This window comes from Canis lupus, chromosome 16 (assembly GCF_003254725.2).
Source record: "Canis lupus dingo isolate Sandy chromosome 16, ASM325472v2, whole genome shotgun sequence".
Taxonomy (NCBI): domain Eukaryota; kingdom Metazoa; phylum Chordata; class Mammalia; order Carnivora; family Canidae; genus Canis; species Canis lupus.
Window position 1 is genome coordinate 31,492,609 of NC_064258.1, and position 72,089 is coordinate 31,564,697.

The 72,089-nt window shown below is 36.4% G+C and overlaps 1 long non-coding RNA gene across 1 annotated transcript; it reads right to left on the reverse strand.

Moving 5' to 3' along the window:
* Positions 1-18,358: 18,358 nt before the first annotated feature.
* Positions 18,359-57,472, reverse strand: LOC112664522 (uncharacterized). Its single transcript, XR_003139794.3, has 6 exons — positions 57,405-57,472; positions 53,749-53,887; positions 51,249-51,361; positions 29,722-29,867; positions 27,847-27,935; positions 18,359-18,503 (listed from the first exon to the last, which is right to left on the reverse strand). It is a non-coding gene; the product is annotated as an uncharacterized LOC112664522 (long non-coding RNA).
* Positions 57,473-72,089: the final 14,617 nt, after the last annotated feature.

A 72,089-nucleotide genomic window follows, 5' to 3' on the forward strand; every position in this document is an offset into this window, starting at 1 on the left:
AATTTGTTAAAATTATGTTTAGGACTTTTGCATCTATATTCACGAAAGATACTCGTTCATAGTTTTCCTTTCTTAAATGTATTTGTCAAGATTTGGTATTTGGGTAGTTCTGGCCTCATAGATTGAGTTATGAAGTAGTTCCTCTTCTTCTAGTTTCTAGAAGAGATTATAAAGATTGGAATCTATTTACTCTTTAGATGTTTTGTTGAATTAGCTATCCAGGTATAGTCCTTTGTATTTTGGAAGGTTATTCATTATTAATTCAATTTATTTAATATATACACATCTGGGATCCCTGGGTGGCGCAGCGGTTTGGCGCCTGCCTTTGGCCCAGGGCGTGATCCTGGAGACCCGGGATCGAATCCCACGTCGGGCTCCCGGTGCATGGAGCCTGCTTCTCCCTCTGCCTGTGTCTCTGCCTCTCTCTCTCTCTCTCTCTCTCTCTGTGACTATCATAAATAAAATAAATAAATAAAAATAAAAGCTTTAATATATACACATCTATTCAGATTATCTATTTTGTTTGGGTGAGTTTTGGTAGATTGTATCTGTCAAATAAATTGGTCCATTTCATCAAGTTTATCAAATATGTGAGCATAAAGTTGTTCATAATATTTATTATAATTTCAATGGCCATGGGATCAGTAGTAATAGCTTCTTTTTCTTCTTTTTTTTCATTTTTGATATTAGTAATTTGTGTCTTCTTTGTTTCTTAGTTAATTTGGTGAGAGTTTTATCCATTTTACTGTGTTTTTTTTTTCAAAGAAACAGATTGGTTATATTGATTTTCTCTTGATTTTTCTATTTCCACTTTCATTGATTACTGCTCAAATTTTATTGCATCTTTTTTTTTCTGCTTACTTTGGATTTAAATTCTCTTCTTTTTCTAGTTTCCTGAGGTGGATACTTATATTATTAGTTTTAAATACATTTTCTTTTCTAATACATGTATTCAACACTGAAAATTTCTCTCAAAGAGGCAGGGCAAGATAGCAGAAGAGTAAGGTCCCCAAGTCACCTGTCCCCACCAAATTACTAAAAATTTCCCTCAAAGAACTGTTCTTTTCTGCAGTCCATAAACTTTGGTAGGTAGTGCCTTAATTTTAATTTACTTCAAAATACTTTTAAATTTCTTAGGAGTTTGTCATTGACCCATATGTTATTTAAAAGTGTATTATTTAATCCACAAGTATTTTGAGCTTCTCCAGCTCTTTTTGCTACTGATGTTTAGTTTAATATCCTGTGACCAATGAGTGAATCTTGCTTAATTTCTATTATTTGAAATTTGTTAGGATGTATCTTATGGCCTAGAATTGGTTGTATATCTTGATAAAAGTTCCATGTGAATTTAAGAAGAATGTATATTCTGCTGTTGTTAGGTGAAGTAGTATATAAATTTTAATTAGCTCCACCTGATTTGTGGTGCTGTTCAGTTCAACTCTATCCTAATTTATATCTGCCTGCTGGATCAGTCAATAGATACAACAAAAGTTTGTGGAAATCTCCAAGTATGTAACAATGAACTAACTCATCTATTTCTTCTTGCTGTTCTATCAGTTTCTACCTAACATATAATGATGCTCTGTGATTCAATGCATACACATTAAGGATTGTTGTCCTCTTGAAGACTTTACCCCTTTTATCATTACTAATGGCCTTCTTCATTTCTTGTTATTTTCCTTTCTTTGAAGTTAACCTACTCTGAAATTAATATAGTATTCTGGCTTCCTTTGATTAATATTTGCATGGTTTATCTCTCTTCATCTTCTTACTTTTAATCTCCTTGTCTTTGTATGTAAAGTGGATTTCTTGAAGACAACATATTTGGGGTTCTTTTTAAGCAGCACTGACAATCTCTTTAATTGATGTATTTACATTTAAAATAACTAATGATATAGTTAGATTAATAGCTATAATATTTATTATTGTTTCCTATATATTGTCACTGTTCTTTGTAATTTTTTTTGTCTTTACCCTTTCTCCCTTCTCTGGTTTAAATTGAGCATTTTATAGGATTTCATTCCCTCTCTTTTCATCATATCAAATTTTACTTCATTTTTACTACCTTTAGTTGCCCTATGGTTGCAATATGCACTTACAACTAATCCAAGTTCACTTCAAATAGCACTGTACCTCTTCAGCAGTAGCAAAATATCCCTATAACAGACTATTTGTGATTCCTCCCTTGCACCTCTTATAATATATGACATTAATACATTCATTCCACTTTTTATAAGGTATAGTCACTGACTATATTGTTGCTACTGTTAATTTCAAGAAATTTATCTCTTAGACCAACTAAGAATAAGAAAAATAAACTTTATTTTACTTTCACTTATTCCTCTTGAATGTTCTTTCTTTATGTAGATCTAAGTACCTGACCTATATAAACTTTCCTTGTTTCTGCAGAACTACTTTTACCATTTCTTACAAGGTAGATTTCCTTCTGAAAAATTTCCTCATTTTTTACTTAGTTGAGAAAGTTTTGTTTCTCTTTCACTTTTTTTGTGCTTTTCTTTCAAGTATAATTAATGTACAGTGTTATATTAGTTTCAGATGTTCAATATAGTGATTCAACATTTCCATACATTTCTCAGTGCTCATCAAGGTCAGTGCATGTTCATTTGTTTTGTTTCTTAAATTCTACAAATGGGCAAAATCATATGTATTTATCTTTCTCTGACTGATTTATTTCACTTAGCATTATATGCTCTAGGTCATTTCATATTGTTGCAAATGGTGAGATTTTATTCTCTTTTATGGCTGAGTAATATTCCATTGTATTCATATACCATATCTTCTTAATCCATTAATTAATAAACACTCGATCTTTTCATTTGTTGTGTCAATTTCACTTTCTTTGCTTTATCATTTGAAATGCTTTATCATTTTCAGAGTATAGGCATTTCACCTCCTTAGCCAAGTTTATTTCTAGGTGTTTTATTATTTTCTTGTGCAATGTAAATGGGATTGTTTTCTTAATTTCTCTTTCTTCTATTTCATTACCAGTGTATACAAATGCAACAGATTTTTGTATATTAATTTTGATCCTGCAACTTTCATAAATTCATTTATCAGCTCCAATGATTTTTTTGGTGGAGTCTTCAGATTTTTCTATATATAGTAATACCATATCATATGCAAATAGTGAACATTTTACTTCTTCCTTGCCTATTTGGAGACTTTATTACTCTTTTTGTCTGATCTCTGTGGCTAGAACTTCCAATATTACAGAAATGGTGAGAGTGGACATCTGTATTATTCCTGACCTTAAAGGAAAATCTCTCAGTTTTTCATCATTGAGTATGATGTAAACTGTGGGTTTTTCATACATGTCCTATATTATATTGAGGAATCTTTCCTCTAAGCCTACCTTTTGGAAAGTTTTTACTATAAATGAATTTGTCTTTGTTAAATGTTTTTACTGTCTATATTGAAATAATAATGTGGTTTTTATCCTTTCTCTTTTTTTATTCTTTTTCTTGTTAATATGATGTGTCATGCTGATTCATTTTTGAATATTGAACCATGTTTACAACCCAAGAATAAAATCCCACTTGTTTGTGGTGAATATTTTTTTTAATATATCATTGAATTCATTTTGCTAATATTTCATTGAGGATTTTTGCATCTATGTTTATTAGAAAATTGGACTATAATCTTTTTTCTGAAGTTTCTTATCTGGTTTTCATATCAGGATAATTCTGGCTTCATTGATTGGATTTAGAAGCTTTACTTCCTCTTCTGATTTTTGAAATAGTTTGAGAAGAATAGGTATTAGCTCTTCTTTAAATATTTTGTAGAATTCACCTGTGAAACCACTTATTCCTGGACTTTTGTTTATTGGGATTTTTTTTATTACTGATTTAATTTCATTATTCATAATGTTCAGGTTTTCTATTTCTTCCTGATTCAGTTTTGGAAGATTATTTGTTTGTAGAAATTTATCCATTTCTTCTAGGTTGTCCAATTGGTCAGCATATAATTTTTCATAGTATTCTTCTGTAATCCTTTGTATTTCTGTGGTGTCAGTTGTTATCTCTCCTCCTTCATTTCCAGTTTTGTTTATTTGAGTCCTCTTTTTTTCTTGATGACTCTGATTGAAGGTTTATTAATTGTGTTTAATTTTCAAAGACACAGCTCCTGGTTTCATTGATCTATTCTATTCTTTTTTCTAGTCTCTATTTCATTTATTCCTGCTCTAATATTTTTTTTTCTTTCTTCTACTAGCTTTGGAATTTTCTTCTTTTTCTAGATCCTTTAGATACAAGTTTAAGTCATTTATTTGAAATTTTACTTGCTTCTTGAGGTAGTGCTGGATTACTATAACTTTCTCTCTTAAAACAGCTTTTGCTGTATCTCAAAGATTTTGGACAAGTTGTGTTTTCATTTTCATTTGTCTCCATGTATTTTTTACTTCTTTGAATTCATGGTTGAACAATTCATGATTTAGTAGTCATTATTTAGCATTCATGTACTTATGTTCATTCTAGATTTTTCTTCTGATTGATTTCCAGTTTCATACAGTTGTGGTCAGAAAAGATGCATAATATGATGTCAATCTTTGTGAATTTATTGAGACTTGTTTTGTGGGCTAACATGTGACCTATTCTGGAAAATGTTCCACATGCCTTTGAAAAAAAATGTGCATTCTGTTGGTTTGGGATGGAATTTTCTGAATGTATGTTAGGTTCCACTAGTCCAATGTGTCATTCAAAACCACTGCTTCCTTGTTGATTTTATGTCTGGATGATCTATCCACAGATGGAAATAGAGTGTTAAATCCCCCTACTGTTGTATCACTGTCAACTTCTCCCTTTATGTTTGTTAAGAGTTGCTTTATGTATTTAGGTGCCTCCATGCTGTGTGCAGTAATACTTATCATTGTTATATTCTCTTGTTTGATTGTTCCTTTTATCATCATGTAGTGTTTTTGTTTGTCTCTTTCATTAGTCTTTGTTTTAAAATCTATTTCACTCAATATAAGTATTGCTCCCCAGGCTTTCTTTTCACTTTGATTTCCATGTAAATGTTTTTCCATCCCCTCACTTTCAATTTACATGTGTCTTTAGGTCTGAAATGAATCTCTTAAAGATAGCGTATAGATGGGTTTATTTTTTTTTTTATCCATTCTGTCACTGTATGTCTTCTAATAGGAGCACTTAGTTCATTTTCCACTTAGTCCATTCAAAGTAATTATTGATAGATATGCCCTTATTGCCATTTTATTACTTGTGTAAGGGTTGTTTTTTAGTTCTTGTCTGTTACTTTGTTCTCATGCTCTCTTCTCTTGTGGTTTGATGACTTCCTTTATTAATATGCTTGTATGCCTTTCTCTTTATGTTTTGTATATCTGTTACAAGATTTTTATTTGTTGTTACCATTAGGCTCATCTACAACATCTTATAGACTGCATAGAACAGTCTATATTAATGGGTTGCTTAAGTTTGAACCCATTCTAAAAGAACTAAGTTCCCCCCTACAGCCTACATTTAATATTTATAATGCCCTACTTTGCATCCTTCAATTTTGTGAAGTCCTGGATTTATTTCTATAGAGAAAAATTGATATTATTGCTTTTGTGCTTCAAACTCCATACTAGTTTTATAAGTGACTAATATGCTACTTTTATTATGCTTGTATTATCCTGTGATTTATTTTCTTCTCATAATTTTATTACTCTTGACGATGGCCTTTTATTTTCACTCAAAGAATTTCCTTTAATATGTCTTGTAAGTCTGGTTTGGTGATGATGAACTCCTTTAACTTTTGTTTGGGAAATTATTTATTTTTTCTATTTTCAATGATAGTCCTGCTGAGTATTATTGGTTACAGGGGTTTCATTTGTTTGTTTGCTTGCTTTTATCATTCCAGGACCTTGACTATATCATGCTACTCTTTTCTGGCCTGCAAAGTTTCTACTAAAATATCAGCTGATAGCATTATGGTGTTTCCCCTGTATGTAACTGTTTTCTTTTCTCTTGCTGCTTCTACAGTTCTATTTGTATAACTACTTTTGCCAATTTTATTATTATATGTCTTGGTTTGGACCTCTTTGGGTTGGTTTTCTTGGGATCATTGTGTGCCTCATGGATTTGAGTATCTCTATCCTTCCCCAGATTGGGGAAATTTTTAGCTATTATTTTTTTCATTTTTTAAAAAGATTTTATTTATTCATGAGAGATACACAGAGAGAGAGAGGCAGAGACATAGGCATAGACAGAGGGAGAAGCACGTTCTTTGCAGGGAGGGGGAGGTCCATGTGGGACTCGATCTCTGGGCCCTGGGATCAGGACCTGAGCCAAAGGCAGATGCCCAACCACTGAGTCACCCAGGTGTCCCGCTACTATTTTTTCAAATGCACCTTTTTTTGCCCCCATTTCTCTCTATTTGCCTTCTAGGATCTCGAAATGCAAATATTATAATGCTTGATGATGTCATAAAGTTTTCTTAATCTAATCTCTTTTTTTATTATTCTTTTTTCTTTTTCCTATTCAGCATGGTTGCTTTCCATTACTCTGTCTGCTAGCTCACTGATCCATTCTTGAACCCCCTAAAATCTGCTAGTAATTACCTCTAGTATATTTTAATTTCAGTTATTGAGTTATTCACTTCTGAGTGGTTCTTTTTTATATTTTCTGTCTCTGTGGAAAGTTTCATTAAGATCCTCCACACTTTTCTCAAATCCAATGAGTGTCATTATGAACATTACTTTGAATTCTTTATCAGGCATACCATTTATCTCTGTTTCATTTAGCTCATTTGCTGTTGTTTTGTCCTATTTTTTTTTTCATTCAGGACATATTCCTGTCTCCTCATTTTGTCTAACTCTCTGCGTTTGTTTCTATGTGTTAGAAAAGTTGGTTTTATCAACTAATCTTGAAAGTACTGGCTCATGAAGAAGAGGTCCTGTGGTGCCCTCTAGCACAATGACACTGTTCACCAGAACCAGGTGCTTCAGGGGTGTTTCCAATATGGGTGTCATGCACTGTACTGTTGTGTCTGAGTTATGCTTACCTTCAGTCCAGTTGACTGCAATGGCCTACTTTGCCTGTTGTGAGCCAGGTTTAGTCCCTGTGCTGTTAAGAGGCCAGTCTGAGGCTGCTGTGGGCTTAGAGTTAGACAGTGTCAGGTCAAACCAGATGCTTGCCCTTAGCCGATACGCAAGGGCTGCAGTTGCACGAAACTTCAGGGCACTCTCTCTGCCTTATCCCCTGAGATTTCGTTGGTGGGTGGGGCCAGCAGTCAGGCCAGATACCTGTTGATCAGCAGGTCACTCTCTGCATTGCTAGTTACAAAGTTCATTTACTGGGACTGCAGTAAAACTTGTGTGTGTGTTTGTATTTCCCTGTCCATAAGGCAGGAGTCACTTTGGGGTGGTGCAAGTCCCTGCTGGGTCTGCTCACAGAAACAGGACATGGGCTGTTTGGAGGGACTCCTGTTATGTGGAGTAGAATGGATGACGAAGATCCATAGGAAAATACAGGGGAGAGGTGGGTGATGTTATCAAGGTAAATGGAGAGTGTTTCTGCTGTTTCTTGCAGGTGTCTGGCTATCTAGGGTTGGGCAGGGAGAGAAATGGTGCCTGCCTGCTCTTTTATTCTTGAGAAAGTCTTCTAAAGATCTCTGCCCCTCCAGCACATGCTCTGAGATTAATAAATAAATCTCCTTCAAATATACCCCAGGCACTCTTCAAACTATAGCTTCTATGGAGTATCTCAGCAGGGTTGTGTACACTGGCACTTTAAGGATGGGGACTCAGTTTCCTATTGTTCTCTAGCTTTCCCAGAGCCATGCCTACTGATTTTTTAAGTAGGCTTACAACCAGTTAAGCCTTGCTGGTTGTAAAAACTTACAGAATTACACCCCACTGTTTTTCACAGCCAAATGTTATGGGGCTTCATCTTCCCGGTACAGATCCCTCATGTCTGGGGTACCCATTATGGATCTGATTCCCTCCTCCCCTGTGCTGTAATGTCCCTCATGTTTGTGGTTAGTCTTGCCTGGAGTTTTGTTCCTGATGGCATCTCTGCCTCTCCTACTTTTTTTCGATGTTTTCTCTACTCTATAATTAACTGTGGGAAGTCTGTTCTGCCAGTCTCTGGGTCGTTTTCAGGGTTGGATTCACTGATGTATCTATGACCTAGATGTGTCATGGGACAAGGTGAACTTAATATCCTCCTATCTGTGAACTTCCTAGAATATCCCACTTTTTAAAAATTGAAGTACGGTTGACACACAGTGTTACATTAGTTTTAGTGGTACAACACCGTGATTCAACAACTATACCTTGTACTATACTCATAACAAATGTAGCCGCCATCTGTCACCATACAACACTATTACAATTCTACTGACTGATTCTCTATACTGTAACCTATCATCTGTATGGTTTATTCTACTTCCTTCACTTTTGGAGTACTATTGTGCTCATTGCAGAATTATAGATTGTGATGTTTTGTTTTTCTTTTCAAAATTTTCAGTATTTCATATTACTGTCTTCTCGTGAATGTCATTTATGAGAAGTTTGATATAATTCTTATTCATGCTCTTCGATAGTTAAAATGTTCACTCTTCTCTCCCTTCTATACTTTCTGTCTTCTTTCAAGATAATCTGTATTTGAGTATGATACCTATTTGTATAGCTTTTTTTTTTTCTTTTGTATTTATCAAGCTTGGTGATATCTGAGCTTCCTGGATTTATGGTTTTTCATTTCTCATTAATTTTGAAAAATTCTGAGTAGAACCAAAGATGGCAGGAGAGTAGGGTCCCCAAGTCACCTGTCCCCACCAAATTACCTAGATAACCTTCAAATAATCCTGAAAATCTACGAATTCGGCCTGAGATTTAAAGAGAGAACAGCTGGAATGCTACAGTGAGAAGAGTTCACGCTTCTATCAAGGTAGGAAGATGGGGAAAAAAGAAATAAAGAAACAAAAGACATCCAAGGGGGAGGGGCCCCGCGAGGAGCCGGGCTAAGGCTGGGGCGAGTGTCCCCAGGACAGGAAAACCCTGCCTGGAGAAGCAGGAGCTTCACCAATCTTCCCCGACAGAAAGGCCCTTGCAGGGAGTTAGAGCAGGATCCCAGGAGGGGCGGGGATGCCCTCAGGCTCCCAGGGACACTAACAGAGCACCTACGCCTCAGCGAGAGCACAGCCACACACGCAGCCAAGCTCCCTAAAGGACTGCAGCACGCGCAGGTCGGCCGGGAACACCTCAGAGGCGGCTCTGGCGGCGGCTCCATGTTGAGGGGGCGGGCAGCCGAGAGCGATTCTAACAGTGCAGGCCCTGGAGCACAGGGCACCGGGGACACAACCCAAGATCCGGCGCTCCCCCTGGACAGGCAGAGGCCAGGAGGGCACAGGACATCAAGGACGCTCCTGCCCCGAGCTGAGCAGATCAGCAGCCCTGCCCCTGGAGCATCCAGGCCCCTGTGGACTGAGAGCTCTGTAGTTACCGCAGGAGCTGACTCTAGGGCTGGAGAGCTGGCCACCACCACTGTTGTTGTTCCTCCTGGGGCCTCACAGGATAAACAACCCCCACTGAGCCTCACAGCGGCCTCACAGGATAAACAGGTTAAACAACTTTCACTGTGCCGAGCACCAGGCAGGGGGCTGAGCCCCTCCCCCAGATGCTCATACCTGAGAATCAGCACAGCAGGCCCCTCCCCCAGAAGACCAGCTAGACGGAGAGGGGAAAAACAAATTATTGACCAAGCAGCACCCGAAAGTTCCAGGGGAAGTCGAAGGATTTACAGTATACAGAATCAGAGGATACTCCCCCTTGTTTTTTGTTTTTTGTTTGTTTTTTGATTTCTGTTTGCTCCCCCCCTTTTTTTCTTTCTTTTCTTCTCTTTTTCCTTCTTCTTTTTTCTTTTTCTTTCTTTTTCTTTCCTTCTTTCTCTTCTCTCTTTTTCTCCTTTTCCCAATACAACTTGTTGGCCACTCTGCACTGAGCAAAATGACTAGAAGGAAAACCTCACCTCAAAAGAAAGAATCAGAAATAGTCCTCTATCCCACAGAGTTACAAAATTTGAATTACAATTCAATGTCAGAAAGCCAATTCAGAAGCACTATTATAAAGCTACTGGTGGCTCTAGAAAAAAGCATAAAGGACTCAAGAGACTTCATGACTGCAGAATTTAGATCTAATCAGGCAGAAATTAAAAATCAATTCAAACTAGAGGTCCTAACGACAAGGGTTAATGAGGTGGAAGAATGAGTGAGTGACATAGAAGACAAGTTGATGGCAAAGAGGGAAACTGAGGAAAAAAGAGACAAACAATTCCAAGATCATGAGGATAGATTAATGGAAATAAGTGACAGCCTGAAGAAGAAAAAGCTACGTTTAATTGGGGTTCCCGGGGGTGCCAAAAGGGACAGAGGGCCAGAATATGTATTTAAACAAATCATAGCTGAAACTTCCCTAATCTGGGAAGGGAAACAGGCATTCAGATCCAAGAAATAGACAGATCCCCCCTAAAATCAATAAAAACTGCTTAACACCTTGACATTTAATAGTGAAGCTTGCAAATTCCAAAGATAAAGAGAGGATCCTTAAAGCAGCAAGAGACAAGAGATCCCTAACTTATATGGGGAGAAATATCAGATTAACAGCAGACCTCTCCACAGAGACCTGGCAGGCCAGAAAGGGCTGGCAGGATATATTCAGGGTCCTAAATGAAAAAAACAAGCAGCCAAGAATACTTTATCCAGCAAGTCTCTCATTCAGAATAGAAGGAGAGATAAAGAGCTTCCAAGACAGGCAGGAACCGAAAGAATATGTGACCACCAAACCAGCTCTGCAAGAAAATTTAAGGGGGACTCTTAAAATTCCCCTTTAAGAAGAAGTCCACATGGAACAATCTACAAAAACAGGGACTGAATAGGTATCATGATGACACTAAACTCATATCTTTCAACAGTAACTCTGAACGTGAATGGGCTTAATGACCCCATCAAAAGGCGCGGGGTTTCAGACTGGATAAAAAAGCAGGACCCATCTATTTGCTGCCTACAAGAGACTCATTTTAGACATAAGGACACCTACAGCCTGAAAATAAAAGGCGGAGAACCATTTACCATTCAAATGGTCCTCAAAAGAAAGCAGGGGTAGCCATCCTTATATCAGATAAACTAAAATTTATCCCGAAGACTGTAGTGAGAGATGAAGATGGACACTATATCATACTTAAAGGATCTATCCAACAAGAGGACTTAACAATCCTTAATATATATGCCCCAAATGTGGGAGCTGCCAAATATATCAATCAATTAATAACCAAAGTTAAGACACACTTAGAGAATAATACACTTATACTTGGTGACTTCAATGTAGCAGTTTCTACAATCGATAGGTCTTCTAAGCACAACATCTCCAAAGAAACAAGAGCTTTAAATGATACACTGGACCAGATGGATTTCAGATATCTACAGAACTTTATGTCCAAACGCAACTGAATACACATTCTTCTCAAGTGCACATGGAACTTTCTCCAGAATAGACCATATACTGGGTCACAAATCAGGTCTTAAGTGATACCAAAAGATTGGGATTGTCCACTGCATATTCTCAGACCATAATGCCTTGAAATTAGAACTAAATCACAACAAGAAGTTTGGAAGGACTTCAAACACGTGGAGGTTAAGGACCATTTTGCTAAAAGATGAAAAGGTCAACCAGGAAATTAAGGAAGAATTAAAAAGATTCATGGAAACTAATGAGAATGAAGATGCAACCATTCAAAATCTTTGGATACAGCAAAGGCAGTCCTGAGGGGGAAATACATCGCAATACAAGCATCCATCCAAAAATTGGAAAGAACCCAAATACAAAAGCTAACCTTACACCTAAAGGAGCCAGAGAATAAACAGCAAATAGATCCTACACCCAGCAGAAGAAGAGAGTTAATAAAGATTCAAGCAGAACTCAATGATATAGAGACCAGAAGAACTGTGGAACAGATCAACAAAACCAGGAGTTGGTTCTTTGAAAGAATTAATAAGATAGATAAACCATTAGCCAGCCTTATTAAAAATAAGAGAGAAGACTCAAATTAATAAAATCATGAATGAGAAAGGAGAGATCACTACCAACACCAAGGAAACACAAACGATTTTAAAAACATATTATGAACAGCTATACGCCAATTAGGCGATCTAGAAGAAGTGGAAGCATTTCTGGAAAACCACAAACTACGAAAACTGAAACTGGAAGAAATAGAAAACCTGAACCGGCCAATAACCAGGGAAGAAATTGAAGCAGTCATCAGAAACTTCCCAAGACACAAAAGTCCAGGACCAGATGGCTTCCCTGGGGAATTCTATCAAACGTTTAAAGAAGAAACCATACATATTCTACTAAAGCTGTTTGGAAAGATAGAAAGAGATGGAGTACTTCCAAACTCGTTCTATGAGGCCAGCATCACCTTAATTCCAAAACCAGACAAAGACCTCACCAAAAAGGAGAATTACAGACCAATATCCCTGATGAACATGGATGCAAAAATTCTCAACAAGATACTAGCCAATAGGATCCAACAATACATTAAGAAGATTATTCACCATGACCAAGTAGGATATATCCCCAGGACACAAGGCTGGTTCAACACTTGTAAAACAATCAATGTGATTCATCATATCAGCAAGAGAAAATCCAAGAACCATATGATCCTCTCATTAGATGCAGAGAAAGCATTTGGCAAAATACAGCATCCATTCCTGTTCAAAACTCTTCAGAGTGTAGGGATAGAGGGAACTTTCCTCAACATCTTAAAAGCCATCTACGAAAAGCCCACAGCAAATATCATTCTCAATGGGGAAGCACTGGGAGCCTTTCCCCTAAGATCAGGAACAAGACAGGGATGTCCACTCTCACCACTGCTATTCAACATAGTACTGGAAGTCCTAACCTCAGCAATCAGACAACAAAAAGACATTAAAGGCATTCAAATTGGCAAAGAAGAAGTCAAACTCTCCATCTTTGCCGATGACATGATACTCTACATAGAAAATCCACCCCAAGATTGCTAGAACTCATACAGCAATTCGGCAGTGTGGCAGGATACAAAATCAATGCCCAGAAGTCAGTGGCATTTCTATACACTAACAATGAGACTGAAGAAAGAGAAATTAAGGAGTCAATCCCATTTACAATTGCACCCAAAAGCATAAGATACCTAGGAATAAACCTAACCAAAGAGGTAAAGGATCTATACCCTAAAAACTATAGAACACTTGAAGACACAAAGAGATGGAAAAATATTCCATGCTCATGGATTGGCAGAATTAATATTGTGAAAATGTCAATGTTACCCAGGGCAATATACACTGTGTAATGCAATCCCTATCAAAATACCATGGACTTTTTCAGAGAGTTGGAACAAATTATTTTAAGATTTGTGTGGAATCAGAAAAGACCTCGAAATCCAGGGGTATTTTAAAAAAGAAAACCATAGCTGGGGGCATTACAATGCCAGATTTCAGGTTGTACTACAAAGCTGTGGTCATCAAGACAGTGTGGTACTGGCACAAAAACAGACACATAGATCAATGGAACAGAATAGAGAATCATGAAGTGGACCCTCAACTTATGGTGAACAAATATTCGACAAAGTAGGAAAGACTATCCGCTGGAAGAAAGACAGTCTCTTCAATAAATGGTGCTGGGAAAATTGGACATCCACATGCAGAAGAATGAAACTAGGCCACTCTCTTTCACCATACACAAAGATAAACTCAAAATGGATGAAAGATCTAAATGTGAGACAAGATTCCATCAAAATCCTAGAGGAGAACACAGGCAACACCCTTTTTGAACTTGGCCACAGTAACTTCTTGCAAGATACATCCAGGAAGGCAAAAGAAACAAAAGCAAAAATGAACTATTGGGATTTCATCAAGATAAGAAGCTTTTGCACAGCAAAGGATACAGTCAACAAAACTCAAAGACAACCTACAGAATGGGAGAAGATATTTGCAAATGACCTATCAAATAAAGGTCTAGTTTCCAAGATCTATAAAGAACTTATTAAACTCAACAGCAAAGAAACAAGCAATCCAATCATGAAATGGGCAAAAAACATGAACAGAAATCTCACAGAGGAAGACATAGACATGGCCAACAAGCACATGAGAAAATGCTCTGCATCACTTGCCATCAGGGAAATACAAATCAAAACCACAATGAGATACCACCTCACACCAGTGAGAATGGGGAAAATTGACAAGGCAGGAAATCACAAATGTTGGAGAGGATGTGGAGAGAAAGGAACCCTCTTGCGCTGTTGGTGGGAATGTAAACTGGTGCAGCCACTCTGGAAAACTGTGTGGAGGTTCCTCAAAGACTTAAAAATACATCTGCCCTATGACCCAGCAATTGCACTGCTGGGGATTGACCCCAAAGATACAGATGCAGTGAAACGGCAGGACACCTGCACCCCGATGTTTATAGCAGCAAAGTCCACAATAGCCAAACTGTGGAAGGAGCCTCGGTGTCCATCGAAAGATGAATGGATAAAGAAGATGTGGTCTATGTATACAATGGAATATTCCTCAGCCATTAGAAATGACAAATACCCACCATTTGCTTAGACGTGGATGGAACTGGAGGGTATTATGCTGAGTGAAAGAAGTCAATCGGAGAAGGACAAACATTATATGGTCTCATTCATTTGGGGGATATAAAAAATAGTGAAAGGGAATAAAGTGGAAAGGAGAAAAAATAAGTGGGAAATATCAGAAAGGGAGACAGAATATGAAAGACTCCTAACTCTGGGAAATGAACTAGGGGTGGTGGAAGGGGAGGTGGGTGCGGGTTGGGGGTGACTGGGTGACGGGCACTGAGGTGGGCACTTGATGGCATGAGCTCTGGGTGTTATTTTGTATGTTGACAAATTGAACACCAATAAAAAATAAATTTATTAAAATTTTTTTTTGAAAAATTCTGAATTATTACCATCTCAAATATTTCTTCTGTTCTTTTCTCTCTCTCTCCTTTCTTCTTCTAGTATTTTCATTACAGATGTTACACTTTTTATAATAATCCCATAGTTCTTAGATGTTCTATCATTTTAAATTATTTTATTCTCTTTGCTTTCCAATTTTGGAAATTTCTATTGATATTTCTTCAAGTTCACCTAGTCTTTCATTGTCCATGTTCAGTATGTTGATGGTCTCATCAAATACAGTCTTCATTTATATTACAGTCATTTTCATCTTTGGTATTTTTAAAAATTCTTTCTTAGAGTTTCCATTCCTCTACTCATGTTACCCATTTGTTCTTGCATGTTTTCTGCTTTTTCAAATATAGCTCTTAGAATATTAGTCACAGTTATTTTAAATACTTGGTTTGACAATTGCAAAATGTCTGCCATATGAGTCTATTTCTAATATTACTTCTGTGTCAATAAACTATGTTTTGTCTTTCAGTATTCCCTCTATTTTTTATGTAAAGCTGAACATAATATATTGGGCAAAAGGGACTGAGATAAATAGGCCTTGGGTTTGAGGTTTTCTGTTTGTTTTTCTATGAGTTAGGCTGTGCTTACTACTGGCTGTAGCTCTCTGTGTCAGAAAAACTAAAATTCTCTCTGGTGTTTTTATTTTTGTCTCCCTTGTTGTCTTTCAGTTTCCCTAGAGGTTTCTTCTTAAATAGGATCTTAGATGAGCAGTTTTTTCAGTTCTACTCATCTATTATTATACAGGAGTCCTATTGATGTGGTGATAAGCTATACAAGGAAAGGAAACATTCTGTTTTCCTATTATTAGGTCCTGATTCATTTGTGAGCTTTTTGTGCCTCTGGGCACAAGTACTGGACACAAAGTTCACAAGTATTTCTTGGTCTTTTTTTCTCCTATTCATTGAAACAGGAAGTCTAGGGAGGTTCTACAGTTGGGAATTTACTTTCTCTCACATGGAGACTAGAGTGAGCTACAGTTAGATGTTTCTCATCCTCCAAGTTGGTAAACTCTGGTAAATCCCATTGGGTCATTAGGCTCTGGCAACATACTTTCTTTCAAGGGCAGTCTTCATTAAGAAACAAAATGTTTAAGGCATATTTCAAAATGGTTATATTTCCCTCCCTGTGCCAGAAGCACAAAAGGGATTTTTCTCTAGTACTCCCTGTCAGAACCTGGAAGAGCTCTTAGAAGTCAAACTCATGCAAGTCTGGGGGTCCTGCTAAGATAGGACCTCTGTGGATTGTTTTTAACTCTTGAGTCTGTCCACAGTGAGCCTCAAACACTCCATCAATTACAGTTAAGATTCCCTTCCCCAGTACTATTATTCTAGTGGGGGTTTTTTCCTCCAATCAACTGTGACTCTCTATTTCTACCTATTTGTCTCTTCAATCATAGGACAGCAGTTTATCCTATAATCTCAGTTATCTGATGGTTCTAAGAAGAGTTGATTATTTTCAGCTTGTTCAAGCCCTTTTCATTGTTATAAGAATTGGAGTGATGCCCTCTAAGCCCCTTACATGGTGGACTGGAAACCTGAGGTCCTGAACAGTTTTGGATTGAACAATGAGAGAGGCAGTATATCTAGCAGAGACTTCATGAGCAGAGATGATAGTTCTGGCCACATTCTACACTTGGCACATAATTGGTATTCTCTACCTCTGAGACTTTAAAACCTCTTAAAAATTATTTATCAAGAAAGACAAATTTCAGGGTGCATAAAAGCCAAATGCCAAACAACTGAGGATTTTAAAATGTCTTATGAAATCTTTACTCTGAAACTAGGTGAAGAAGAGGATATGAACCACGGACTGGATTTTGCCAAGATATAAATGTCTAAAAATAAGCACTAAATTTTGAGTTATCCTGGGGTCATACCAAAGGGAAATCATTACCAAGTAACCACTAGGTAGAGAAAATGTTTAGAAACTGTGCCAAGAAATGAAAACAAAAGAGTTTTGTTCCCTATAGTTTTCCAAGATTATACTGACCTAGCAGAGAGGAATGAACTAAGGGTTAGAAAAGGAGTGGCCAAAGTCAATACAAGTAGAGAAGGGCACCAGGGCAGTTCCACCAATAATTCTATAAACAATCTGTCATGTTCAATGTCCCTCTTATATCCTCACTGGTCTCTTTCAAAGGATCATGATTATATTCACTAAGGAACAGTTATCAATGTCTTCTGTCATGTTTTATGAGAAGTCAGAAAAGCTGCTCACCTCCCACTTTGAAATATTCTCTACTCTGATGCAATGGAGTCTGAATCTTACCTCTGTTAACGAATTTTGGCCTCCTCTTTCTACGATACTTTTTAAAAACATAAATACTTCTGAAAGCATGAAAGGATTTATTTCATTAGTATTTTTATCATTGGTTTACTAACGCTGCACTCTTCACAATAGAAACTGGATTCTGAAAATTGGATACTCAGAGAGAGAAGTAGAGAAGGAGGAAAACAGTTTTAAAAGCCATTGGTGCCTTACAGATAGGGGTGGTTGGAAGAGAATTTGATTTTTTTTTTACAAATTTGCATACATATGTACAAATGTATGTGCCTACATACACACACCAAGAAGTGGTCACACCAGCCTCAAAAATCCATGATGTTTTATCTGAAACCCTTACATAATACTTATTACTTACAAATATCTATTGTATATGATGTCTGTGTTTTATTATCCCTAATAGACCTTAACCTCCTTCAAATGAAAAGTTGGGTCTTATTCAATTATGGTTGAATAAAATAATCCATTAGTTACTCATATATTTATTTATGCATTTTTATATGCAAGGTGTGCAAAGTACTAGATCTAATAATATCAAGGTAACTATTAATATTTCATGGTAATAATTCATTCTCAGATGGTTGTATAGGAACTAAACTCATACACAGAAAACTACAACTAAGATAAGAATGCAACCAAAGGAAGTAAACTTGAGGATCATACATGTATCATAAAATTGGAAAATGTTCTTGGAAATTCTTTTTAGTCCCTTTCAGGTACTTATTAAATGCAAGTTCAGTGCAAGAAGGAAACAGTAAAAGTTCTCAATACTTCAGTGCAGTTTGCTAAATTCCACCACGTCTCTTGCTGGTAATGAATTACATGGCATATGGTAATGAATACCATATACCAGGTATATGCATTACTTTGTAACTGAAGCCTACTGAAATTAGAGAATGGATGGCTCTTGGAACTTTAGAGATTCAAAGCAATTTGTCTGCTAACTTGCTGTTAACTTGTAAGGAGAATAGCATCTCAATTTTATCAATTCAACTAAACACAAGCCAATAAAATAATAACCCCAAAGGTTTAAATATGTGCCTTATATGCCAATATTAATTGGTATCTTTGCAGTTTTATGTTTTAAACACAGTTATAGAAAATACTACCTTACATGGGATTCCTGGTGGCTCAGTGGTTTGGCGCCTGCCTTCAGCCCAAGGCGTGATCCTGGAGTCCCGGGATGGAGTCCCACATCGGGCTTCCTGCGTGGAGCCTGCTTCTCTGTCTGCCTGTGTCTCTGCCCTTCTCTCTATGTGTCTTTCATGAATAAATAAAATCTTAAAAAAATACTACCTTCCATTTAAATAATTATGATATTAATACAGTTGCCATTATAACATCATAATACTATAATATACTTTCTCTCTTTTCTCTTTCTCTCTCCATTTGTATTTCCTTTCTTTTCCATTTGTATTTCATTGTTTCTCTCTCTTTCTTTACTCTATTGAGCTTTATTATATTCAAATAAAATAATAATGGACCAGTCTATGATTAGGAGAATCGTGATTCAATATCTATTTTGTATTAGCTACCAAACCACAGTAAATAGGTAGGACATATGTAGATAGACAAAAATAAAACAAATCTCTCCATCTTTACCTCACAGTGCAGTACCTTTGGACAACAAAACACTACTATCTCCTCACACAAATGAAAACTGAAAGGAGGGATGCCTGAGTGGTTCAGTGATTGAGCATCTGGCTTTGCCTCAGAGCATGATCCTGGGGTCCTGGGATCAAGTTTCACATTAGGCTCCCCATAGGGATTCTGCTTCTCCCTCTGCCTGTGTCTCCGCCTCTCTCTGTGTGTCTCTTATGAATGAATAAATAAATAAAATCTTTAAAAACAATAAAGAAAGAAAATCAAAAAGAAAGAGAGAATATCTTGCAGCATGTTTCCCTGGACTGGCTTATTTAAACCAGGACTCCTTGGGCCTCACAATATTGCCTAATTTAATATTACTATTACATAGCACCATTACATTAGTGTCTTCCAAATTTGCCTGAATTAAAATTAAATCCTGGTTATTTGTTAAAAATATAAATTATGATCACCAAACAGAATCTACCAAATCAGACTTTCTCAGAGTGAATCTTTATTACTTATGTTTGACAGAAACCTTAGGTAATTCTTATTATCAGGAATGATTGAGAAATGTTGATTGTTTCATTTTATTTAAAATTTACCTGAAAAAAAATAAAAATAAAAAAATAAAATAAAATTTACCTGAATAACCATCTGAAGCAAGAGTTAGAAGCTAAAAATCATCTGAATTATTACAAATGAGAAAACAGACACATAGGGACATTGAAAAAGGGGGCCGAGCTAGTTCTTAACCTCATATAATCTGGCTGTATTTTTATTTAATTAATTTATTTTTTTACTACCACTAAACCAAATTCTCTACTGTTTCCCAAACTGCTGGCCATGTGGCTGCTAGTCAAGGTAATGTTTCTGAATAACACTGAAAAGTAAGAAATAACACTTTATAATTCACCGAGTCTGATACTTACTAGTATCCTCATTGCTTACACAGATTTCTTGACCCCTCTGGCTCTTTGAAATCTCCTACCATAACTATCCCGCCTTCTTTCTGAAGGGTCCATACTCAATATTATTTTCTCTTTCCCAGTTTCCTCTTTCCCCAATACCCATCCATCCAGCAACTATGGTCAGTATCTTCAGATGGATAGAAAGCCAATAATCCAAGGCTGAAATATAGGATGTAAAAATCTCTGAATGTTTAATGGAACTAGAGCTAGAAAACTGGACTCTGCAGAACAAGGCAAAACATTTTACTTCTTTGGGTCTCCCATGTGAAGAACTTTAATCTGACCAGAGATTCTAGAGTAAGAATTTAGACCATCTGATCAAGTCTCTTATCTTAGAAGAAGGGAAATTAATATGCTAAAAGTTAATTTAGTAATTCAGATGAAATTATAAAATTAAAATGTATAAAGTAATATGTTTGAAGATATAATGCCTTTCTTTGTCTTGCCTAAACTAGATTCCTCTTTATCTAAGCCCATGTAAACCAGGAAGTAACTCATTCTCTCTTTTGTGTAACTTCACCATATAAAACTGCACTGAGTGCTCTATATAAATCATATTTTACTAAACATCAAAACAACTTTTCAAACTAAATATTGCAATCTCCAATTGATTTATGAGGAAACTGACTCACACATTAAAAGCCTGTTACTTCTTGCAAAAACAAAAATAGGGCTCACATTTAGCCTTTTTAAAAAAATTCTAAAATATATATCCCTTAGCCCCTTCTCAAGTAATTGTCACCTTAAAGCTCTACTTTTGAAAATGCATAAATGCTTCTAAAAGGCATTTGAAACAATAAATAGTAGAAAAGAGAGTGCATTTATGTACAAAGCTAAGAAGTAGAGCTAACAGGGAAGGTAATAGATAAAGGGAGAATCATATATAAAGACAGCTCAATGGGCCAGAACAATGACCACAATCAACAGAATGAAATGCTGACCCATCGTAAGGAGGCTGCATTTAGGTGGTTGCACAGAAGATGGACAAATAGAGGATAAGAAATGCTAGCATGTCTATTTGTTGGCCAGAAAGTATTGAGTGTTTATTATTTGTCAAGTGCATTTATAGGCTCTGGGAATACAGCACCTAATATTTATAGGAACTTATGTTTCAGTGGGGAGTATAGGGATGAAAAATGTGATAAACACATAAAACAAAAGTCAAATAAGCCAATTTCAATACCTGACAAAAATGAAAAAGTGGGGTAGCATGGTAACAAGTGACTACAAGGGCCCCTATAGCTAGAGCAATCAGGGAAGTCTTTTGATGAGGTAGTATCTGCACTGAGTCCTAAATAAGTAGCAGGAAGCTATGCAAAAATAAGTGCAAGTAAAAGAAATGATGAGTGCAAAGGCTCAAAGATGGAGAAGACATGGTTATGTTCAAGGGACAGAAAGTATGCCAGTATTGATGTTGTTTCATAAACAACTGAGAGAATGACTATAGATGTCTTTGGAGACATATAGAGGCTAGATCACATAGGGCATTGTAGGTTACAGTAAGATTTTATCCTAGGCATAATGAAAAGCCATTGCAGGATTTTATACTAAGGACATACACTGATTTACTTTTGAAAATATCACTGTGGCTGCTGTGTGGAGAATAGCCTATGAGGAGATGAGAGAGGAAGCAGGGAGATTATCTAAGCAGGCTCCTGCCTTAGTTCCATAAGATGGTAGTTTCTGGGACCGTATATAGTAGTAGAGATAGTGAGAACTAGTTGAAGTTCAGTTATGTTTTGGCAGAAAAGCTAGCTTAATTCATATACCAGGTCTAAAATATGAAAGAGAGTGGAATCAAACATCACTGACTCCTAGACTTATAACCTGATTACCTAGGTGGTGGTGGTAGTGCCCTTCCATGAGGTGATAGGATGGTATGGACTGAGGTAGAGGACTAAAGTTGATAGTTCTGCTTTGGCTATGTTCAATTTGAGATACCTATTAAATAGTCTGGTACTAATCAGTACTCAGCTATATGAGTTGGCTATCTTAGATTTGAGCACTTGAGAGGTATTTGAATGGGAATATTGAGAGTTCAGCAGAATACAAATAGTATTTGAAACAATGGGATCAGTGGCGATTACCTAGTAAGAGAGTATAGATAATAGGGATCAGGCAACTGAGAACTGAGGCCAGAGTCCTAGGGAAATTCTAACAACTAGAGATTTTGTAGATATCATGGACCGATGAAAGAAGACTGAAAATTGCAGTTAATGAGGTAAGAGGAAAGCTAGAATGTATGGTGTCCTGGAAACAAAAGAAAACGTGTTTCAGGATAAATGGAATCATAGATCATGTTAAATACTGTAGAGTGCAATAGCAATATGATGGAAAACTAACCATTAGTCATAGGAAGATGTAGATTAATGGTAACCTTGTACAGAACTGTTCACAAAGAATGACAAAGTCCAAATGAAAATATGAGTGAGAAACAAACTGTTAGGTGAGTACATGAAGAAGACAAATATAAGGGACTCATGATTTTTATCCTATAAATGGAAGCAGAGCAATAGTACACTTAAATTCAAGGTTATATGAGGGAAAGGGACAAGAATTTATTTATTTATTTATTTATTTATTTATTTATTTACCTACCTATCTATCTATTTATCTTAAAGATTTTATTTATTTATTCATGAGAGACACAGAATGAGAGGCAGATGCCTAGGCAAAGAGAGAAGCAGGTTCCATGCAGGGAGCATGATGTGGGACTTGATCCCGGGACTCCAGGATCACGCCCTGGGCTGAAGGCAGACACTCAACTGCTGAGCCACCCAGAAAGATTGGAATAAGATTATAAAGAATATTTTGAAAGAATCCATTAAGAGTAGAAGCCTGATGATTCAGGAAAGAAAGAGTTTAATTGCAGAAATTAAATCCTTAAGATGGTAATAGTGGATGGAATTTCTGGCACAAATTAGCTTGGTCTTGTGTAAAGATATCATTTTTTCTATAATAAGGGAAACCACAGTAGGGAAAAGGAAACTATAATAAGGGCAACAACACAGTAGGGTGGCAGAATTTTTGGTCAAGATGAATTAATTTTCATCAAATTCCATCTATTGTGTACAAGGTTTTCAGCTAAAAGAGCATGCAGGGAATGGGTATTGAAGATTTCAGAAGGCATGAAACTGCCACTACCTTCAGATAGGTAATTTAATAGGAAAATTTAGGAGGCTTCTCTGTCAGTGTTGAGATTCATTTTGATATGGCGGACATAAATTTAAGTAAGTCCAGTTCATGAATTTTCTCTGATTGTTGAACTTCTCATTCATAGGTACAAAATAAGAGGGTGGCTGAGCTGATCAGGTTGGGATATTCCAGGTGAGTAGGATGTCAGGGGAGAAAGGATAGACAACTTACAAGTTTTCAAAGAGAACACAAGGCTGAAATAAAGAGTCTAGATTTCTTAGGAAAGTGAGGACCTGAAGTGATTGATAGATAGTGCAAAAGTGCTAAAATAAACAACTGCAGGTTTTTGTTTGAGGAATTATTGGAATAAAAATAATAGAGCAAGCTAGAAGAAGAGAAGTTGATAATCAGGGATTATTGAAATATTTAAAACTAACATTTTGGGAGTAGTGTAGGTATAGGTAATGAATACATGATCATGTGGCCAAGAGGGATTCAAAGATATGTGGGAAGCAAGTAGATGAAGGTTCTAGGAATGTAGGGGTTAGATGTATTACCTATTTGTATGAGGAAATTGCAAAATATCAGAGAGAGACAAGAGCTAGATGCTCTATGAATAACAAAACCAAAGATATCAGTAGTTGATAGCATGAAAGTGAAAGCTAATAAAATTTCATGAGTTGAATTTGGAAAAAAAAAAAAGAACTAGTGTTTAAGGAGGAGGGAGAAGAAATTATTTTCAAATAACAAAAGGGAATAGGAAAGACACTTGAGTTACATGGGGTGTAGAAATAAAAATCATCTATATTCAAGAAGTTACAGAGAGAGATGTAGTATCTTCAGTGTGGCCATGTTTTAGTGAAGCAAGAAGATAGAGTGTCCATTCAAAGAAGTGGGTGAGAACAGAATGGGATATGTTTGTGATAGAGATTTCAATGATACTGAAGGATTAGAGCAAGTGGGGGGTTGTAAGTTAGGATCAGATCCGTGAATGTAAACAACTGTAAGGGGAAAATCATTTGTATTTTGATGTATGGCACTGAAAATTGGATTTCTGTTGACATCCAAAGATATAGGTAGGTACAGTAGATTAACTCTGGAAATCAGAAAAGAGACTGAAGACTTGGTAACAGTGTTTATGGCCTTTGGGGGCTGGAAAGAGGGGAGTCAACTTATCAAAACATGAAATAGCTGGAGATTGAGAATTCTGCTTGGCTGTTCCCTTGAGTAAAGGAGCTGACTTACCCATTCACAGAGGTGACTTAGATGATACAATTTCATTTAAGAAATATGTGAAAGATATGGAGGTTATAACTGACTACCAGATCAATAAAAGCTGAAAACATGACTTCACTAAAGAGGAAAAAAAAAAGATATATTCTTTGACTGCATCAATAAAAATTCACCACCCTGAAAAAGTGAATACACCCATTGGTAGTAGAATGTATTGAAAGCACTGTGGCTAATTCTAGGTTTCATTTTTAAAGAATAACATTGGCAAGTGCAAGTCTATCTCCACATCCCTAAGATGTGGTTGAAAACACAAAGATGATCATAACCATGTTGAATAATAAAGAGATTGCCAGGTATTGAACAAGCTATGTATTAATTAACCAAAAGTGCTACTTCAGCAGATAAAAGGATCTAGGCTTCTCTAGACATAAAAGGACCCTTTAAGCATAGAAAGGGCAGATTGCTTGGGAAATCTGATCTGTCCTAAAATGATCTTTCTAGAAATAAATCTACAGGGCCTTGTGTTTCAGAATACTCTAGCAAGTTTGCATATGTTCTTGAGTCTCATGCCAGACCCATTTGACCAAAACTACTGAGAATAAATCCAGGAATCTATATGAGCTAATATGCTATATATCATAACCTCTCCCCCAATTCAATCACAGGAAAAATTAATAAGATCATTAATGTGCTATTAGATGCTTCTCAGGTAATAGTTTTTGGTATACTATGCTATATTAAATGAAAGGTAGGCTTATCTTGATTCACTCATGTATACTAGTGCCTAAACAGTGCCTGGCACAGAGTGGGTACATAAACATTTGGTGAGTTAATGACTGAAGAAATAAACACTCTCTCTAATCTAGATTTAGGCCCTCTGTATTCTCAATTCCAACTTGGGATATTACTATTGATTAAATACCTCTGTTGCTCAGTCTCTACAGAAACTTATCTTTAGCTAAATCTAGAAAGGAGTCTCTATGACTAAGCTCCTGTCTATGTTACCTTTCCTTAATTCACTCTCATCTTAATTCTGATCCTCTTATTCTAAGAAAGGGTCAGCCTTTCCATTTGATTATCCAAACTTGATGCCAGTGCATGCTTATCCTAAGCATTAGACTAGATTTTAGCTGTTGAGTCACAAATTGCTTAGGACAGTCTCACCTGGTCTGAGAAATCCTCAGGGCTTCAATCAAACCTACCATGGTTAAACAAGGCCATGTCACAACCACTTCTAGCAAAAGTATAAATAAAATTTTCCAAGGCTTAATGTGGTTATTCATTTCAAATAGCTTAAATAACTCGCTCATGAATAAAAAAAAGTTATTCTGAGATTTTCGAAGATTTAAGACTAGTAGGAATAAGCTATAGAAAGGAGATTTGATTCAAAATAAAGGAGAGCAATCTAAAATTAATCTCTCTACTATAGTATCAACTGTCTTAAAGTAGCCAGCCCCCTTTCACTAAGAGAATTCAAATAGAAGCAAAACAAAAATGTATCAAGAATAGAATCATAAAGCTTGAAGGAACTTTGGAGATCAGTTTAATATATTATTTCAACTTTATCCTTTTATAAGCGTTGAATCTAAGATCTAGAAAAATTGAGATCTATCTAGCTTTATAAAGCTTACTAATGCCAACGTTACAAATACAAGCTAGTCTTAGGGCTTTGTCCACATATCTTCTCTAATTGGAGAAATGGTACCTGCTTTGGTTTATAGGACTCTGTCTTGTATAAATTCTAAAGCTAGTAACTCATTCTTTTCTCTTTTTTTCTGTTTATATCTGGAATTTTATAGTTAATTAATTTTACATGGAAATGAAGTGAATCATGACTCTCAATTTGCATATTTACAAATTGAAAAAAAAAACAAATCTGCCTGAAAACAGTTTATGACAACCTGTTATTTACTGACAAAGAAGTAACTCTCTTTTTTTGGCAGGTGAAACAAATGAAATGACATCTACCTTCTTGTTGTGTCTAACAAGATCCTCCCCTTGGGCCCGAGAATACAATTTTGCCAATGGTAGAGAAAGGAAATAACATTTACAGAACGTCTGCTTGGTAGGTGTTTCATATATGTAATCACATTTAATTTCATTTAATCTACACAATATCTCTGTGAAATGGGATAGTACAGCCATTTTACAGATGAGGAAATTGTATCTTAAAACGGTTTAGTGCCATGTTTAAAGCCCTATAGCTAATATATAGTAGAACAAGATTTGAAATTAGGTCTTAGTTAGGAGGACCAACTGCTCCAATTTGCTCGGAACTCAGGAATTTCCCAGGACATAGCAAATTGAAGTCCCAGGCAAACTGAGATGACTGCTCACCCTGGTTAGTCCAAAATCTAGGGAAAAGGAAGTTCTTTCCGAAGCTCATCAAAAACCAGTGGCTCAACTAGGGGTATTATAGAGGAGGAGGACAGGGATAGAGGCTATGATATAGCATGTTAGGACACAGATTTCTGGATCTGTTCTGTGATTTTGACTGAATGGATTCAGAATCCCAAGTTATTCTGATATACATGATCTATAAATTATGTTTTTAGAAATAACATTTTAGAAGTAAAGATCAGACTTTCCAAGCAATCTATCCTTTTTTCTCAGAATGGGTCCTACTATGTCCAGAGGAGCCTAAACACCTGTATTTGCTGGCCTCATGGTAACATTTGATTTAAAGATCATCAACGTGAGGGAAGCCTCTGTTCCAATTGTGGTTGGCAGTAAGTGGATAAATGCAACCTTCTCCTTAGGAAAAGATAGGAAGCCATACTATGGTCTTTGTAGCAAAAGGCCAAGGTTGAAGAACATCAGATAAGCACAAAAGCCATTAATCAGGTATCTGAATGATCCCTTTGGGCCAGTAATTCTCAAACTATAACGTGTATAATGAGCACTGTGGGGATCAATATAGCATGTGGAGTCCTGTAATCAACATCCTGAGCCTGATTTAATTGGTCCAAAGTAAGGCCCTTGTATATGGTTCACTTTTTGTGCCAACTTGACTGAGGGGTGCTACCTGTGTCTGTGAGAATATTTCTGAGTAAGATTAGGATTTGAATCAGTAAACTACTTAGATTGTCTTCCCCAGTGTGGATGCATGTCATACAATCCACTGAGAGATTGGATAGAACAAAAATGCAGAGGGAGGTTGAATACACTCTCTGCTGGCTGTGTGAGCTGAGACACCAATCTTCTGCCCTTGGACTGGGCTTACATCATCAGCACTCACAGTTCTGTGTTCTTTAGACTCAGGCTGAAATTTATACCATGGGATCTCCTGGGTCTCTAGGATGGCAGATAATGGGACTATCAGCTACAATAACATGAAGCAATTCCTCATAGTGAATAAATCATGTGTGTGTGTGTGTGTGTGTGTGTGTGTGTATCCATTGATCATCTATCCTATTGGTTCTGTTCCTCTAGAGAACCTTGATTAGTACATCCAAGAATACATATTTTACATGCCCCTTTCTCCCAACTAGTTAATTCTTACACTTTCTTGATTGTCTAATCGAAACTATAATCTTACATTCATTTTCTGCTTATTCTCTGCCTAATATGATACTAGACACTGGTAGATGGAGGGGGTTTAGATAATACCTAATTTTATAAAAGCAGAGTATAAACTAAAGAAATTTTTGACCTAGGAGACAACAGAGTCAATCATATACCTGTGTTGTTGTTGTTGTTGTTGTTGTTGCTGTTGTTGTTGTTTTCTGGTGGCAAAATCCATTTTGAAACTGTCCCAAAAGAAAAGCATCTGGATGAGAAGAGAATTTAGATTAGGCATTTTACTGATTTCTTCTCCTTGCCATTCATATTTCAATGCTAATTTTCTAAAGTCTTTTACACAAAACAGTTTCAAATTCCATACAAGGCAAATTGAGCAAATTCCATTTCAGAATTGCAGTTGTGTTGACACACGGTAATCTTATTAGCAATAAAAGGATATTACCTATAATTGAATAGCTCTGCAATTAGCAAATTTCAGAGCCAGAGAACACCATCATTCTTCAGTTTTACATTTGTTTTTATCCACAGCAGGAAATGTTTGAATTACCAACAAAACTATTAGCATGCTCTTGCTCTACCAAATGAAAAAATAACTTAATAAAAAACTGCTTCACCCAGAATAAATATTAACTACAGTTCATGCAGATAAGCTTAACTTTAGCAATCAGGACTGTGTTAGACTTGTACTTTCATAAATAATGTGTACATTTATTTCAAGCAATGTAATATGAATGTCACCCCAATATCTGATTGGATAAAATTCTGTGTTGATAATAAAGGCCATGTCTCCATTTATTTAAACAAATATATCTGTGGGGAAAATAAAGTATTCATCCTAGGAAGTTATATTTGGTGTCTTCATGACAGCTGTATAATTGGGTCATTCTAATATTATAACACAAACACACGCACACACACACACACATTTCCTTTAAAATGGATTTAGCTATGTTCCAGGGCTCAACATCACCCATGGAACAAATTACATTAAAATTACAATTAACTTCCGCTCAACTGTCAGCAGAAATCGATGTTGCTGTGTACATACTGCCTCTTCCTCACTTTTATTAAGCCCCTTTCAATTATGAGGGAACATAAATTGGAAGGATGTCGCTATGTCATCTACAGTATTAAAATGTACGAGGAACATTGACCCTGGCCTCTAGAGATTATGTGAAAAGCCATTTATATGCACAGCTGTACAAATTGCCTGAGTTTAATGCTAAATTCCGTGGAAAATCATCTTTGCTGCTCTGCATCTGAGGAAGAACAAGGTTTAAATATTTAATGTGTTCCCTTACCAGACAAGCCCAGTCAGCAGTGAATTAGTGAACCGGCCAGTACAGAGAGCTCCTTTTGGGAATGACAGGTTTTGCCTTTAAATGCAAGGAGTGACCTGAGTTCACACTTTGCCAGAAACAGCAGCCAAGGGAAGAGCTGACTGGGTTAGTTCCCCTTGCCTTCCCCAATGTTGTCTTCCACAAAACTACTCCCAGTTTGATTCCTGGACTTGTCTCTGGTCTGTTCTTGAATATTGATTGCAACAGCATCCCTTCACCTCTATCAGACCCTTCTTCATAGATATGTGCCAGTCATGAAAATATATTTTGGATATATTATTGAAAGAGCACCTCTTCATATTCAAAAAATAAAAGGACAAGCAGACAAAAACAAATGAATCTGGCCATGGATGGAAATCTTATGTCCAAATGTAGCTATTAGAGAAATTGCTATAGTTCAAATCCCACTTGACCACTTCCTGGCTCTGTCAATTTATTTATCTTCCACGTGTCTCTGCTTTCTTATATGCAAAAATTAGGAAAATTGCTTTTTTATGTAAAAAGTTAAAATGATCAGAACATCTCCACAGGATTGTCTTGAATAAAAGGCTTAACAAATGAAATATAGTATTAAAAAGAAAACAGCTATTTTCAAGAGACATTGTAGCTTGTCATGATTTATTTTTATATGACCACACACAATCTTCTTTATGTTGAGCTGAAATCTGTCTCCTTATCATCTTTATATCTTACCTTCTTGAGGACTCTCCAAAGATAAAATTAGATGTCCAGAAGCTAATGAGCTTCTGTCATAAAGGTGTTCAAACAGAAGTTGTGGCATTAATGTAGCAGAGGGCACTTAATCTTAGAAGTTATTGTTGTACCAGGTCAACTCCCAACTGGAAGGACAGGAAATCAGAACAATGAAAGTGGGATGGAGAGTACAAAAGAACACAATATGAGAATCACTAGGGGACATTTTCAAAATCCATGTTAAGACTTCATCTTGATGGATAGGGAGAAGGCTGCTGGAGTTAGAAGACAGACTAGCCTTTTCCAATCCTGGTTTGGAAATTACTAGACCAACGGCAATTTGGAATTACTCAGACAGTCTGACATCTTGAGTCAGGACTGGAGATGTTTACCTAGATTGGTAAGTCTCAACCCCGTACACATTAGAGTCACCTGGGGAGCTTTTCAAAAGTACTAATGATCAGGCCTCACCCCAGATCAGTTAAATCAAAATCGCTGGGAGATGCGCCAGAGCACTGAAGCTTTTAAAAAGCTCCCCGGGTAATTCTAATGTGCAGCCAAAGTTGAGAACCAATGATCTATAGATACTTATCTAGATAACCTTAAATGTTCTTTTTTAATTTGCAAATCTATGACTTGTAGCATTTCAAACTAAGCAAACACAAAGCTCCAAAATAATAATTATTATACAGATTAAGATATGTATCCAGATACATCCTAATGATAATAATAGTAAATAATATCAGTTTTCATTTGTATAGTGAATAAACTAGTTCCACTCTCTAAACACCCACAGTGGCTATAATTTAGAAAGTTTAACCATCTTGAGCAAGATTCCATAGTTGATGAGAAGTCAAGCTGGGACTCAAGTCTGGTTCTTCACATTCTTGAATTAGTTCTGTTTCTCCTCTATCACCATCAGCTAGTTTCTGAGGTCCTCTAGTGCCTAATTCTATTTGCATTAACAGATCATGCTCTGTCTCCTGTAAAGTATTCCATGGAAGTTCAGCTATCAGTTATGACTCTAAGTCAATCTCTAGCTTCTAACTGATACTTCCAGACTAAAGATCCTTTGTGTTTACTTTTGATGACAAATGGTGGTCTTAGAGAACTGGTGACTCGTTAGAGTTCAGTGAATCAAGGATTTGATTACACTTATGGCAATTTCATATGAATTAATTCTTAATGTAATAAAACAATCAACTTACCTTAAAAAAAAAAACAACAAGACATAACATTTCTTCTTACTTCAACACACACAAATCAGAATTTTTTGTTAAATGAAAAGGACAATGAGAATTTTACTATCCAAGCCACCAAAATTGAGTTTGACATTTCCTGGTTACTTGCAACAACAATTAAATAGTTAAAACACTCAAGAACTAACCCAACTTCCACTTCTAGGAAAATGAAACAGATGGACTTTTCCTAATTCCTTCAAGTAAGTACAACTAAAATCCTTGTTCATATGTAAAACAAACAGAGAGTCTCTGAAAGTTAAAGAAGAGAAGAAATACCAAGAAGGGGAGTCAGGACCTGAAGAATGATATAGTGGTGAACTTCTGGACTTTCTTTTTACCTCATATATCCCACCTAAAGAAGCCAGCAACTGGAAATGTCAATAGGCTCAGACCAAAAAAGACAAAATAAGGGCTAATCTCTCTGATCAAAGGACCAAGAAATGGGCAGTGAAGCAAGACAAAAAAAAACTTTGATATAATAACTGCTCCCCTGTAGCCAAATACCACAGGAAATAAAGCTGTAACTCTACTCCCACCCACACCAGGAAATGTGTAGAGTTTAAACTTCCATCCTCACTAAACTGTAATGAGGCACCCCAAATATTCCCCCAAATGTTATCAAAAAAGCAAAACATGTAGATGGAAATTTGATCCCCATTAGACAGTAACAAGGGCTCCACCAGTGCTATGTCGGTGGAAACTGCATGGGCAGCCTAGACATCCACCCTCACAGAACAGTAACAAGATGACCTTCACCTTTTTGCTCAGGTATTGTCAGAGGAACAGGGACATCCCTAGTACCCAGTGGTAACAAGGTCACACCTTCCCACGATCTCAGTGGAGGCCACATAGGAAGCAGTAATGAGGCACTCTTACCCTCGAACAAATACCAGTGGAAGGCTAATGGGGAGCTAGCACTCCCACCCCAAATAACAATAATGAAAAGTACTCCCTCAGGTGTCACAGAGGCCAACTAGGAAACATTGACTTCTACTTCCACTTGACACTGAAGATGTATTCCTCTCATCCTCCATCCCCTGCTAGAATACTGCCAGTGGAAGCCAATTAAAATAAAAGCTTTAAAGAAGATCCAGGGCAGCCTAGGTTGCTCAGAGGTTTAGCACCACCTTCAGCCCAGGGCATGATCCTGGAGACCCAAGATCAAGTCCCAAGTCAGGCTCCCTGCATGGAGCCTGCTTCTCCTTCTGCCTGTGTCTCTGCCTCTCTCTCTTTCTTTCTGTGTCATGAATGAATGAATGAATGAATAAATAAATAAATAAATAAATAAATAAATAAATAAATAAAATCTTTAAAAAAATAAAAAATAAGATCCAGAGTCTTGTAACATAATAATAATTCAAAAAAAATTCTCTAATTTTCAATTGAAAATACCTCATCACAAGAACCAAGATGATATCAAACTGAATTTAAAAAGATAATCAATAGAGCTATTTTAATTTGCTAGGGCTGCCATAATAAATACCACAGACTGGGTGGCTCAACGGAGATTTATTTCCTCACAGTCCTAGAGGCCAACATAAAGGTAGGGTCAGCTTCATTCTGAGACCTCTCCCCTTGGCTTGTCCATGGCATCTTCTTACAGTGTCTTCACATGATTACCTGCTATGCATGTCCATGCCCTCCCTTCTAGTTAGAACACATTGTGGATCAAACCCCATCAGTATGATCTCATTTTACCTTAACCACCTCTTTACATTTCCTTTCTTCAAACAGAGTCACAATTTGAGGTACTGGGGATCAGGGCTTCCACCCATGAATTTTGAGGAAGGGGGAGAAAACAATTTAGCCCAGAATAGATGCCAATTCTGACATGACAAGGACATTAGAGTCATTTGACAAAGATTTTAAAGCAGCCACCATAAAAATGCTTCACTGAACAATTACAAACTCACTTGAAACAGAAAAAAATAGAAAATCTCAGCAAAGACATGGAAGATAATGAGGAAAAACCAAATGGAAATTTCAGAACTGAAAAATATAATGACTGAAATTAAAGATTCAATGGATGGGATTCACGGCAGAATAGAGTAGGCAGTGGCAAGAATCACTGAACTAACAGATGGAACAATAGAAACCACCATCTGAACAACAATGAGTATTAAAAACAATAACAAAGAAAACAACAAAGCCTAGGGGAACTGTGAGACTATGACAAAGATTATCATTCGTGTCATCAAAGTCCAAGAAGGAGATTTATATATATATATATATATATATATATATAAAGAATGTGATTCAAAAAGAAAGCTTCAAAGAAAATGGCTAACAGCATTCCAAATATGGCAAAAGATAGAATGCTACAGAGTAGAGAAGGTGAGCAAACCCCAAACAGAAATAACACAAAAAAAAATCTATACCAAGACATGTCAAGATCTCTAAGAACTAAAAATAAATTTAAAATCTTGGAACAACATAGGAGAAAAAAATGACAATGAATTTCTTAGGTAAAACCATGGAGACCAATAGGAGGAGGCACAATCTTTTATAAGTACTGGAAGAAAAGAACTAACAACCCTGAACCCTATATCCAGTGAGGATGTCCTTCAGAAATGAAAGGAAATACTACCCAAATTAATCTACACATTTAATGCAATCCCCATCAAAATACCACCAGTGTTTTTCACAGAGCTAGAACAAACAATCCTAAAATCTGTATGGAATCACAAAAGACCCTGAATAGCCAAAGAAATTCTGAAAAAGAAAAAAACTACAGGCATCACAATTCCAAATTTCAAGTTACATTACAAAGCCATAGTCATCAAGACAGTATGGTACTGGCACAAAAACAGACACACAGATTAATGGAATAAAATAGAGAACCCAGAAATTGACCCACAACTCTTTAATCAACTAGAGTTTGACAAAGCACAAAAAGAATATCTGATAGAAAAAAGCCAGTGTCTTCAACAGATGATGTTGAGAAAACTGGACAGCCATGTGCAGAAGAATGAAACTAGACCACTTTCTTACACCATACAAAAAAAAAAAAAAAAGAATGGAAGACCTACATATAAGACAGGAAATCATCAAAATTCTAGAGAAGAACACAGGCATAATCCTCTTTAAACTCAGCCATAGCAACTTCCTACTAGATATGTCACCACAGGCAAGGGAAACAAAAGCAAACATGAACTTTTGAGATTTCATCAAGATAGAAATTTTCTGCACAGCAAAGAAAACAATCCTCAAAACTGAAAGACAGCCTACGGAATAGGAGAAGATATTTACAAACAACATATGTGATAAAGGGTTAGTATTCAAAATTTTCAAACTCAATACCCAAAAAACCACCCAGTTAAGAAATGGACAGAAGACCTAAATAGACACTTTCCAAAGAACACATCCAGATGGCTGACACATGAAAAGATGCTCAACATTACTTATCGTCAGGGAAATACAAATCAAAACCATGATGAGATAGCATTTCACACTTGTCAAATGGCTAAAATTAACAACACAGGAAGCAACAGGTATTGGGGAGGATTCAGGTAAAGGAGAACACTCTAGCACTGTTGGTGGGAATGCAAACTCATGCAGCCACTCTAGAGAACACTATAGAGGTTCCTCAAAAAGCTAAAAATAGAACTATGATAGGATCCAGCAATTGTACTACTAGATATTTACCCAACAATACAAAAACACAGATTTGAAGGAATACATGCACCCTAATGTTCATAGCAGCATTATCAACAATAGCCAAACTATGAAGAGAACACAAATGTCCATCAACTGATAAATGGATAAGTAAATTGTGATACACACACACACACACACACACATACACACACACACGGGAATATTACTCAGCCATCAAAAAGAATGAAATCTTGCCATTTGCTATGACATGGATGGAACTAGAGTGTATTACAGTAAGTGAAATAAGTTGGCCAAAGAAAGACAAATACCAAATGATATCACTCATATGTGGAATTTAAGGAAAAAAAAACAGATGAGCATATGGGAATGGGGAAAAGAAAACAAGGAGAGAGGAAGACAAACCAGAAAAGATTTCTAATGTTAGAGAACAAACATGATTGATGGAGGGATGTCAGTGGATGGTGTGGATGGGCTGGATGGGTGATGGGTATTAAGGAGAGCACTTGTTACAATGAGCACTGGGTGTTGTATGTAAGTGATGAATCACTGAATTCTACTCCAGAAACCAATATTGCACTGTATGTTAAACACTTAAAAATTTTAAAAAAGAATAAAATAAAAAGAGAAGAATGCAAAACAAAACAGAACACACGAAAGGAAAATTAACACATTTTCAGATGAAGGGAAACTAAGAGAATCCTTTACTAGAAGATGTTTCAAAAGGAATGGCTAAAAAACTGGAAAGAGAAAAACAAGGGAATTTTGGAACACCAAAAAGGAAGGAAAAACATGGTAAGCAAACAGATTTCTCTTCTGGAATTTTCTAAATTATGTTTGAAAATTGAAGCAAACGTTAGTATTATGTGGTTCTAAATGTGTATAGAGGAAATAGTTAAGGCAATGATATTACAAATGAGGGAGGGTAGTTTTCTGTACTTCACTTAAACTAGTGAAATGGTGACACTAGTAAACTCTGATGTGATATATACATATATCTTTCCAGTTTTTTAGATATATACATATTTCTATGTGTATAGTCATACCTACAGAAAGCATTAAAAAAGTTATGCAAAGAGATACAATCAACACCCTTTTTCAAGAAGTTTTGAACAATTAGAATGAAAGTCAGCAAGGATTTGGAAGAATTCAACTGTACTTTCAACCGACAGAATTTAATCAACATTTATGGAACATTCCTTTAACAGCCAAATACACATTCCTTCCAGTACCCAGGACAGATGCCAAAACAGACAACATTTCAGGTATAAAACAAGCCTTAGAATTTTTAAAGAATGTAAACCATACAGATGTTTTTTGTCTGAAAACAATAGCAACAAACTATATATCAAGAACCGAAATATAACAGGAAAATCTCCAATCATTTGGAAACTAAACAGTACACTTCTAAATAATCCATATGTCAAAGAAAATGCCTCAAGAGGCATAAAAACTACATTAAATGAATGAAAATGAAAATAGAATATATCAAAATTTATAGAACACAGTTAAAACTGTACAAGAGGAAAATTTGTAGCAGTTAACGTACAGATATTAGAAAAGAGGAAAGCTCAAATCAAAAAATCTAAGTTCTCATCCAAAGAACTTAGAAAAAATAAAAGCCAAATAAACTAAAGCAAGCAGAAGGAAGGAAATAATATAGATAAGAGCAGAATTCAATGAAATTGAACAGGAATGCAATGGAGAAAATCAATGAAGTGGAGAGCTAATTTTTTTGAAAAATCAATAAAATCGGCAAACTGCTAGCAAGACTAAAAAAAAAGATACAAATTACCAATATCAGGGATGACACAGAACATATTACTACAGACATGTAGACATCAGGGGATATCACTCTAGGCATTGCAGGCATCCAAAAGATAATAAGGAATAACTTCACCCATATGAATTTGACAACTAGGATGAGGTAGGTCAATTCCTCAAAATCTGCCACAATCTTCTCAACATGAAACAGATAATTCAAGCAGTCCTATATAACTAGTAAGGAAGTTGAATTCATAATTTCAAAAAATTACTTATAATCTCCAGGCCCAAATGTTTTCAGTGAAAATTCTGCCAAATGATTAAAGAAGAGCTGTACCAATTCTAAACACTCTCTTCCAAAAAGTAGGAGGGAAACCTTCCTAATTCATTTTAATAAACTACTGTAGGATACCATTAGCTATTGCAAGACCTAAGATAGGCTTGCAAAAATCAATTGTATTTTTTATACTATCATGTGTACTTGTAAACTGAAATTAAAAATATGACATCATTATAATCAGTCAAAAAATACTTAACTATAAATCTAGTAATATGTGTATACCACTTCTATACTAAAATTATGAAATGCTGATGAAGGAAATCAAAGAATATTTCAATATACGATGCATTCATGGATTGGAAAACTCAACATAAAAAAGAAAGTGTCAACTTTCCCCAAATTGGTAGGTAAATTTTATGAAATTCTTTTTTTTAAAGATGTATTTATTTATTTATGATAGACATTGAGAGAGAGAGAGAGAGAGAGAGGCAGAGACACAGGAGGAGGGAGAAGCAGGCTCCATGCCGGGAGCCCGACGTGGGACTCGATCCCGAGACTCCCGGATCACCCCAGGGCCAAAGGCAAGCGCTAAACTGCTGAGCCACCAGGGATCCCCATTTTATGAAATTCTATCAAAATCTCGGAAAGATTTTTGCATAAATATAGATTATTTTAAAATTTATATGAAAAAGCAAAAGAACTAGAATAGCTTTGAAAAAGAAGAATCAAGTTGGAGGAATCAGTCAATCCAATTTCAAGACTTGTTATGTATAGATAGTAATCAAAACTATGTGTTATTGGTGAAGACACAGACACACAGATTAGAACAGAATAGAACAGAGCTCAGAAATAGATCCACACAAGTATATCCCATTGATTTTTAACAATGATGCAAGAAATTCAATAAGAAAAGTAGCCTTTCCAAAAAATGATATTAGAGTGTTTGGACATCTGACCAAGGTTGCATATCTTATTCAAAGATAAAACTCAAAATGGATCATGGAATCAAATGTAAAATGTTATACTATAAAACTTTCATGGAAAAAAAACATAACAGAAAATATTTGGATTGGTGACAAGGTAAAGAGTTCTTAGAGTGGACACCAAAAGCACAATTCACAAAAGATGATGTTGGATTTCATAAAAATTAAAAAAGTTTTCCTTAGCCAAAGACGGTTTAAGAGTGAAAAGGCAAGTACACTCTGAAGGAAAGTATTTGCCAACTACATTTCCAATGAAAATCAGCATCTAAAAAAAGAAAGAAAGAAAGAAAGAAAATCAGCATCTAGAAAAAAACAAAGAACTGTCAAAACTCAACAGTAAAGAACAAACAATCCAACTAGACTATGTGGGAAGATGAACAGACATTTCACTAAAGAGGATAAACAGAAATTCTTGGCTAATAAGCACATAAAAAGATGCTCATCTTTACTCTCCAAGAGGTAAATAGAAATTAAAACCATAACAAGGTATCACCTATCAAAATAAATAAAAAATGATAACAATACCACATTCCAGTGAGAATTTGGAGAAACTAGATCACAATCTCTGCTACATGGCTAATGGGAATGTAATATGGTATAGCCAGTCTAGAAAACAGTTTGGATTTTTCTTCAATAACTAAATATGCAACCATAATTTGATCCAACAATTACCCCTGAGCATTTTTCCCAGGTAAAAGCTAATGTTCACAGAAAAATCTGTATATGAATGTTCATAGCAGCTTTATTTGTAATTCCCCCAAACCCGAAAACATCCCAGACATACTTTAAAGGAGGAATGTTTAATGAGGCTGTATTACATTAATGAGGCCACAAAATATTACTCAGTAATAAAAAGAACAAGCTACCAGTATGCACATCCGGATGAAACTCCAAAGTATTATATTGAATAAAAAAACAAAAGTCCCCAAAGTTTACATACTGTATGACTCCATTATATAACATTCCCCAATGTACATAATTTTAAGAAACAGAGAACAGATTAATGGTTGCTAAGAGTTATGAAGGTGGTAAGATGGGAAGAAAGTGGATATGGGTTTAAAAGGCAACAAGAAAGTTGCCTGGGTGACTCAGTCAGTTAGGCATCAGACTCTTGATTTTGTCTTAGGTCATGATCTTCATGTCCTGGGATTGAGCCCCATATTGGGCTCTGCACTCAGTGGGGAGTCTCCTTCTCACTCTGCCCCTCCCCCTGCTCTCTCTTTCTTTCTAAAAATAATTAAAATCTTAAAAAAAATAAAAGGCAACAGGAAGGATCTCTGTGATGATCGAAATGTTCTGAATCTTGAATGTATCAATCCTGATTGTGTTATTTTACTACAGTTTTGTGAGTCACTTCTCATTAGGGAAATTTCTTAAAGAGTACATAATGTCTCTCTGTATGGTCTCTGCCTCTGAACCTACAACAATTTCAGAATAAATAGCTTAATTGAGTAATATACCCCATTCCTCAATTTGAACTTCATAAATGAATTAATCCACTTTTAATTTATAATTCATTTAATGTTTAATGCTTTAGAACTGATAAAGATATGGAAACTTCTGTAGTGTTTACTGTATTGTTCCCAGTATTTGGCAGCTTTGGATGAAATGCCTTCATGTTCAATGGGTCTTGAGGGATTCTAAGAAATATTTAACACAATTAAAAAAAAAAAAAAAAAAAAAACTATTCTGGTCATAGCCAGTTCTTTATCTCAAGGGATTCTCACTCTTTCCCTCCAAGTACTAAGTCTTATAATCATACTAACAGATTGCAAAAGTGACAAATACTTGCATTGATATTCACCAACTTCATATTATAATTAAAGAACTGAAGTTGGTTGTGTGACCTTGGAAACAAGGACCACGTAAAGGTCTATTCAGAACCTACATGGAATCAATAAAATTTTCTAGACTACCATAATGGTGAGGATCCTGTGTTCATGTTTTATCTTTTTGTAACAATATAATGGTATTAAGAGTTAATATTTATTCCAATATTTTTGTATGTCAAGTACTATTTTAATTGCTTTACAAGTATTAATCATTCAACCCTACAGCAATCTAAGTATGGAACTATTTTTTTATAAACATTTTACAGTTAATGAAACTGAGTTATAGAGGGGTTACTTTACTTGCCTAAGATCATACAGCTAATAAGTTTAAAAGTTTAATTATAATCCAGGGCTGTCTGGCTCCAAAGAGTACATTATTAACCATTAATATTATATAATATTTTACAAATATAGGCTGTTTGCCATAGCTGTGGGAATCAAAAGGCAATATAGGGAGATCATTATAAGCTGTTGCAGTGATATTACTAATCAGTCTATTGCATACATGCTAACTATTTGAATCAGTCACACTAGCAAGAGATATGAAAACTTTAGGATAAAAGAAAAAAGGAATCTTGGTTTTCTCATTGGTAATACGAGTTAAAATAAATGTATAATCCAAGCTCCAAGTGGTTAATAGCTTGGGAAATTGGTAGCCAAACTTGAACACAAATGGCTATCCTTTGTTCCTAATCTGCTTGTGTTACCCCAATATTCCTCTCTTAAGAAAGGAAATGTGATCTAGTGAAATGATGTTATGACATCTGCCACTGGACACCCCAGCTTGTCCCTTAAAGCTGGAAGGCTTCAGAGCTGAAAGGTGATCTATAAATACATTGGGAAAAAGGAGTGTCCTCTTCTGCCATGTTAGAGGGGTCTTAGGATAGCACAGTTGTGCCCCAATGTGATGCAAAGATTAGAAAAAAAGTCATTTAATTCCTGCCTTCACCTATGTCTATCTCCAATACCATGATGGACCCAGGACACTGAGCAAGCAATGGATGGTTTCTTTCTTCCTGCAGATAAATTTATCCAAGAGGCTTTGGGAGCCTCATGCAAATGAGCTTCTGCTGGGCCTGCTCCTTCAGTGTGTCCAACAAGCCAGACAGTGCTGATTATCAGACTTGATTCTGTTACTGTCATCTTGAAACCTTAAAGATGAACATATACAGGGCACCAAACAAAGGTATACATCTGTTTTGCCAATTATCTACAGAATTAAAAATTCTAACATTTGATTTACAACCTTCTAAATTATGAACCTTATAATAATCTAAGAAAAAACACAAAACAAACATATTCAACATATATGAATATATATATATATACATAAAACACAGATTTCTTTCCTCTCAAGTACAGTTTATTTATTGTCTAAAACATTAATATGTTGAATTTAATACTGTTTTGTTAAACAACAGCAAAAAAGATCAAGAACTCAGTGATCCAAACAAAATCTATAATAAAATTTTTACATAATGAAATCTGTGACTCTGGGAGACTATGATTTGGAGAGATAGGGTATGATACATCTTGTGCTGGGGTGTTTTCCTTTTATGGATGGCTCTAAATGCAAGCAGATACAAATTCATTGTTCTGCATATCAGATATGAGCTCCTTGCAGAATGCATTCTGATTAAAATGAAGTGTTAAGCTGACAGTGAATGAGCTACCCAAAAATCTTCAGTGGTTTCTCTTAGAACATAGGCTTCTGTCTATCCAGTGCCTAAACTTATTGCCATCATAGTAAAGATCAATTTCAATTTTTCAAAGCCTTTCTGAGAAGGCCCACCTACCACCTTTACCTCTATAGTTACCTACTGCTCAATGCACCTGGTTAACCATGGAAGAATGGACCCAGATGAAGACCCATGCTGAATCAGCATGATTGTGCAGGTGGGTATGAAGCCTTGATAGCAAGTACAAAGATCAGACTGGCCATGCAACAGGCCTGGTCACTGGTCAAACAAAGAATCACAACTCAACTTGAACCATAAAACTGTTAGGGATCCCTGGGTGGCGCAGCGGTTTGGCGCCTGCCTTTGGCCCAGGGCGCGATCCTGGAGATCCGGGATCGAATCCCATGTCAGGCTCCCGGTGCATGGAGCCTGCTTCTCCCTCTGCCTGTGTCTCTGCCTCTCTCTCTCTCACTGTGTGCCTATCATGAATAAATAAAAATTTAAAAAAAAAAAAAAAAAAAAAAACTTTGCCAAGCTTGTTTTTGACCCCAGCCCTCTACAAAAGCTGTAACAGCTTGTAAGGCTTGGAAGGAACAGTTTGGAAAGCTTGTGATCATCAGATGATGAACCTTCACCTGCTTGAGCAAGATTATATACTATTTTGACATGAGAGTGACTAAGTGACTTCCCTTGACACTGAGAATGCTTGCCCTGACATGCAATTCTAGAGCAGTTATTTAATTAAACGCAATTATAGCAAAGAACCAGAGAACCCATAGAAAGGAATGCTTCTGAATTATAATATCATCCTGTGCCTCTCTGTAATCACAATTTAATCATGTTTCAAAGCATTTCTTTCTAATTTGTATACATAAAGATACGATATATGAAACAAATAACTCAAGGCTGAGTACAATATTCCAAGACCCAGTGTAATTTACACAGAGAGCTGGATATTTATTTCTGATGCTAAGGTTATTAAGTTATCTGAAAGGTATAGACTTCATTTCTCTTTTCAAGAAATAGAGATTTATATTGCTTATTTATTCCCAGCTGTTGAATATCTGAGTTGCGCTCAGAAAAGAGATTAAAAATATTTGATGATGCCAGTGGCTGACAAAGCAGCAACTTGGGGAATTTCACCCAATTTTTATCTAGAATAGCTTTCTGAGTGTGTGTATGTGTCTGTGTTTGTATATCCAATTGTGTCAGACCCAATAACAGACATATGTTTTGACAGTCTATCCTGAAATACTCTATTGTTTCACTTTTAAAAACAATTTTATTTATTTTAGAGTGAGAGAGAGAGAGAGAGTTGGGGGAAGAGCAGAGGGAGAAGGAGAGAGAAACCCAAACAGACTTTGTGTTGAATGTGGAGCCTGATGTGGGACTCTATCTCATTACCATGAGATCAGACCTGAGCCAAAACCAGGAGTCAGACACTTAACCAACTCCATCACCTAGGTGCTCCTCTATTATTTCTTCTTCTTCTTCTTCTTCTTCTTCTTCTTCTTCTTCTTCTTCTTCTTCTTCTTCTTCTTCTTCTTCTTCTTCTTCTTCTTTCTTCTTCTTCTTCTTTTTTTTATGTGAAAAAGTCAGTTATTCAAGATATTTTCCTGACTTAGGTTTTTTTCCCATTGGGATAGCATGAATCCTCACAGGAGCCCTGACCACTGGACTGAGTCCCTGGGACTGGATTTCATCAGTAGCTTCGCTACAAACTGTGTGGGCATTTATCCTTGGGTATCATCTATGCTTTTTTATTGGTTAAAAAGAAGGAGTTAGGCTTTTAGAATCTCATTATTCTCTTTTTGAACTGAGCTATAATGAACTGGGAATAATTCTTGGATAGTCTTTTTTTAGACATGGAGAAGATGAAATCTATCCTGTTGGTACTCTACTCCATGTCTTAGGTTCCTTATTAACACATAAAATTACTCATTCTACAGAATTTTGAGTGCAAGACCTACTAAGGGTGCCTTTCCATGTGGCTACACAACCTCAGGAATAACATTTTGGCAATGAGTAAAACCAGAAGACAGTTTTGCAACATGTATTTCTTCTTGGAATGGAAAGCACTCCAGGTTATACATCAATCTTTTTAACCTCTTGGGTAGTAACAATGCCAGCACAGGATTACAAAAAACAATGATATATACTATAAGGATAGATCACTGTCTGTAGAGAGAAACACACATCTATATTTCTGTCCAAAACTTTACTAGAGCATGCTTAAAGAGGTCTGGAAACACCTGGGAGTATGAGCATACATTTAGAAACCATGGCAGAGATTTAATCATGCCTCTGGTTTGTGCTAGGACTGCAGGCACATTATGTCCTCACTTACAGTGCCCATAACCAGAGACATAAAAAGTGTCCTAGACAGGTGGAAAGAACCAAGGGCCAAAAGCCAGGGGCCTTCAGCTCAGTCCCAAATCTAATACCAACAAGCTCTGTGTTAAGAGCAAGTCACTTTACATGCTTTGGCCACAGAATTAAGAGAAAATTTAGTATATCAATCTTCAAACTAAAATTAAACTATCTCTAATAGCTTGCCTTTTGTGCAACTGCTGCCCCTTACATTATGTGTATTGGTGGGGGTTGTTACAAAGATTGCGTGTTGAATGCTGCAAAAATTTCCATTTAGGGTGGGGTTTAAACCAGAGTGCAGAGGTCAGCTCCTGTATCAAGATCGCTCCCTTCTGTCTGTGTCCCATTTTGCTTTATGCTATTCCCTTCTTCTCAGGCCACTTCACTGTTCTAGGCCTGCTCATGCTAATGGTACACCAAACTCCAGGACTTCCCAACCCTCTCTTTTTAAAAAGTTTAGGTTTCTACTTTCAATTTTCTTCAGTTCGATGTTCAGTGAACAAAACTAACACAGAAACTAATTCCTCATTCATTCCAGGTGGGGCCCTCTGAAGTCAAAGTCTTAAAGAGAAATAATCAAATCATAGGGCTTTTAGGCATTAATAGCTAACAAAGGATATGTGTTGATGTCTTCTGATGTCCCTTAAAACATACCGCAAAACACTCAATTTAGCTATAATTTTATAATATGTAGCATTTTACTATTTAAAAGTGCTTTCATATATACATGTGCTACGTAAACAAGTGAGTTCTTTCTTCATATATACTTATTACTAGAAAAAGTGAGGTTTCAGAAGACAGTGACTTCCTCATGTTCTTATAACTAATTATTCTAATTAGTTTATTGCAGTTTATTTTATTTATTTTATTTTTGTTCTAAAAAGAGTTCTTTTTTGGTGCTGTTTCTTCCTGGTACCACATAGTTATCACCAATATTCCTGCCTTTCTGCCAAAAAGATGCTGGATATCCAGGTCATGATAGTAAGAGAATTTTTAAAAATACCAGTCAATTCATTCTTAAGAGCTAATTGTAGATAAAGTGTAAAGTTAAAGCATCATATTCATATATTCTTTAAAGCTCGAGTTTTGGAGGCCTGATACCAATCACATGAAAATCTGAAATTTCAACAAAATGAGTGAATTGTGACTCAAAACAAAAGGTTTCTAATTGTTTTATCTGTTAGTTCCTCTGTGCCTTAGGGATCTGACATTGTCTTTGAAAAAGCTGAGTATCTTTGAATATCTCTACATTTACAGGGTCTTTCTCTGTTCCTTGATTAGGTTTTTATGATGTAGAATAACCTGTACTATTTCCAATAGTCACTCATTTAAAATATTCTGATGTTCTAGATTCCCCACTTTTTGTAATACAGAATCTGCATTACCTTATATATTTACTGGTGGATGCTATGCCTTGGAAACAATAACAGATTTGGAGTAATATCTGAGAAAACAATATCTCTGGAATACTTGAATGACTAAATAATTATCAAAATAAGTCTTCCAGTTTTAGTTATTAGGCAAAAACCAATATTCTACTTCATCATTTTATCACAAGGAACTCTAAATTTGGACACAATATGTGAAACAATTCCTTTCAGATGATGGAAAACAGTGCAGGAATGTAATTCTTGAGATAAGGAAAATATACAATGTCAGCTCCAAATGCACCATACTTTCTGCCTGGAGCCAATATCCAGATTGCAGTATAAGGAATTGGAGTACAAGAGAGAGCAGCAGTCTTGTCAGTCAGGAGAAAAACATGAAAGTCCAGCATTTCTGAGAAGATTGTTATGTGTGGCTCCAGGGACCAGTGAGGAGTGACCTGCATAAATAAGGAGCCCCATAAATCTAGAAAGAACTCCTCTTGCTTTTGGCCAAATATGAAGTTGTACAAATATAAGAATGCTGTGTGAGATCTCTAGGAAACCACTAGTGGGGACCCATGAGCCAAACGGAGATCCTGGGAGGTGATGAACTATACTGGCAGACCTTGGAGTTCTGACTAGACAGAGTGGAAAGGCTTCATTGAACACACTTGCCCTTGAGTGAGATCCTGGACTCTATAGAAAAGCCTCACTTGAGGAGCTAGGCTACTCTAGACCTATTCCAGCAAAACCTAAAACCAAACTCTGACCAGAACAAGCTGAGATTGACAATGAGCTTATCAAAAATGTAACATTCTCAACATCCACCCCCAAGTAAAAATCTATTAGATATAAGAAGAAAAAAGATAATGTGACTCTTAATCAGGGGGAAAGTTTATACAATTACACAGAGATTACACAAATGTTGAGTTGAAATGATCATATCAAGGCTTTAAAAGAGCCATCATAAATAACTCCAATGCCTTAAAGGAAAAGATGGACATAGTGAGTTAACAAATAAATCATCACAAAAGTTAAATGGAAACTATTAAAAAAAAATGGAAACTCTAAAGGTGAAAGTTCAATACCTAGAGTGAAATTAGCTTAACAGCAAATTAGACATTGCTGTTTACTGATATAGAAAATATCAGTAAACTTAAAGATAGTTCAAATGAAGCTACTTAAATGGAAACACATAGAGATAGAACAAACATACAAACACATACACAAAAATAAAGTCCTCCTCACCAATGCAATAGTAACGAATGGTCCAATGATGTAATTCAAATTTCAGGAGAGAAGAGAGAAAATAAGTTGTTGTTTTTTAAGCATTTGAAGAAATAATAGCCAAAAAAATTCCCAAACCTGATAACAATTATCAATGCATAAATCCAATAAATTCAAGACAAACCAATCTAGATAAATACAAAGAAAAACACACTTATGAACATCATAAACAAGTTGCTAAAATCCAACTTTAAAGAGAAAATCTGGAAATCAGTCACCACCTACAGGGGTATAATAACAACTGCTAACTTCTCATCAGAAACAATGCAAGCCAGAAAAAAAAAAAATAGAAAGAAAAAATAAAATAGTGAAAGCAAATAAAAATTTGTCAACCTAGAATATTAAATTCATCAAAGACATCCTTCAAAAATGAAGGCAAAACAAAGACATTTTGCAATTAACAAAAACTGAGACAATTTGTCACTAGCATAGTTGTGGTATAAGAAAGTTTAAATGTAAAAGAACCTCTTCAAATGGAAGAAATTCCAAATAACTTATGTAGATAGTCTAATACCCAGGAAGTAAAGCCACACAATTCTCTTCCAAGTTTGAGTAGAGGCTATGCCAAGTGACTTTCCTTCAAAGAGTAAAAGGGTGGAGAAGTACCTTTACAGAGAAAAATCTGGCAAAGGTGTCTAATCCTGGCCAGGTGTCGAAGGTTAACATCATTGATGAGGCATCATACTGATGCATGTAGACCTAATTATGCACAGTGATGCATATAGACCTATTATTAGCATGTAGACCTAATATGATATGATGCCAATGGCACTTAACCTCTATGGTCTTCCCTCCAAAAACCCATAACCCCAGCCTAACTATGAGAAAACATCCAATACAACCAAATTAATAAACATTCTACAAAATAGTCCATTAACTCTTCAAAACTGTCAATGTCATCAAAATCAAGGAAGGTCTGAGAAATTGTCATAGGCCAGACAAAACCAAGAAGACATGATGTCTAAATACAATGTTATATCCTGGATGGGATCCTAGAGCAGAAAAGTGACATTAGGGAAAAACTACTGGCATCAGAATTCAGTAGGAAATTCAGTTAATTGTAGCATACCAATGTTTATTGCTTACTTGTGACAAATTTATCATAGTAAGTTAGCAATAGGGGAAACTAGGTGACAAGTATAATTAGAACCCTCAGCACTATGTTTATATATTTTCTGTAGATCTAAACCTATTCTAAAATTAAAAATGTTTTAAACACTGAGAGAGACAGACAGACAGACACAGACACAGACACAGAGAGAATAGAGACCCCACTTCTTGCCCTGATACTAACTACAGGAGATGTAAGAACTCCTTTGCCATGGTGATTAAGAGATTATGAATAAAATGGGACTTAAGAGGCATCTAAATTTAGAATTTGGTTTGATATCGATCAATCGGCAGGATCTCTTTTTGCTCTTAGAAGCTTCTACTTTCAGCACTTCCTGGCCTCCTGTCTAACCAATTAAGATAATTGTCATTAGTCAACTCTGTCCCCTACATGGAAGCAGTACTAAATTTTCAAGTAGAGTTACTAAAAGGGTATGGAGGGGAGTCTAGAGGAACTCTATCCGACCACCCACATGCATGTGTATATATGTGCATACACACAAATTTGTACAGCATATGTATTAATGGAGGAAAGAAAAGCTACTAATTTTGGTATAGGTCAAGGCAAAGAGTTTAGAACACCAACCATGAAGCTCAAGAGCTTTCCCCACCATTTAGCAGCCATGGATGCTATATAGATTGACATAAACTTATGAGAGCATAGTAATAGTAGGATGTAATTGTATAATGAGCATCCAAACTTTTTTCAATGGACTACCCCTTGGTCTTACCCTCTGGCCATTCATAACCTCCTAGCTCCTATAACTTGCACCATCTCCACAAAATAATCAGAATTTTCTATTTCCAGAATATTCTTATTAAGGTGGTAGCTTCTGTAGCACTCAGAAATCTTAAATACAGGCCAGAATGGCTTATTCAGATTACCTAGATGAGAGACAGTATTTTCAAATAGCACTTGACTCTTTAACCAGGTCCTAAGTATGCACTGCTTCTGGAGGCAGTTTAAGAAAGTAGTGACAAGTCTGAGCTCCAGAAAAAATGAGGTTGTAAATCTCTTCTCCGCCACTCACCAACTATGTGACAATGGGTGAATTACATATCTTATGTCCTACATACTTTTATTTGTAAGATACAGACAATAACATCTGTCTACTTTACACAGCTATTTTGCAATTCTGAGCTTATTCACAAGAAAATGTTTGTACTCTTCTACAAAAATGTAAAGTTTTGGTAGCCAGGGGTGCAAATATGATGACAATAACAACCACATGATTGGGCAGAGCATCATCATCAACATTTGACTGATATTAGGTTCTTGTCCCTGCTTACAACTTAGAATGCATCTGAAGCTGCCCATTTAGACAGCATATTTTCTCTGGCAGAGTATTTCATGCTATAGTTCCTATTCCTTTTGAAATAAATATAAATGAAGTAGGAGACATGTAGCTATGGAGGGGGATTTTTCCTCCTAAATTTCTTCCAGATTGTTTCTCACTTACACTAACAACTAATTTCCCTATCAGTGTTGCTACTTAGGTATACTGATTCTGACTCCCCTCTGGTGTCTACTGAGATATAGCTCAAGCAGATCAAAGGAAATGCAAAGATGATTCTCAAAAGTAAAATCAGCAAAACATTCATAGCAGTAAAAAGAAAGTTGGTGGGAGGAAAGGACAGAAAACAAACACATTTTAGGCCAAGACACAATGAACTCGTCCCCTATCAGTCATTCTGTTTGGTGGATAAATAGATGCATGGGGATATAAGTAAGTGAGGGGGTTTAATAAACTTACATGGAATTCATATACAAATAAACTTCAAATTTACATTATGCAAAATGGCTGTTTGTGTATCTAATCTGCAACTGGGAACTGGAGAAGTAAAGGACTGAATTTTGTGGTATAACTCAAAATAAAAACAAATTATGGTTGGATAGTTAGCTTGAAGTTTGAAGAAGTTCTGTTTGTGTGGTTATTAATGCTGTGCTTGGTTTCTACCACACAGTGGTTTATGATTATTTTATTTTAATTAACTATGCAATTTCCCAAGTATTTTAGAAAGGCTTCATTTTTTAAGTGGATACATCTGCCATTTTAGCCTTTATTACTATCCCTGGAAACAATGACAGACTTGATACACAAGGTCACCTAACATTCTCCTGCCATTCTTTGTACCTTAAGATATTCCATAAGTTTAATGTCTTTTTTCCATCTCATCGAAGGTCTAAATGATATTTTGCTGGGTCACAGAGATGATGTCCCTATTATATTCTCTCATCAGATCACTGACACCATAAACTGTAATGGCTTTTCAGAACTAATAACATATCTGGCATCAGCCTGTATTGGGGAAGTCCTTAATCCTGTAAATGGTTGATAATAACTTACATTTACACAGAGCATTTTCATCTCCATCTTAAAGTGATATATGTACAGAAAATGTGAATCCACCCACTGCTGCAAGACAGCCAGTTCAAAATGGAATCTAACAGCTGTAGAACTACAGCTCTGTCAACCGGCCAGAGATGAACATTGTATTTCATCTGAGCTGGGCTCCTGAAATCTGATCTCACTTTGAAGTGAGGATTAAAACAGGTCACTGTGGCCAATATCGCTGTATTTGTATAAGGTAAAAAGCTACTGATTTTGGTATAGGTCAAGGCAAAGAGTTTAGAACACCAACCATGAAGCTCAAGAGTGGAGAACTATATCGGGCACTTGTACTATTGGTGTTTGAATACAATGATGCCCATTCTGTGACCAGTCATGAATAATGAAGGCATTCACTTGGATGAATAAATTAGAAAGAACAATGTTTGACCCTCTTTTAATCTTAGCATGGACTCTTCTGTGTTGTGTGGCAAAAGTACATTGGTTTCAATGTATCCTAGCAATCAATCCATGTGAGGTATACATAGTTAAAATTTGTACTTTTAAATTAATATGTGGTGGTTATTTGTATCTTCTCTATGAATATAGAGACTACATAGGCCTCTAGTTAAAATCAAACAAACATAAATACATATTGAGGGGGATTTGTTGTTGTTGTTCTTGTTGTTAGAGTGGGGAGGGGCAGAAGGTGAGAGAGGGAATCTTAAGCAGACTCTACACCTAGCTTGGAGACAGACTTAGGGTTTGATATCTCAACCCTGAGACTATGACCTGATCTGAAATCAAGAGTCACTTAATTGACTAAGTCACCCAGGCACCCCTACACACTGAGTTTTCTAAACACCTATTACAACTAACACAGAACAGTGCTCTTCTGAAAAAGAAAACACTGGACTTGGAAGAAGACTTGATTTTCAATTTCAGCCCTATTGATTTGGGCTATAATTTGGGGCCTGAATATTCTCATATTAAAAGTGAAAGTAGCAATACCTAACTCAGCTTATTATATCAAATGAATTAATATGAATGTAAAATAATTAGAAAAATGGAGACACCTTTCAAATATGAGAGATCACCAATGGCTTCAGCAGGAATGTTTCTTTACCTAACCTTAGATCACTAATCTATGGGACCTTAAATAGAATTACAAACAGCCTAGGTGAGTTATTTCTGAATTATCAGAAAAGAAAAAAACAACTTTTCTTTGAATATGCTATTTAATGGTAGGATCCCTCAATATTTATACCTACATTCTTGAAAGATTAAATGACTGATATATACCATATAACACTTTAGAGCTAAAATACATATGAGACCTCTTGACCTTTAAAAGATTCATATGAATGCTAATGAGAATATATTAAGTATATAATGGTCTATTATAAAACTATTTGGTCTATCTTCACATCTGATTGATTAAGCAGATATTGACTGAAAAGGGATCAGGATCAAGGAAGATTATTCTGATTAACAATTTAAAAAGGAACTTAGAGATCTATTATTTAGAAAGTTCTAGGACAAAATTGTATAAACAATGGAAATTTCCAACATTAAGAACTTACAATATATTGAGCTTCCACCCACCTACTTAATTGCATTTCTTTTCATAACCCTTTTATGCTGAAGACTCTTCCTCCATCTAACATACCTTAATGGGGTTATATCCTGAGCAGCAAATGCAGCTGAAACACTAACATCATTAGTTGCTTGACTCCACCTGTCAGAAATTCTGGCTCCAGACCAATTCAAGGTAAATTTATACTGGAAAGAAGGTTACAAATAAGGTTGTAAATAAACAATCAGAGAACAGACTGGTGGCTAAAACTCTTTTATATGAAAATGTGATAATACATGATTGTTTTGAGGGCTTAAGTGCCCTTAAATTCTTAATCAACTATGTATCCAAATTAGATTGGTGATTCCTTTGGGAAAAAAGGTAAATAAGCTTCCTTTTTTCCTTACTAAAAATACTTGGTGATAAAGGATATAGAACTCCTTGCCTCACCCCACAAAAACAGTACTCTTCTATCAACATTCCCCTAGTTAATCAAGTACATTATAGTATCCGCGAAGGAAACTACACAAGAGTCAGTTGTAATGCTTTCTATATTTTTGCTACAAGAACCATGCCTATATTGCACAGTTAAATTTTATCTTGATAGAAATTTTACCTTGATAGAAAATTAATTCGTTCTTGCCTAATAATTATCTCTTATTTTTCCATAGTACATTTTTTCAAATACAAGATATGACTTTTTGCATGCAAATCAAGAAATGGTATATAGTTGAGGGGCTCACTAATCTATTGCTCATACCAAGACACCTTTTAGAGTGCAAGGGCAACCAGGATAGTATGGACACCTTGGGAAGTCATGATAGATGTCCATGCTGCTTGAAAGTTCAGATCCAAAGACTTATATACATCTAAATAGTATTTAATTATGCAACCAGTATCTATATCTATATCAAGGCAATTCAAAGATTTTTTTAAAGTATAATCTGTCTAATGACTCAAAATCTCATATACAATGTGAAATCAAATTTGACTGTATACTGACTATAATAGACAATATAGAGTTTCTCATTTTTCTGTTCTGATGGCCTCTTAATGAGTACAATTTTAAAAATAAAGTCTTAGATTCCTTTCCTTGCTTGGAATTCTTTTTAGTGAATTATTATTTGGAGAATAATGCTAAGTTATTCCTAAAGATCCTAAATCCTTTTCTACTGAAAGCATAATGTAGAATTTTAAAGATTTTATTTATTTATTCATGAGACCTGCATAGAGAGAGGCAAAGCATAGGCAGAGGAAGAAGCAGGCTCCCCATGTCAAGAGCTAGATGCGGGACTTGATCCCAGGACCCTGGGATCATGCCCTGAGCTGAAGGCAGATGCTCAATCACTGAGCCACCTAGGTGTCCCATAATGCAGAATTTTAAAAATCAAACAAAAAGTCCCAGAGAGTTGTACAAATAAAAAGAATAATGTGTCTTTCACTTTTGATGGTGTCCCCTCTTACTTAATAAAATAGGTAATCATAAAGATAAAAGAAGTGAAATAAACTTGTTGGACAAGGTAATTAACTTCTCTGTGTCTCCATTCCCTCCTCTGTAAAGACTGTTAATATTAAAAATATCTGTTAGGGTCATAAGGGTATGGGAGTAATACAGCCTCCTTCATAAGGTAGTTGTGAAGCTTAAGTAAGATGCCATATACAAATCACTTAGAATAGTGCCTGGCAAATGTTTCTTAAGAAACATTGCATTTGGGATGCCTGGGTGGCTCAGTTGGTTAACTGTCTGCCTTAGGCTCAGGTCATGATCCCAGTGTCTTGGGATCCATCCCCACGTTGGGATCCCTGCTCAGTGGGGAGCCTGCTTTTCCCTCTCCCTCTGCTGCTCTCTTGCTTTCTATCTCAAATTAATAAATAAAATCTTAAAAGGAAAAAAAAAGAAACATTGCATTTGATGTGTCGAGATCAACCCTCTTCTTTTATACTTGAATTTTGAAACAATGGAGACAGACAAAGAATTCACTGATTAGGACCAAATCATTTTTATCACTTATAAAGGCAAAGTTGGAAGATTTAATTTACATCTGTAAACAGTGAGCTTTCTGATACACCTCCCCCAGGCATCACTGAATCTTTAAGACTTGTGGTATGCAGGAACAGAACACATACCCTCCATGGACAGGTTTGCTCCCATGAAGTCAGAAAGATAAATGGCCAGGGCTATTATATCAGCCAGGCTGGGCTAAATTTATTTCTGGCCTACACACATTTCTAGTACAGTCAGCCTTTGGGATGTGCTTCACATGCAACTCACTCCTGGACTCAAGCTAATGGAGTAGCCAGTATCTGAACTGCTGGGGATAGCTGTGATAATGGTGAGGAGGGCTTGGTGAAGTGCACTGGCTGGTAAGCTTGTTACTGGAAGTAATGAAAATTGGTTCATCCCACATTATATTGAGAAAAACAACCCATGTGGTCAAATGAAGTTTAAGTAGGTAGGGAAGTTCCATCATGCTATGTTCAGGGAATGAAAGAGAAGCAGCATATTTGTGAACAGCCCTATAAAACTCATAGTTCTCCCTTCTTGCCACCAAATGTTTGACACACTACCCTTTCTACACAAACATAGACTCACCTCTTTCCCTAGGAAGGCAACCCAAAGTCAAAGAATCCATCAAAGTCTAGAATCTGGATGAAATGGTAATCCTTGCATCAAAAGATGATGTGAGAAAACGTTTGTATTGGTCCAGCTATGAGCTTCTTGCTTCATATACCTATGAAGTATAAAGATAAGTTTTCTCCCCACATCCTCACTTTCTCCACCTGTATAGACACCACGCACCATGAAACACAAACAGGACAACCTAGCATTCCCATTCAGAATGGGGTACACCCAAGGATATAAGACATTCTGTATCACTAGCTCATAGAGATTCTAAATCCTGCTCAGCAGATGCTAGATCTATGCCTTTCTCTGCAGAGGTAATAATCCTTGATTATACTTCAGTTCTGATTCCTGGAAAATGCTTCATAGTCCAGCAATTTCTATGGCAATTGGCTCTGTCTTTTGGAAAGATCTTCTATGTCATTATTCTCCCTGACCACATTTGAAGAGGACATTGAAGAACATACCCTCTTGGAATGCAGAGCCCCTTTTTCAGTTTGCTCCCTGCTCATGGAAAACTACGATTTCAGGGGTGATTTTTTTTTAACTCTCAAAGAGTCTGAAATTATCTTAGTATGGTTTCATAGTTTACCAAATAGTACAATTCTCAAAAAAAGACATTTTTTCCCCCTATTTTATTCTAGTCAGATCCACATCCCAATAGCCAAGATTGCATTTTTTTTTTTTTCAAATGCATGCCTCTCTGTCTGGACTTACCAGTAAGTACTTGGAGCTTATCAAGCTCTGTGGTGAGAACCACATCTTTAGCCTCAATTCCCTGAGCCACATTGTATAACTGAAAGGATCTACTGGATGCTACATTAATCTATGTTTTTTTCAAGTTTTAACAACGTTTGTGATGTCTAAAATCCTTGATTTTTTTCCTTATCAGCAGGGCTAAGTTCTATCAGTCATTCAGCTTTGCTGCCCAAGGAGTTCCTATGACTTCTAGTTTGTCTATTGGAGAAAGAAGTAATGGCCCCTTCTAATCCCACATGGCCTTTCTGTATTTCTTGCAAATGAGTCTATCTTTTCTGAGATTGTAGCACCTTTTCAAATGCAATTAACAGTAAGCAACATGTGGTACTAATGTTTTTTTCTAACCTCCTCATTAAGACCTATGAGCTCATTGGATATATTATGCCTTTTGAGTTATTACAGGTGATACTTTTTACCAAATATTCTGTCGCTGAATAACATGGTTCACAATATTTCCAAACTTCAATATTAGCTGCCCCACTCTTCATTATGTGGGTTTTAAGGTAATGCTACATAGTTTAGTTTCTTGATGTGAACATTTCTAGGGACTAATTTCTGCTTCAGTTAAGCTACATTGTAGTATGACAGCATATCTTTCCAAGTTACAGAGATTTGTGCAACATGACCATCAAGAGTTGTTGGGGGGCTCCTGCACCAGCCTCCTACCTGCTGGCACAAGCCCAATTAGGTCTTTGTGGCAGGAAGAGAGTTAATAGCCTAAGCTCACTGCAAAGAGAGTTGTGTCTCTATCATGTATCTGACAGGTTAGAACAGCCCTAATGACTTCATAGCTACTCATGCCCAGGTTCTTCTTCTAACTAGCTAAGGGATTCTATCTCCTCGGAAGGAAGGAAGGAAGGAAGGAAGGAAGGAAGGAAGGAAGGAAGGAAGGAAGGAAGGAAGGAAGGAAGGAAGGAAGGAAGGAGGAGGAGGGAGGGAGGGAGGGAGGGAGGGAGGGACAGGGGTGGGGAATGCTGTGCTAATGAAAGACCTTCCATATGAAAGCAGTCTCCAAACCTAGGAAAGAAGTAGCATTCTCCCACTCTCTCTAAATAATTACTACTTGTTCTTTTAACCTATTCATTTCAACCAAGAAGTTCATGGTCAGCTAAGATGTGGCTATTCCTCTCTGGGAAAAGAGATGGTCTGTCTGTTAGGACAGATCATTATTAGATTTATGAAGCTGCCCTCCACCCCTGATCCCAGCACAAAACAAGTATAGATCCTTTGGGCATTTTCCTGAGGCCACTGGTATACAGGATAGATTTTTTTTCCTCCAAAGACTCCAACATAGGCCACAAAAATACATGTATTAGATTAACACCAATCTCAACCTGAAACCTTAATTCTCATTTTAATATTCCCAATTACATTCAATTGCATTGACCAATAAGGCTTATCAGAAATGAGACAATTATTTAAGGTGTCTTTCTTTTTCAAAACATTCAGTATATTAATTTTTTTTAAGATTTTATTTATTTGTTAATGAGAGATACACAGAGAGAAGCAGAGACATAGGCAGAGGGAGAAGCAGGATCCCTATGGGGAGCCCAGTGTAGGACTTGATCCCAGGATGCCCGGATCATGCTCTGAGCCAAAGGCAGATGCTCAGCCACTGAGCCACTCAGGTGCCCCGGCATATTCAAATTTTAATTCCTTCTTTGAGCACCATGGTTTTGTCAACTGAGTGACATATTGAGGGTGGACTTTGTATAGTGTCATATTTAAATATTATTAGTAATAGCCATTTCCTTACTGAAGTCTCATGAATTTAACCTATGGGCACCAAACTTGAGACCATGTAGACAAGCTCTTTGAATTCAGGGGTACTGGCTACAATATTCTCTTTGGCCCTAAATGAGACATAAGACCTAGTGCCTACCTACTTAGGCCTGACTTTATAAATGCACAAAAGTTGAGAGAGTCATATAATTATTCTTTCCAATCCATCAATCTCCTTGCTTCAACAACTATCAACATTTCTTTCACCCCATTTTCATCAATTCCCCACCCACTCATTTCTGCTCTGCTGCTATTGTTGCCTATTTGAAAAAGAAGAAAAATAAAGCACCTTGTCATTTCACTCATTGACACTTTATTTAGCATTAACCATTTAAAGCTGGAACCTCACTAGAGTTCTGTAGAAATCAATTGCTTTAAAGTTTAAATGCAACAAAAATTATCCATTCTCCAAAGTGAAAAAGACCACTAAATTTCTGTGCTGTGTGATTGAAAATGTGTGTGTCTGAGCCTGCCTAATGAGACCTCTTTGGTGGACAAGTAGGGATCCCATTTCCTGCAGAACCTGTGAGTCCAAGCTACTGCAGATGGTACCCAGACTACCCACACATGCACATGGCTGGGTCTTTGCTGATACAGCCAGGGCCAGCTGGTTTGGATAATTCTCCCAAGGCCTATTGCTTAGATTTGGGCTGAGATCTACACTCCTCAATCTTTGCTGATGCTCAATTCTTTGCTAAGGCTCGCTGTTCAAATGACTAACACCTTCAGTAATGCCATCACTCTTATGGAGGCCTGTGTTTTTGCTAATGTCTGTGTGCCTTTGTCCAAGAAGGGAAAGTTCTACACATCATCTACTGAATACCCAATGTATTTCAAAAAAGCATTTCAAAGCCCAACCTACTTGCTCCAGGTTTGCAAAAAGCCTCAATTACACCCCATATGTTATGGTCTCCCACATTTTACTCATTGCCTCTTTTTCAAACTCGCCAGTCCGTGCAGCAGATACCAGGATGTGTTGATAAGTTCAGTAAAGTATCCCCCTTGCCCAACTAAGTTCTAAACTAGCTGGGAAGTGAACTAAATAGAATGAGGAAAGGTAGTTGGGCCAAGGACAAAAATCTCACCTTTATTTACTAAAAAAGCTGAAATTGGAGAATATTGGTCATATATACAGGCAAATGTGCTTCTTCACATTAAACCTGAAACCAGACAGATTCACCCAATCTCAGGCATCTCCCCACATTGAGGCAGATCCCTATAAAATGTACAATATGGAGGAACAGAAGACATAATTTGTGTGAGCAAAGCTGTTTCTAAGAAGGAACCAGGATGAGGCTGGCTATGCATTATTTATTTTTCTTTCCAAATACAATAATCTGATTAAGTTATTTCTCTCAGAAAGGAGTAAAGAGACAATGAGGACCTCAAGTGTCCTAATATGAAGCTCCCTTCACACAGGAGAATACCAGGAAATGGAACGAACTAAATTCTGTTGTGGTGGTTTTATTTTATTGTAGATAACCATGCTTAACTATGGACAAACCTGACATTAAAAAGAAAAAAAAAGGGGGGGGAAACTTCCCAGGTTCTACAACATAGACATAGCAAAATGAGGTTTCTTAATGTGCAGCAGAGATATGGAAAAAGAGCTTCATAACATTGGCACAGCAAGACATTTCAGGCCTCATTATTAGGACATTAGGCCTTGGGGACCTGATGACTGAAGTGGTGGCAAATCTATTGTCTTACCTGGTAGAAGTGCTGCCTGGGCATTGATATGTCTCTTCTGCAGAGGGGAGGATGAAAATCATGATGCTCTTTTGGAGGGTTTTTCAGGCATGGCAGATTTCTCATGCCAGACAGAGTGCTAAATACAGCTGAGGGTCCACCCTGATTATATTCTCATAAAGAATAGGAATTCCCATAATGCTTGAGAGACAGACATGTTTAGGTGTATTCTTTGCTCATGCCCTTTTAAAATTTTATTGTGGTAAAATATACCTAACATAAAATTTACCATTTTTGAGTGGACAACTCAGTGGCATTAAGTACATTTACACTGTTGTGTAACTATCACCACCAGCCATTTCCAGAACCCATGTCTTTATTTGATGCTTAATAATCCTTGTGTACTGAACTTAAGCAGAGTCCATGGTCTTTAGATTCAATATCTTCAAGCCCGATCTCAACCTTCTTAGATTTGGGACAAGACAATTATCAGCCTCATGCTCATTATCACAATCATTGCCATCCAAATTCATCCTATTAATGACAGAACTGGATATAGCATCCAGGCCTTATGATTCTTAATTCCCCATTCTCTCCACAGGTCCATCCCCTAGCTATTGTTGTGCTGCTTGCAAGATATGCTTCAAATTCAGCTGTGAGGGAAGTAATTCAAAGGTCTGACCAATTGCTTTAGTACTGGAAGCACTTTCTAAGTAAATATTGTTTTATGAAAAGAATATTGGGACTGTGGGACACCTGGGTGGCTCAGTCAGTTAAGTATCCAACTCTTGATTTCAGCTCAGGGCATGATCTCACGGTTGTGGGATCAAGCCCTGCGACGGACTCCATGCTCAGCACAAACTCTGCCTGAGATCCTCCTTCTCCTTCTCTCTCTCTCTGCCCTGCCTCCTGAGTGCTCTCGCCCCCTCAAATAAAAAAATAAGTAAGTAAGTAAATAAATAAATAAATCTTAAAAAAAAAAGAATATTGAGACTTTAATCATTTAATTTCCTGGTTTTTATCTAAAGAGGTAAATACATTGAAATAGTGGACGCTAGATAAAATGTAATTCCAGGGAGAAATATTAGGCAACTTTAATGTAAAGACATCTGTATAACAACAGAATATTTTAGCCATTGCTTCTTAATCTCTTTCTGGGAGCAACCACACTGTTTAAATCCAGATGTGTCCATATTTGTTAGTAACTTGTCAGTTGATTTTATAAGCTTCTTTGTTTTATTGTGAGTTATACTTCAGTTTTGTTAGGAAAGAACAACTTTGAATGGTGCCTTGTTGACATCAATTTTTACTTGAAAACTGTTCTGCACTTGTTAAAACAAGTCATTTGGATTGCTGAAGAGGTTACTTTGTTTTGTTTGAAAATGACATAAAAGACTCCATAAATTTTGCACTACCATTTGACTAAATTTCTTAACAGCAAATAGACTGGTCTGAATTTTAAAATATTTAAATTTATACTTTCTCAATTTTATTCTTTTTGTTGTTGTTGCTTAAAAATCATACAGCCTCATTTGTCTCAGTACTTAAAAAAATACATCCCATGTTTGTACTAAAATTTTCATCAATATTCATATTGGTATTTTTGAAGTTGTAATATTTCCACTAAAATAGCTATTTACTACTTTTATTTTTCAATTGTCCATTGTTTTATTTGTATGAATTAGGGATTTAAGAAACATGAAAAAGAAAATTTCAGCAAATACACATAACAGACAAATTATATTGAATTATTACGGTAGAGATGAATGAGATCTCCTGACTATAAGCCAGGTATTCTGGTTATCTATTAGGATATAACAAACTACACTCACTACTTCATAAAACAACCTCTGGATTACATTTCATAGTTTCATGGGCCAGGAGTTGGACAACTGTCAGTTCTATGTGTTAACAACACATAGAAAGACCTCAATATTCAACTGACAGATAGTGTGATCTAGATGGGCTAAGGCAACTTCACTCTTTAAGTCTGGAGCCTTGTCAGGGATGGCTGGAAGGCTTGGCTCAGCTAGATTCTCTATCAGAGCATTTGCAAGTAGTCTCTCCAGAATGACAGTCCCAGGGGAATCAGAGTTCTTACCTGGTGGTTCAGCGCTTCCAGAGAAAGTTCTCTTACGAACAGGATGTGGAAACAGGTCTCCAAAGCCTGGATTCAGAAACTGGATGTCACTTCCCTCATATTCTGTTGGTCAAAAGTATTCACTACTATCATTTCTGTTTCAAGGGAAATGGAATTAGAATCTACTTCTCAATGAGAAGAGTGGCAAAATATACTTGTGGCCCTTACTCATGTATCACGCCAAGGCTGACTGATCAAGACAATTCTGGTGGCACATGGAAAGTTTTCATGATGACATTATGAAGAATTATGAGGACTGGAGGACTTCTAATGTTCGTAGCTAATCATGTATTTCATTTTTGTACATACACATATACATATGTGTATAGGTACTAAAGTTAAAGTTCTCTTCTGAAACTGTCCAACTACTTAAGGGTTTGGTAAAACACTGGTCACCAAATCAGAGTATGGGAAACAAAATTGTGTCACATATTTCTATTTCTTGTAGCACTTACAAAAAAATGTTCAACATGTCCTAGGAACACTAAACTTTTTAATGATACGAGCATAGTTCCCAACACTAAGGACAATGGTAATCTATTCATCTATATTATCAATCTATGACATGAGGATTAGGAACTTAATATAAAATTACCTTGAATTTGTATGATATTCAGCAGTTTACAAAGCCCTTATATTTATATCATTGTATTTGCATTTTACAATAAATAGCCCTGTGGGATTAGAGGACAGTAATTGCTATAATTTCTTTTTATAAATTTTATATATTTTTATCTTTGACAGTTCAGAAGGAATAAATAATTCCTCAAACACACAATATAGGTAAATGTGGTTTTTAAAATTTCATTTAGTATTGAATTATTTGATATTTTTTGAACACCTACTTTGTGCTACATTTTTCACAAGGGGCTGGAAGTATGGATAAGACAAAGGCTTCTAAGTTCCCTGATTTGACCTCCTATAGTTTATTACCTGGTATGTGCATGTGTGTGTGTGTTTTCTAAATTTCATTAATGTATCACTCTCATGATTTTTGTTACATCTGGATACTACCTATACAAGTACTAATAATATTTTTTGATCAGCTCACACATTCAATACATAAATGAACTTGCCTCACCTTATGTAATATTCCCTTTAAATCAAAGACATCTTGTATTATTTAATGAAATAATGTACCCTTCTTAATTAATATATATTAATATATAACCACCAAAACCAAATCATCTCCCATACCACCAGATGCACATATACAACGTGCTGAGAAAAGCCAGTTCAGTGATTGCAATGATATTAATATAGTATTTTGGAGGTCTTTCCACTACATGACCATAATCTGATAAAACAATGTAAATATATTCCTCAAATTTTATTTTTAAGAACCATTACAGCTTCATTCAAAACAGTTTCTTATTGTTTAAGTGTAGATGCATGGTAACTCAAGCCACTGCCTACCTATTGTGCCTCTGCGTAATATAATTCAACTACCATTCACATTTTTACAGTCCCCCAAATTCTAACCTGTGACTGTTCCTTTTGCTTCATACATTGTTGGAGAGAAGAGATTGTGAATAGTAAGGTAGAACAAGTTTTGTTGCTGTTTGCTATTTTGTTTTGTTTTGCCTTAGTTATTCAAGTTTATCCCCTTAAAAAATATCCGGATCACACCATAATAATCAACACAGCAGCTGTCACTGTTTCTTTTCAGTTCTATTGCACAGAAGTAAATTTCAACTACGTCTTCTGTCCAAGGCTGCTCTAAACAACAAGGTTTTTTGTATACATACAGACTATGGAGGAAAATAAGGCAACACCAATCACTGCTCCTTCCTTTTCCTCTTCTCTTTGCCCTTCTCTTTCTCTTCCACTCTTCTCTCCTACAAGTGTATTTAATTTGTATTCACACGGAACTGGATATATATCATTTCTTTTACTACTTAGAATAACTTGTTTGAACTCTAGAGTCCTTCTCAATAATGATATTGATATCTTTCATTAGGTTACTAGAGTCCTTGAAATAATGTATTTACATGCTTAATCCTAACAAATATTACTTCTTACTTCCTTTTCCTTCTCATTAAGTAATACTCTGAGTAGGGGCAGCTGGGTGGCTCAGTCAGTTAAGTGTCTGACTCTTGATTTTTGTCTTAGGTCATGATCCTAGGATCATGGGATCAAGCCCTGTGTCCAGCTCTGTACTCAGTGGAGAGTTTGCTTGACAGTCTCTTTCCCTCTGCCCCTCCCCCAACTCATTCACATGCTCTTTTTCTCTCTCAAAAAAAATGAATAAATCTTTAAAAAACATAATAATTAAATAAATATTACTCTGAATAAAATATCTGATTAAACCAATTCACACTGATATGTAAATGACTGATGAAACTTAGTAGAATCTATGTTTTGAGACATATGTACATCAACATGTAATGAATTTCTCTAAATTAAAGGGTTATTTCTTTAGGTATCTAATTTTAGGCAGAAGAGAGTTGGTGGGAAGATGGGAATCTGGCATAGAAAGGTTCATGTTTCATAAAGCACATCCCACAAGGGAAAAAAATGTATTCTACCTACATTTACAAAGGAATCAAAGCTGTCTTGAAATATTTATGCTAGGTTATCCCAAACTCTGGGAGAACTCTGGTGTAAGCATCGTTTCAGTTTGTGGATCAGCACGGGTGAAGAGACAGATGTTGCAGTACTTGGTCTGTCCTGCCTCACAGCTCAGAATGGAGTCTTAGGGTGAACAGAGCAAAGGCATATCCAAGGTCATCTTGCTCATTCAGAGTTGTGTTGTTTAGTAGCCTGGTTCTATTCTACAGGTTTTTCATTTGTTTATCTCTTCATACTTGATTATTGCCTGATTTGTGATTATTAAAGTTCAAAATGAAAAAAAAAAATGGGATGCTCTGTGTAGCAGTCTCTTTGTTGAACTCTCTCACGAATTCAGGGAAGGGAATATAGACTTGGTAACTCCATCATCTCCAATAATCTCATCCTCACCATGAAACAAGCTCTTCAGAGCCACGTATTTCCAGAAATGCCTTTCTTATCACATCTAAGATGAGAGCTGCCATCAAATGATGTCTAGTTGAAATGTTCATTTCTAATTCTCTTGAACAGAATGATTTACCTTTGATCCTTGTGCTATCTTGCTATTTACAGATTTTCTTTTAAATAACTTTGTTAAAATCATTTATTAAATTGTTGCCTGCTAGTGTGTAAACGTACTGAGGTCAGGCAGTGTCTTTCTTATTACTATGTCTTCAAATTGCAAAAGTGAATAAATTATTAGTGAGATAATATCAAAACTAAATTAACTCCATGCTGTCACAGAGTACTATAGTTGATGGAGTCACCAAAGTTATATGTAGAGCATCTCAGGCTAACAGGAGACAAGAATGATCCAAGAACCCATAGAAATGCCTCCAGGTCCAGGAAAGAAGGGAGACAAAGATCTAATTTATTTTAGAAAAGCTCACTGCAATCCAGGTAAAGCAAAGCACAAACACAGTCCCAGATTCCATAGACTGAATGTTTGTGAATTAGGATCAGTCAAGATTCTAAGAAAAAAAGATGTGTTGCTCCCTTAGATTCTCCTTAAAGAATAAGAAAACAAAGGAAAGCACTAACTCTTTTTCTTGGGTGAGAATCTAAAATGCACGTATTCCATCCCTGAAGGATGTCTTCCTCAACTTTGTAAAAATATTAAAGTGCACCAAAGTGTTTCAAAACCCTTTTTCAAATTAGAAAATTTTGTGAGTAGTCAGTTTTATAGAAATTGTTTCCTTTCCTGAGATAATATAAATATATGCCTTTCAAGGTTCAGTTTCTCTCCCTTTTTTATAAAGAAATTTGAAACAGAGGCATTATCATATGATAGCTCACTATTCCAATGTCGAATATTTCACTTAAAACCTGGAAAATGCCTAATAGTATGTTGAAGGGATATATGTGTCACTATCCTAAATTCAAATAGTTTCCAATATCACTGAAGAATTAGTAACATTCGTTACCCCCCTTCTGGTCTCTTTCACTGTTTCTCTGGGAAACATATCTACCTATAACTTATAGAATGTTTGAGAGTCAAGGAGGAAAGAAGTGAAATACATCTGCAATATTATTTCAGACAAAAGGGGCTGGTTAAACTGGCATTTAAGCATTCCATATTTATCTTAAAATTATAAATCAAATATAATTGATTTTTTTGACACCTGTCTACACTGATGCTGAAAAACCCACTTGGGATTCAGAATTCCATCTGTGTTCTTCTAGTTTCCTTCATTGTCATTTGTAGTGAAGGGTTTGAGACAATTTTTCAGGAGGACCATTGTCGTATTTATTTGTGATATAGAATGGAATCCAGATCAGCTTATGCCTGGCTTTTCAGAGGCTATAATAAACATATTATTATCTGCCTATGCAAGTTAAAAGCAAACAGAATGACCAGAAAACAGTGATATGCAGACAGAAGATACTTGAGCAAGATGGAATCATTTTGACTTTCTTCTCCTTGACAATGGAAGGGGGAAATTTTCCTTGGAATTAATTTGCACTAATAGAAAAATGCTCATTTTCGTATCCATAATTCTGAAATATGTCCATGTGAGACATAAACCACCCAAAGAACTGATGACACTCTGTTTTGTTCTTGTCTTGGTTTGTCTTTCAAAATGAAAGACAGGTTTTATTACAAGGAATGAAAAGAGATCCTCTCTTAAAACATGATTAAAAATAAGAACTGAACTCAATACCTTCACAGGGGCCAGTCAAGCCCTCATAACTTTATTTCTGAGCAATGTTTTCGTAGCAGGACTACATCCTAGGGTTTACAGCGGAGATCTGAGCAGGTAAGCCTCTGAATTCCAAATGAGTTCTCTCTTTGGCTTCAGAGGTGAGGCTGCTCACAGGAGTTCAGTGACCCTGGAAACTAATTCCTCAGCAGCAAACCTTTCAAAAGGAAACCTGTGATTAAATTGATGACATGGCAATCGGTGGTTTGATTAAAATGGGAGGATGGGCTTGCAGGGGAAGCAGGGGGAACTCTACCTTTTAAAACAGAGAAAAATTTTCTAATGCTAATTGACCCAGCCTTGGCTCAAAAGCGGAGGCTTTTGACTCTTTTTTTTTTTTTCCTCTATGTGGAGAGACAGAAATTCAGTGACAGAGAACCAATCGCCTGCCTCTGCTGTCCAGAAAGGAAGGCTACAGGGAGCCGGGAATGTTTCAAGGTTTTTCAATGGTTTTCTTGGAAATGATAAAATGAGCTATCAATACAAAAAGAAAAAAAAAGTAACTACTTCTCCTCCCAACTTCATCTTCTGCCAAAGTTATCTATAATCTTAGTTTAATGAATCTCAACTTTAAAATTATCTAAGAAGCATTTTCAAGTTCTAGAGCCCAAGCTCTACACCCAGAGGTTCTGCATCACCCCGGGGTGATGTGAGGTATCAGTGTGTGTGTTTGTACAGGTGTACAGGTGTATACGGAATCTTCATATTTTTAAAAAAATATGCAGCCAAATAGAAGATCCACTATGTTTCATTCCAGCCCTTACTACTCTTTCATCTATCTCTCCACTAAAACTAAGAGACAAGATGTATCTTGGTTAATATTACCATCTGTGAGTTCCTTGAAGTCTCCTGTGTCCTTTTCATCCAAATATCTCCTATGATGGATGTCTTAGAAGCTTGCACAATCTTTCCAATAGATCTAAATGTTTCATCATTCTATCAATAGGCCAAATGAACTAATAGTTTTATATTGGACAAAAATGACTAGCCCCGTTGGAATTCTTTAATGGGAATTATTCAAATGTTGTTTATGTTTTCCATTGTGTTTACTACTTGCATTAAAAAAAAAGATATTTGAAGCACACAAAGGTTGCCAGTAGGTCTGTTGCTGACATGAATTATCTGGAGGCAGAAACCATCTCATCTTTACTCCCTCAACTTCAATGGACTACACCGACTTAACAAGGTGATTTTCTTCAACACAGAGCACAGGTCTACTACTAAGCCAACACAGGTAATTCAGGCACATTCTCAGTTTCACTTGTGCTTGTGGGCCACACTATTAGCTCTTTTATCCCTTCAGGGACAATGGGCTGAAACCTTCTCTCCATAAAATGAATCCAAACTCCCCAAGCGGATACCATGACCTGTAAACTTTATTGTAAAATAATGACCATAATCATAATTATGAGAACACTGACCTTTGGTTTCCATGGTACAATAAAGACATGTGTCCCCTTTTCTTCTTGAGAATCACTCACCCTCAAACAACAATCATGAAAGACAGGGAAACAAAAGTTTTCTATTCAGTGAAAAGGAGATATCTGTAACTCTGAAGCATGATGATGACAATCGAAAGTTGTTTGTAAGGAATGGCAAATGAGTTATCAGGGAAGACAATTATTAAACATATAATGGTGAAGATAAACAGGTAGGTTTTCCTCATAAAATCCTTCCAAAGCTGAGAGAAGCTAGAGACACTAGGAGGATTGAAGGGGAATAGGCAAGTGGGGCATTAACAAGATGAGTCTGGTGTAGACTGTAGGAGAGCAGTTGAAAGCCCAGATTCCCAACACCACTGAAGCAGAGAGGCAACCACTCCAGCACTCTAATAATAGGAGACAAGAGGGTCTTTCTCCAGAAAAAAAAAAAAAAGACCAAGAGACCCTGGAATTGGAGTTACAGGCAGAAGATAATACAGGTAAGGTGCTAGCCTGAAGACAGAAAAATTAAGAGATAGTCTATATATTTGATGGTAAAAGTCTTCAGATTTTTTTCCCCAACAAGCTTCAGAATAGCCACTTTTAGTTTAAACTTCCCCTCCTCCCACCCTGCTCCAGGCAGGAGATTTGAGAATTCATACTGAGAAACTAAATCACTAAATCTTATCAGACCCAAGATAACCGAATGGAAGCCAACAGTTGGGAAAGCCTATTGGCAAGCCATTTTATATAAAAGAATCCCCATAAGGTTGTAAAATTGAGGCATGGATGTCTCAGATAGTGAGGGTACAGTAATGAAGGAAGTTAACGAGAGTATTTGAATTACTCAGACACCCTAAATCCTCCACAACAGTGGTAGGCTGAATTCTATAAGGGCCTTCCAGATTCTTATTGCCTCAGCTATACATCCTGTAGAAACCCCTGCTCTTGAGTTTCTACAAGATATATCTGAAGGAATAGGAATCTTAAGTTTTGGAAAAATTTGTGGATATAATGGGATATCTGTCCCTTGGTTAGGTCACTTTATTTGCAAAGGTAATGGCATAGTTACTCATGTAATTACATTATATTATTTTGGACTCTGTAATAGCCCACTGGAGAGATCTCTGCTGGCTTTGAGGAAGTAGCTGTCATGTTATGAGAGGGCCATGTGGCTGGTACCTGAAGACAGTCTCTAGGAGCTGAGAGTGACCACCACCCAGCCAATAGCCAGCAAGAAGAGCTTGGGCCTTTGGCCACGAGGAATTAAATTCTGCCAATAACCTAAATGAACTTGGGAGAGTATTCTAACCTCCAGATGATAAATCAGTCAGCTGGCGCCTTGATTTCAACTTGATGAGCCTTTGAGCAGAGGACCCAGTTATGTTGAGCTCAGATTTCTGACCTAGAGAAATATGAGATAACAAATGGGTGACTTTTAAACTCCTGTGAATGTGGAGCCTCAGGTACCACCCACATGGCCCTCTCATAACATGACAGCTACTTCCTCAAAGCCAGCAGAGATCTCTCTCCAGTGGGCTATCACAGAGTCCAAAATAATATAATGTAATTACATGAGTAACTATGCCATTACCTTTGCAAATAAAGTGACCTAACCAAGGGACAGATATCCCATTATATCCACAAATTTTTCCAAAACTTAAGATTCCTATTCCTTCAGATATATCTTGTAGAAACTCAAGAGCAGGGGTTTCTACAGGATGTATATCTGAGGCAATAAGAATCTGGAAGGCCATTATAGAATTCAGCCTACCACTGTAAGCTCCTAAGATTGTGTTAATTTGTTATTCAGCAATACCAACCAAAGCAAGACTTTCAGGACAGGATAAGATACAAGGAGGGCAGCCTGGGTGGCTCAGTGGTTTAGTGCTGCCTTCAGCCCAGGGCTGATCCTGGAGACCCAGGATCGAGTCCCATGTTGGGCTCCCCGCATGGAGCCTGCTTCTCCCTCTGCCTATGTCTCTGCCTCTCTCTCTCTCTCTCTCTCTCTCTGTCTCTCATGAATAAATAAATAAAATATTTAAAAAAAAAGATATTCACAAGGATTCTATTTTTGGAGACACCAAGGTCCACTGAGGTTGAGCACACTATATGGCAAATTTAGTGCATTGCCAGGAACTTGCAATAGAATCAGTAACATACTCAAACTGGGTAATTAAGGAGATTTTCATAAAATCTGTGACCATCAGAGAAATGGACAAATGATGGCGCTTGCAATGGCAGGAGGCCATGACCACACCGAGTACCAAAGGGAGGGAGTAGATAGTAAAACTTCAGGAGAAGCCTTATAGAAAGAGCTATCTGGCGGGAGTTGTGATCTTCAGTGGAGGCATGCAGCCAATTCAAGAAAAGTGAGCATGGAAAGAACCTGGAGAACATAAGCTCAGAACTCATTCTCTTCTCTCCCCTAATCTCCTGATAGTGTCTGCCACAGAGTGAACCAAAGAGGAAGCTGGATGTGAAGATGCTTATTGGTATATTACATATATGTCAGCCTTCGGGGTGGGGGGGAATAAGGTGGAATGGGATATAGACGGTTAGATAGAACATGTCCAGCAAAGTAAAGTCCACACCACATGCTCCTTAGCATCTCTGCCCCTTTCCCAAGTGACAAATTTGTGTCCCTTATTTGGGGGCTAGACAAAATCCTAATAGTTTTTGTGTCACCGCATAGTGATATAAACTTGGATGCAATCTTACTACTGTGTTCTTAAATAAATTAGTAGGAAAAAAGGGGATAAAGAAAACAATGAACATAAAAACATAGGCTCAAAAGTCCCTATTTCTAGAGCCAGTCTCAAGGTCTAAATTGATTATCACAGCTACTTTTTTTTCCACCACCCATTTTACCCTGGCCAGGCAAGGTGCTGGGTATGCTACTGTTTCTATTGCAAGTTTCCTGGCAATGCTACTAGCAGAGGGTAATGGGAATATTACCAGAATTTAAGCACACAGTTTACCCATTTGCAAAGATTATTACAGGCTTTATTCCAGATAGCCATGTACCTAGCTACAATTTGAAGGTTGCTAAAAAAGAGGAAGAAAAGAAATATATTTCCTAAAATATATTAATTTAATACAGTACACTTAATGCAATTACATTTAACATAATTATGTTTAATACAAATACAATTACCTTGGACTCCCAACAGGATGTTGGTATATTATTCATTTGCTTTTATTCTTATTATTTGTTTTGAATTGAATTTAAAAAATGATCTTAATGATTTTAAGGAAAGATGCATGCCCAAGATTAGCAAGGAGAGCAAATGGAAGTCATCAGAAATCAGAACATAGCATAAAACATTAAAATAATATAACTGTAGTGTTAATAGAGCCATAGACAAATATATCAGAAGACAATAGAAAATCCAAAACTGGATCCTGCTATTTTTTTAATTTAATATATGACAAATATTATAGTTTAATTTAGAAGTTTAAGGGTATATTATTTAATAAATGGCAATACAGCTAGTTGTACACAATCATAGAAAATATATTAATAACTTTATTTTATGTCATATATAAAAATAACCTCCAGAAAGGATTATGAAATAATAATCTAAAATTTTATGAGCATTAGAAATCCATATGAGCAACCTAAGTCATAAGACACCTCCTTTATGAAACTAGAAACTCAGGAGCTCTATAAGAATAGGCATCCTAACTACATAAAAGTGAAAAAAAATACTGCAGGACACATTAGAAACTAGATCAATAAAAAATTGATAGGTTGGGAAAATATATTAGTAACACAGATGACACATGATTAGTCTCTATAATAAAGAACACTTACACACTGATAATGAAAAGATAACCAATCCAATAGAAGCAATATGAATAATTTATGAAAAAGCAAATTTAAATGATCAATAATCATAAGGAAAGTCATTGCTCTGATGATCAAGGAAACATAAGTTAAAGTAACAGTGAATTATATTATACAATATACCTATAAGCCTGGCAGCAGACTGGAGGTGGAATCGGTTACCAGTATTAATACTGGAAAGTAAAAAAAAAAAAAAAAAATACTGGAAAGTTACCTTAGAGACTGGAGCGTAGCTATGGGCAGAAGAGAGAGGACAGGGAACATATGATTTGATTGTATTTATGCATTTATGGGAAACATATGTATGACTATTTTAAATAATTTGAATAATGTTTTAAAACTACTACGTTGACTTACATTCTAAGAAATCTCTTCCAGAGATACATTTACAAGGGTACCCAAAGATGCCTATTGTGGCATTGTTTATAACAACAAAATTTATATAAACCTTAAAATTGACTGTGAAGGAATGTGATTTATAAATTATAGTATACTCCTATTATAAAACAGCACAGAATAAGGAATAAGGTAGAGATACACTTAATCAAGGAGAATAACTATTTGAAATGTCTAACATAAAATGATATGTCATAATTCCATTTTATGTTAAATATATGTGTATAATGTATAAATACACATTTATATGTTTGAAAATGAATTTTTTTTTTTTAGATTTATTTATTTGAGAGTGAGAGAGAGAGAGAGAGTGCATATGTACCAGAAGGGTGTGGGAGGTAGAGGAAGAAAATCTAGAGCAGACTTCCCACTGAGTGTGGAGCCTAATACAGGGCTTAATCTCATGACCCTCAGATCAGAACCTGAGCTGAAATCAAGAGTCAGATGCTTAACTGACTGAGCCACTCAAGCTCCCCAGAATGAATTTTAAAAACTCTACTAAGACTTATGCTAAACTCTTAAGCAGATTAGTTACCCCTGGGGAGAGTGGAATTTAGGGACACACAGACACACACAGACACAGACACACACACACACACACACACACATACACACTGGTAAATAAATAAATGTAGGTGTGGGGGGGAGTTGTTTTTTATAAAGAGAAGAAATTCATATATTATCTGCCTATTAAAATAACCCTAGGGATCCCTGGGTGGCGCAGCGGTTTAGCGCCTGCCTTTGGCCCGGGGCGCGATCTTGGAGACCCGGGATCGAATCCCACGTCGGGCTCCCGGTGCATGGAGCCTGCTTCTCCCTCTGCCTATGTCTCTGCCTCTCTCTCTCTTTTTTTATTTTTTTATTTTTTTATTTATTTTTTATTTTTTTAATTATTATTTATTTATGATAGTCACAGAGAGAGAGAGAGAGAGGGAGAGGGAGAAGCAGGCTCCATGCACCGGGAGTCCGACATGGGATTCGATCCCGGGTCTCCAGGATCGCGCCCTGGGCCAAAGGCAGGCGCCAAACCGCTGCGCCACCCAGGGATCCCTGCCCCTCTCTCTCTCTCTCTCTCTCTCTCTCTCTCTCTCTCTCTCTCTGTGTGTGACTATCATAAATAAATAAAAATTTTTTAAAAAATAAAATAAAATAAAATAACCCTAGTAATTGCATCAGAAATTATATAGTAAATTCTTTAAAAGGCACATTTTATTATATTTGTGGCAGGCAAAATAACACCCTCCTTCCAGGATAGCCATAACCTAATTACTGAAATCTGTGAATCTGCTATGTTATTTGGCAAAGGGGAATTAGGTTGCTAATCAGCTGACTTTAAAAATCAGTAGATTTGTACAGATTATCTCGCTGGGCCCAACATAATCATGAGGGTCCTTAAAAGAAGACACAGGAGACAGAAGGGTCAATGACAGATTGAAAACTGATCCAATATGACAAAAGAATCAACTAGCCACGGCTGGCTTCGAAAATGGTGGAAGAAGCCATGAGCAGGGCAATGTGGATGT